We start from the raw sequence: 72089 nt of genomic DNA, 5'->3' as shown, positions 1-72089 counted from the left end.
TTAGTCTTTGGGTGGTTCAATAGCTGTTACTTTAAAACTGTACGTTGTTGTACTCCTCTTTAAGGCTACGTACAATTGATTCCATGTAATGAATTATTTGCAGGTATGGCCAAGATTTTAAAAAAAAATTCTAGAACTGTAGCCCATATGGATTTGTACTTGCTTCAAAATTATTTCAAATCAATGCCAAAATGTATGTATTATAGAGGAACCTAGACTTCATGTTTGCTTGAGAGGATTTAAGTGATGCATCAAATATGTTATTGATGTTAGGGGATAATAAACAAGAAGTGATATACATACATACATACATACACATATATATAATACTAATTTGATGGAGTTTGAGAGTGTTCAGCATAAGTCGATTTGTATTCTGTTGCATGCACTATTAACTTCATTTGGTAAACATTAGAAATTGTGAAGATAAGAGTTTTGTATCTTTTTTAAATATTAATAGATTTTATTTTATTTTAAGATTAAAGGAAAATCTTACATAAGAGTTAAAAGGTTATAATTCAGATGCAAAAAAGAAAGAAGGTCTAGACTCTAGACTAACACAAAACTTTAAAATTAGTGTTGAACTCGTCATAAGATAAAAAATAGAAAACTAGGAGGTTTCATTTATACTAAAACTGGAATAGACAAAAAAAATGTTAAGTTTTTTGTTATGTGTGTATATATATATATATATATATATATATATATATATATATTATGAGAGTTCTAATTGTCTATTTCTCTGGTTGAAGATCTTCAAAAAGAGACTACTTTTAAGAATATATATATATATATATATATATATATATATATATATATATATATATTGTAGAATAGTCTAGAGCTAATTCATGATAAATGTCTTCCTAATTATGTCTGTTCCTAACAAATCACAAATGATATTATATATAATAATTATTACCTTCGTAGTAACAAATCTTGGTGTAGGTAAAATTTCGTAACTATTGTGCTGCAATGGATAAAAGTTGGATGGACAAGAAGAGGGGTTCAAGGGAATATTTTGAAGGTGTAGCAAAATTCGTGGAATTTGCCTCTTTATCTGCGCGCAATGGGAAGATCTTGTGCCCTTGTGTGAAATGTGTGAATTTGATTTCAGTACTGCCAAATGTGGCACGTGATCATTGTTGGGCCTCGGGGATGCTTAACAATTACAAAGTTTGGAAATTTCATGGGGAATCGGCGGCTGCCACGACGGCTACCCTATGTAGGAGCTCTCATGTGCAAGAAACCCTAAATGAATATGGTGATTTTCGTGGGATGTTGCACGATTTGTGCCCCCCGCATGAAATGGCACCGGAACTAATGGAAGAAGGTCCTACTGTGCAACATGCAGATGAAGGGATGAATGATGAGGCCAATAAGTTTTACAAGATGATAGATGATGTAGACAAACCTTTATATGAAGGTTGTACAAAATTTAGCATTTTCTCGGCCATTGTTGTGTTGTTCCAGTTGAAGACTCTGTGTGGTTGGACGAACAAGTCATTTACAATGTTGCTTCAAGTTTTGAAGGATTTACTTCCTTCAGATGCCAAGTTGCCAAAAGACCATTATGAGGCTAAGAAGATAATCCGAGACTTGGGTTTGGGTTATAAGAAGATTCATGCTTGTCCCAATGACTGCATGCTATTTTGGAAGGACAATGTTAACCTCGATGCGTGTCCTTGTTGTACCACTTCAAGGTGGAAAACAAATGAAGCATCTGTTGCTAGTAAAAATGCTTCATCCACTAAGGGAAAGAAGAAAGCTGCAAAGATCCTATGGTGGTTCCCTTTAAAACCAAGATTGCAACGGCTATTTCTTTCACCCGATTTGGCTAGTTCTATGAAATGGCATGTTCATGGTCGTACTGATGATGGGGTTATGCGGCATCCTGCTGACTCCGAGGCATGGAAAATGTTTGATACTAAGTATTTAGAGTTCTCGTCTGACCCTCGTAATGTCAGACTTGGATTAGCTGCAGATGGGTTCAACCCCTTTGGAATTATGAGTACTAGTCACAGTACATGGCCTGTCATATTGGTCCCCTACAATCTCCCACCTTGGCTGTGCATGAAACGGTCATCGTTGATTCTATCAGCGGTTATTCCTGGTCCTACCTCACCAGGGCTTGCTATAGATGTGTACTTGCAACCATGAGTAGAAGAACTAAGGGAGTTATGGGATATTGGAGTACAGGCATACGATGCATCTTCAAAAGAAATATTTCAATTGCGTGCAGCATTAATGTGGACTATAAATGATTTTCTTGCATACGTAGATTTGTCGGGTTGGAGTACCAAAGGTGGGTTGGCGTGTCCTTCTTGTGCTATGGAGACCGACTCTCGGTATTTGAAAAATGGCCATAAATTCTGTTACATGGGACATAGGCGATGGTTGGATGTTGACCACAATTTCTAGGAAGAAGGTATGTTATTTGATGGATCTAATGATACACGATTGGCTCCTGTACCACCAGTCGCGTCACAGATTATTCCGGACACTGAACATTTAGTTGGACGTTGTCTAGGAAGGAAATGTCAACTTGCTTACAATAAAAGAAAGAGAGGGGAGGCAGATCAAAGTGGTTGGAAGAAGAGAAGTATATTGTTCACCTTGCCTTATTGGGAGGATCACAAGTTGCGACACAATCTTGATGTGATGCATATAGAGAAGAATGTGATGGACAATATACTTGGCACACTGTTGAACTTGAAGGATCAAACAAAGGATAATTACAAGGCACGCCTTGACTTGGCGGACATGGGGATAAGGACTCAACTTCACCTACAACGAAGAAGTGATGATAAGTATATTATACCACCCGCTTGTTTTCATATGAGTTCAGCGGAGAGAGATGGTTTCTTGCAAGTTTTGAAGGATGTAACAGTGCCTGATGGGTACGCTTCCAATATCTCACGTCGTGTCAATATGAAAGAACGCAAGATTTCTGGGTTGAAGAGTCATGATAATCACATCTTGATGCAGTAACTGTTTCCCATAGCATTACGCGGGTCTTTGCCATCTCATGTTACTAGGCCTTTGATAAAGTTAGCTTGCTTCTTTAGAGAAATTTGTTCCAAAACCCTTAGTGTTTCAGATATTGCGACTGTTGAGGCAGACATTGCAATGACGTTGTGTGAATTGGAAAAGATATTTCCTCCATCCTTCTTTACAGTGATGGTACATTTGATCATGCACTTAGCTGCTGAAGCCAAGATTGGTGGTCCAGTGCACTACCGGTGGATGTATCCCATTGAGAGGTAAGACGTATGTAATATTATTGATCAACTATGAGTTTCATGTGCGCATTCAAATAACCATGACCAATCATTAATCTTCATATTCCTTTATAGGTACCTCGGACGCCTTAAGTCTTACGTACGAAATAGAGCTGCTCTAGAAGGGTCTATTGCTGAAGGATACATCATAGAGGAGTGCTTAACATTTTGTTCACGGTATATGGAAGGAGTTGAAACTATATTCAATCGACCGACCAGGACAATTGAGGAGTCAACAGGGGTTGTTTCAATTGTGACACTAAGCAATAGAGAGTGGACCCAAGCCCATCGCTATGTTTTATTCAATTCTGAAAACATCAACCACTTTCGTGAGTAAGTACTACATACACATATATGAGTGCACGTCAATCCATTGTACGTTAGGTCTATTAACCCTAATACAATTGCCTGCATAGGATGCACAAAAGATTGATGGAGGACGAACTCCGAAAAGGCCACCATCGTATATCCGAGGCCATTATATATAAGCACCACATGGAGAAATTTTGTAGTTGGTTTAGGTGTCACGTACGTATGACAGTTTCAACTTCTTAAAGTAGTAACACTATGGTTACTTGTACTGATATGATTAATTTTGTTTTTATATGTTAGGTGATGTCATTGACTATTGCTGATAGGAAAAGGGAGGGAGTTAGTGATACCCTTGCTGCACTGTCCAAATGGCCATATAATTATGTAAAGCGGCTGAAGCATTATGTCATAAATGGCTTAAAATTTAGGAGTGTAAAAGATGAGGTAAACAGAAAAACGCAAAATAGTGGAGTTAGTGTCGCTACTGATGGTGGCATTACATACTATGGTGTTTTAAGTGATATAATCGAGTTGAATTATTCTGAGAATATCAAACATGTGTTATTCAAGTGTAAATGGGTTGATGACCAAAATAGGAGAGGATATAAGACTGATGAATTTGGGTTTCCTATGGTGAATTTTACACACTTCATACATGGTGGGGATGAAATGATAGATGAACCGTATGTCTTGGCATCTCAAGCTACACAAGTTTTTTATGTGGAAGACAAAAGGCAGAAGGATTGGTATGTTGTTGTCAAAACTAAAGCTAGGGATGTCTTTGATGCTGGTGTTGGTCCCCAACGTGACGAGGATGACACATATAGTTTTTCTGAGAATGTTCCGTACAATGTAAGTAGTAATGAGATTGTGAGTGACAACCTTGGTTGGGCTCGGGATGATGTAGAGGGAATGACAATTGATGCCTCTATCATTGCTCAAAGAGATCTTCATGAAGTGGCCAACTTAGACGATTGTGAGTTTATTGACGATGAGTCCAACAATGAAGATGCCAACGAGGACGAGTACACCGATGATGAGTAGTGTAATAGTTTAGTGGTGTATTATGTGTTTGGATGTTACAGCTATTAATGAAACTGGATGCCATCATGAATTTGTTGGAATGCCTCTGTGTAGTATTTGATTTCTTTGTTAATGAAACATTAATGTTGTTAATTCCTTAAATTCGTACTTATTATGCATCTAATTCATTTGTTATGAACTTTGATATATGTTCCTATGGTGTTAGGGTTTCCGTTTGTTGTTGTTAAAGTGTTTGGCAAAGATAAGCTTTTAAAATTCAATATGTGGCTTGTATATGTTGTTAGATATTAAAATGAGTTATTTTACTTTGTGTTTTTCACTTGCATTGTAAGCAATTAATTATTGTCTATAATTAACATTTTCTTTGTGTTCTAAAGTTGTTGAACGCAGGAATGGGAAGGAAATGGCCATTGAAGTTTGTTCATGTTGGCGAAGGATCGTCGCGTTTGAGACAGAGGAGGGAGGAGGAGCTGGAGGCCGGCTGTACTGCTGAGCAGGCAAGAGTCGATGCAAGTGCTGATGGGACACAACCCCCAGGTAGTGGACATGTCTTAAAATGTAACGTTTGATATATATTTATTACTCAACGCATCATTACGCTGTTGTTGGCTGCAGCAATGAGAAGGGATCGTGGATTAACGGTGGTTGAAGTTGGTGAAGGAAATGGACGTTCAGGACAGAGCGTGCAGGAGGAGCTGGACGCCGCCTTTGCGGCTGATCAAGCAAGAGGGGATGCAAGTGATGATGATGAGACGCAACCCCCAGGTAGTTTACATGTGTAGGGACAATTTGAATTTTTAGCGTACAAATTTCCTTTAATATTAATCTTAATTATTACCATGGTTCGTTTACATGGTTTTTATTATGTTCTTCAGATAACAACATGTTACTTGAACACTTGAGCTAGATATAGTAACTTCTGTAATTGTTCACTTAGAAATTTCATTCGTAATGGTGGTTTTTGAATGTGCAGATGATGTAGTTCAAGAAACCCCAGCATCCAATAATTTGCATAAAAAGTGTGGGAATACGCTGCTTACGCGAATATGGAGTCTTCCACCTAACATGAGAATTGAATGTGAGTTAAATGCACGCGGCCAACCAATTGGGGAGAGTGAAAAAACATTCAAAAGGTGGTTGGGCACTTTTTTCCTCAGCCATGTCTACTGCCCACTTGTGCCAACTGCTTGGACGCGTGTCCCGACTAGCCACAAAGTAGATAGTTGGACGGAAATTGAGGTAGTATCAAATTAAGTTACTTTAAACTGTTATGTATAATCGTGTGTGTGGTAAGTCTCGGATTTTTCAGTAGGGTGGACTATTGTACTATGCTAACTCAATTTTTGCATTGCAGAAACGGTGGATTATTGACCCAGAAATTATCCAACCAGCTGATCAAATGACTTGGGCAATGCACCAGCTGGGGGAATTGAGGAGGAATCGACGGGGCAAGTTGAAAAGGAAATGCTACAAAGATGATGTGTTGAGAGCAGATGTCATTCAAAGCAGACCAGATTGGGCTGACGAGCAAGAGTTTATTTAGCTAGTTGACTATTGGTTTCATGAAGACACGCGGGTATGGAAATTTTCTTGCTATTTTATCTGTTACTGGTAATATACATAGGATGTGGTATTTGAATTTACCGAGTACAGTTTATGGACACATTGATTTCTTTTTGTTTTTATTTTGTTCGTAGACATTAAGTAGTACGAACAAAAGAAGTCGTGGTAAATAGAAGGAGATCGCAAGATCAGGGCCTATAAGTTTTGCCCAAACTGCAGACGATATGGTAAGAAATGCATTATATAACAACTACCCAGGGTTTTAATATTGTACATGTATGTAGATTGAAAGGTAAAGAATATAAAGAGTTTGTTGAAACTAATTTACAGAAGAATCTTGAGCATTTTGTGTGAATTAATATGTAATTGTTTGCCTTGCTTGCCTCATTAGTAAAATTCCGTAATAAAACGTTCGGTTAGAGGACTATGTGAGGTTTCATGTTGATGCAAATAAGAGCACAGTGTTGGGGTAAGGAAGACTTGGCTTCTTTGCATGTTCATGACCGTGAATACACATTTCTTGTGGTGTTTCCTACACTTAATTAGTGATTTCATTAAGAACTATGTTTGACACATTGTGAACTTACTATATTGAAATTGGTATATAGCGATTGGTTATTCTTTGAATGTGCTTTCCTTTATTACATTCTCTATGGAAAACTAAATAGGTTGAAAGTGGACAACTGCAATACAATTGGCATGCATATGTGACATTGGTGCATGCATACAACACATAGGAGTAGATAATGCAGCGTGATAATGTGTGACTATATTTAAGGTACAATTGTAGGATGCCTAGTTGGTGGTTTTGATTGATAAACACGGCTATCACACGATTAATTACCAAACTCATAGTTGCATCTAAACTTAAGCTGATTTAACTTGTGCATGGAAGGGGAAAAAAAATGCATGAATGTACTATCAAAGTACACCTATTTGTTACACTTTGCACAAGATAGGAGTATTGACACAAGGATACAACTTTGGTGTTTTCAAAATATGTTTGTGAACCATCTTCGTACAAACAAAGTAAGAATAAGTGAACCATATTAAAAGAAAATTTTGTTTGAAAAAATGATTGTCATAGTTGAGTTGGAAGAATGTATTAAAGTGGATGAACCATTAAGGAATATGCATATGGAAGGAGTTGTGTACATTGTCATTTAAGTTTATTTAGAAACTTAGATTTTATATTACAACGATGTAATTCTGAGTGCAGAATACATTTTACTTAATATTGAGACAATGACAAACCATACAACTTGAGTGTATAGTTAATTTCAATGAATATAAACCTGTGCGTAATATTTACTCTTTTTCTTTAACCTGTCCACTTTGCTTCTCTATAAACAATTGTCATAGATGTATATTTACATGTTGGTCAATTTTTTCTATGCAATGACATACAACACCAAAGCTGGCTTCTATGCATAAAGATAGGGACCAAAACCGTTTCATACTAAGCATTCGCATAAAGATAACAAAACTTGTCTTCTTGAACGTAATAATGTAATGATTAGTATTTTAGTATACATTATACTGCATGTTATGAGTGAAATTCCGTTTGCTAAGTTTGGCTGTCGATTGCCGCTTCATATCACCAACATAAATTTTCACTATTGTAATAAGAATGTTAAATATGTAGGCAAAAGAAACTGGGCAGGCAGTGAAGCATGCCGTGCTTTTTGCGAAAGTATACAGCACCAAAGAAGGGCATCCTGTTACTCCTGATGTGGGGGAGAAAATCGTAAGCCGTATATCGTAACTTATTTCTTTTGTATTTTGTGCGTGAATTGTTTAGCTAACAATGGCCTACGTTATTTGGTTCTTGTGTGATAACAGAAACAAATGACTGAAATTTTGGCACGTGGGAGCTCACTACAAGGATCACGACGCGAAGGAATCCTATGGTCAAAGGATGATGCTTTTGCCCAAGTGATGGGGGCAGAACGCTCTGGACGTGTTCGTGGGGTGGGTTTTGGACCAACTCCATCAGGAAGAAATGGGTCCAACCGTTCATGCTACACACTTCCATCGTCGTCCATCGAAACAGCCCATAGAATGACTGAATTGGAAACTTCACACCAAACTTTGAGGGACCAACTTGCCCAGGTAGAGTAGAGGCATCAGGAGCAAATCGCGGAGTTACATGAGCAGCATAAGGCGGAACTCACCTCAGCAATTGCCCAATCAGAAGCAAGGCATAACGAAAAAATGGCAGAGGTGATGAAAGTAATGGGCGAGATGGTACGCGATTTAAGCCCACTTATAACTGCTTCACAGCTTGCATCTCAGGTACTAAAAATGTTGTATTTAATTTAATTTAAAGAAAATAGTGGTTTATTGCAATGAATTGTTACGTTAGAAATAACACGATGTGTTTAGTGTATTCAGGGTAACACTGCATCAAATTGAAGACTCTTCGTGGATATTTTGTGATTGTATATTGTATTATCTACAGAGTGACAATATTTTGGCTGTTCATGAAGGAGTATGGTAGACATTATTATGATTTTGATATTATACACGTCAATCATGCCATTTAAAGATGGCCAATATTTTTTGTGCACACACGGCCTTGTAGTTGTATCTTTTGTATATGTAGACAACTACATTGATGCTTTAACAACATAGAAGACCAAGAGGATTAAATAGTGAAGCCATGCATTCTCATTGTAAGTTTGAAATATGAACAATACCATTTCGTAATTTGTGGTTTGATTTGTTTTCTTTATTGTTATTTTAGTACTTTTTGCTGGTTCAATTTCTGTAATTTTGTTGTATAGGAAAGTTTCCATTATCGCTCATGTTGATAATGACAATTCCTACATTTGCTGACAGGCTTTTGGAGCGCACTAGGACCATTAAGACAGGACATGGTCAGCCTCAGTACCTTCGCAAGTTGCAGGTATGTTGTCACTTTTAAAAGATTTGTTGTTGTTGTTGTTTAGAAAGAATTTGACCTTTGGCATTCAAAGGAAATTAATTGCTTTCGAGTGGGCTTGTTTAAGAGTAATGAGTGAAGTTTATACTTGTCACATTGTAAGGGAAGAGACATGCATAGGGAATGATATGAAATTATTATTGCTTTTGAGTGTATGACAATTGAGAAGTTATGAATTTTTACTATTTACTAGGAAAAAGTGGGTTAAAAGTTGCAAATCTTGTCTAACTGCTGCCATTATATTTTTGTAGCTCCATTGAAACATAAACTGTATTCTACCTGGAAGGCAACAAGAGCTTGGAGATGGAAGGAACCCCTAGAAGCATCTATGTAATGTTTGTAGTTGAGAATGGTTGAAAAATCATATGTTGATGCTGATTGCAACTTTTTTGCTGTATCTAACTGCATATTCCTTGAAGGTTGATAATTTTCTATAGTCTTTAAAGCTTGATTGAGATTGTGATAGATTTGAGATTGGAATGATTGTTGCATGTGTTGGAATTTTATAGGAATAAGAAGTTGGAATTGTGTATGTGACAGGTTGAATTGTGTATGTGACAGGTTTTTTATAGTTGCGTTTCTATAATTTATAGCAGCGTTTGTTGCTGCATCTGAACGTATACAGATTTAAAAAAAAAAGTCTATAGCCGCGTTTTAAAAATGCGACTATAGAAAAATTCAAAAAACGCTACAGGGCTTATAACTGCGTTTTCAAAATGTGGCCATAGTAATGGGCTGGAGCCACGCTTTTAGAAACGTGGCTACAGGACATACTATAGCCACGGTTTCAGAACCGCGGCCATAGCCACGTTCTATGGCCGCGTTTTTAAGAAGTCTATGGCCGCGTTTTAAACGCGGCCAATCTTGCTTCAGGGCAAGTTACCAATTGCCCTATAGCCACGTTGTAAACGTGGCTATAGAACGTGGTTATGGCTGCGGTTCTTAAACCGTGGCTACAGTATGTCCTGTAGCCACGTTTCTAAAAGAGTGGCCATTGGTCCTGCCTATAGCCACGGCTACAAAAACGTGGCCATAGGCCCATCAAGCCTATAGTTACGCATCTTAGGCCATGGTTAAAAACGTGGCCTAAAAAAACGCGGCTATAGACCAAATGGTCCTATAGCCACGTTTTTTTAAGCTATAGCCACGTTTTAAAAACGCGGTTGTAGGACTTTTTTTTTGTAGTGTGCACCCATATTCTAGTAATTGCTTGCCATGTAAGATTTGAGTTGAAAATATTGTTAGTGTTGTTGACTTAGAAAATTACACTAATTTTTGGTTTACTGAAAATATGTGGGCCCATATTTCGGTAATTGCTTGCTATATAAGATTTGAGTTAAAAATGCTACGAAAGTGTAGAGGACTGAAAATGTGATTTCAAGTCATGATTTTAATTTCAAAAAATCTTGTGTGTACTTTGTGTGTAATAAGGCAGTGCTTAATAAAAACTGCATACTCTTTTTTGATAGCTATTTTTGAGCTAAACTTCTCTAGACTTTAGAGATTTCAGATTTTGAATTTTTGGTTTGCTCTTTTGCCTTGTGGCAGCTCCTCCAGCTCCAAGTGAGAATAATGGCTATCTGGTTCTTCGCATTGGGGTTGGCTTTTTTTCCCCTGCTGTGAACTTCATTTCACTTTTTTTCTCTTGGGTCCTTATAACTTTCTTGTGGAATACTATACAAATATCATATTAGCTCTATTGTTTTGGTGTAAAACAAAAGAAGCGAACTAAATGCTTTTACATGATAAGTGAGGCTACTCAAATTTTATTGCCAAGCCAGAATTTTAAGATTCCATATTTTCTGTATGCTAAATGAAGTTAGCATTAATATAAGGGTGTTTATTTTATTATGGAGTTGTTTCATGTAAATTAATATATGCTCTTTTGGATGTTGTTAGATTGGTAATTCGGTTCTCATTGCACGAATCATGAATGCTACACTAGTGATACCTAAGTTGGACACAAACTCCTTTTGGCATGATAACAGGTATCTATTTTCAAATATTTGTACCTTGTATGACTTTAAATTTATCCAATCTGTTTGGTCTGATGTATTTGTTCCTATAATTGCTGTACTATTCATCTCTTCTGTGAGTGAATACTTTAGACATGCATGCAGGAACACAGATTAAACAAATTGATTCCTGACAAATCTCCTATTCAATAGTTGCAGGTTAATCTAAGAGGGGCCCCAATTATAGGACTCCGTTTGCATTTACTGGTTGACAATCTGGAGAAGCTAAGACCAATTACATTCAAGTTTTTAGTGTGATAATAGAATTTAAGTACTTAGCAAGAAAGAAGAAGAATAAATGAATTGTTATGTATAAAAAGATGAGAAACCACAATTACAAAAGTAGCCTCTAATGACTTCCAAAAGAAGGAGAGTAAGAAATGACCAACTACAAGCACTCTGCACTCATCTGTTTAAAGTTTAAAGCCCTGAAAGGGAAATACTGAGTGAAAGGTAATGTCCACATTGCTATCTTAACTAGTTTTTGCAATGCAAAGAAAGGAAGTATTAGAATAATTTCATTGCGTTCATAAATTGGTATCTACCTGGTCATCCGTCATCATAATTTTACGTTTAATGATCTCATTCAAATAACGCAATCAACTTTAACAAATGGATAGTTAATGTGAATATGGAGCAATATTTTTTCCATGTAAGTGAAGTTTCTTTGTGTCATTTTATTTAGAGCATCTAAGATTTTATAGTAGTACAGACAAAACATTAAAAAAGTGAAAAAAAATATAATAATAATAACAATTGAATAATTTTTTTTTTTTTTTTAAAAGTAAAAAGGCATAGTTTCTCTACCCTTAAGAGTATTACGTTACCCACCGAAGATGTTTGTACAAATTTAGTGCATGCCTCAAGTGGCCTTATATAGGAGTCTTTGAAAACAAACAAACAAAAAGAAAAAGAGGCGTGAAAATGTGAAATACCATACGTTCAAAAAAATACTGCACAAAGTACCCCTAGAAGGATCATGTTGTCAGAAAGAATTTATTGCACTAGACCTAAAAAATGTCTTATAAGTCTGCAAAGAGTAAACATGTCAAGAGATTATTGCACCAAATCTGGGATGAAGTTCTAGACTGCATATTGTTTAAAGCCACTATGTTACCGACCTTGAAAGATTGAGATGTCAAACACTGTCGGAACCACAAAGAAGACTATTCTGATAGGTCATTCAGTATTAAATGCAGCATGTATGATAGGTACAGTCATTTAATGTGGAGATAAATGGTATTGGATTTAGGAGCTAGGGTTCGTCAGTTGTACTTCGTTGGTTTTTAAGTTCTTCTTGCCTCCTCCACGACCTACCCCATCTCCTTATTTTTGGATCGTGGATAAGATTCTCCTTGGCCATAGGTCGAGCGCTAATGAGGTTCCTCAGCGGGTTGGGTCCTGCTGTCAATAGTCCTTTCATTCTCTCCAATTTTTTGTTTTTCTAGGCTTTGGGTCTGTGGGCCTTTCTATTCATCCCACTCCCCCCATAACTACGATTTTCGTTTTTTTTTTTTTTTTTTTAATATTTCTTTCGATTAACAATGATTTTCTAAGGAGACGAATTGAAACTATTGTGAAAAATTATAATTTTAATTGAAAATTTTAAAATAGTGTATAATTTAAAATCACCTCTGAGAAACTTTGTATCCAAATTATCTTTTGCATTATCATTAGCAAACTTTTCTAGAAGGTTGCATTATTTTTTGTTGAACCCATTAAAAAGAGAACTCATGCACTGATTATTCATCCCATCTAGAGGGGGTCCTGGCTGTATCTTTCCGGAGCATACATTCATACAAAAACAAACAAATAGAAATAAATCAAAACATAAGTAAATAATAGTATCCACTTTTTGCCCATAAGAGGACCCGAAAACCCCATGAGTCGAGCAATAGCACGGTGGATACATCACCAACATGCAATGGGCTGTGGCTGAGTACACAGTTTTCTTATGGATTGTTGAGGATCTTGGTACCAGATCTAAAAGAGTAAAATGGTCAGCATATAAACATTACCGTTTTGATCTTCATCCTTTTCTCCCATGCTATCTTAGTATTATACAGGAGAGAAAGAAGGCATTGGGAAGCAGCAGTTTCAATATAAAAATTTGTACTTCTAGAGTTATTCATGTGTTTTTATGCCCCAAAACGTAATTCAATGTTTACAAAGGCTGACAGGGGCTTCAAGGTGTCTTGTGTCCTGAGACACTTCAAGGCATTATATGTCCCTTTCAATATCCATTCGTCTATAAAATTTTCATATAAATTGCTTATCAGAGGACTCTTTTGATACATTCGTTATCCATAACCTTTCAATAGAGTTACATAATCAAATCAAATCAAATCAAACTTTAGCTAAACTAATCTCAGCCATCTTGACAACATCACTGTCACCAATAACAAAACAAAACCCCTTAACTCAGTGTCTACCGACTACTTTGTTAGGAAGAAAGACATGTTTATATATATTTTGCTACTACGGACGAACCTTGACCAGCAATGCACATATTGATGCCAAAAGAATGTTTATTCTTCCTCGATTGAGTGATTTTTTTCTCTCGGGATTCTATTGGCTAAAACTAATCCTGTATCATTTTCTTTAGGGTTTATATTCAGTCGCTATATTTTTCTACAATTCATCTTTCTTGACATGATCTTTGGCTTTCAAGTGTTTGTTGATAGATGCTGCCAACTCCTTCAAACCAGATTTTGTAGATAGCTTAATCTGCAAGCATAGTAAATTTTTCCATCAATTGGCTGGAATACAAAAGTCAAAATAAAATATATACAGATATGCTATGAAATAATTACCGGATTTGCTTTATCATTTGCTGGGTATAAGAAGAGTGTTGGATATTCATCTACCTGCAATATCAAACAAAAACAAAGGTACACTCATCAGATCATTATTCCATCTCACAACTTTAATAAAAGTTATAAGGCCAAAAGTGTTCCTCATTAATGACCTTCCAACATTCTAAATTGCAGGGAAACCTGAACTATGTTTATTCTAATCTTAAATGAATTTTTTTTATTGGTAATTACACATGCATATAATGGATTTTGAATTTAAGACCTCACCCTCCACCTTATTTTTATAAGTACTCAGGGAGAGAATCAAAACAGATTACAATACTCAAACATATCTAAAAGAGAAAAACAAGGGCAAGAATGAAAGGCCAAAGAAAAAATGAAGGACCTCTTTTTTCCCCCTGCAACGCATTTTAATTAGATCTGTTACAATAATTCTTCCACTTGCACATGCAAAGGGAGTTAGGTAAAGAGACTCCTTTCTTTCCATTTCCTTACCTCTTTTAGATTCCCTTCATTTTTTTTATTTATTGTTTTTAAATTTTTTGTTGCGATAGTTTAGGTTTATGCCCATCCTTGAACACTGACCAAAAAATTATCCTTCACTCACTCTACCAATAAGAAATCATCATGCTACCAGAAATTTAAAAAGGTCAGAACCTGATTCCTTTTAGAATACAGCCTAACAGAGCTTTTAAATTAATTCCTTATGCTTTCAAACTGCTTGATTATGAAGGATGAATTCACACCTTCAAAAGATATGGGAAAGAAAATTAAAAAAAAACTAATCAAATTTCCTTTGAATATCACCGTCAATAGATATTCCTTATGCTATCAAACTACTTGATTATGAGGGATGAATTCACACCTTCAGAAGATAAGGGAAACAGAGCATAAAAAACTAATCAAATTTCCTTTTAATGTCATATCACCCTTAATAGGAATCTAGGTCTCATTCAACCAGTTGAAAAGCACGGTTTCCCCACAAAGACTGACTTTTTGAAAGTAATGCATACCCAACGTAGTAACAAAATTGCAATGATGCAACTTTTCATAGCACTTACCTGCAGTTTTGGGTGTTCATTAGTGGAAGCATCTATCCTTGCAAAGACCAGATTATCCAAGCCTTTGAAGTGCTTAGCCAACTTTTCAACATGCTTGCTAGTGGTTTCACAGCTGATGCACCATGGTGTATGTACCTGTTTTCCAACAGTCAATATAAGGTCCTTTGAGGAGACAATTGAACTCTCTCTTTTTTCTTTTCTTTTTTTGATAGGTAAAAATAAATTAAAAAAATTAGTTCACAAAATTCTGAAACCATACAGCTGCTAAAGGAACGATGGTTTGTGAGTTGGGAATGTATTACCAAGAAAATGCTCACTATGATCACATATTTCATATTTCAACTTCCATCAAAATAACAGTGCTTAGATGTCAGGAGCAAAGGTAAAATGGATGGAAGGCACAAAAGTATCAAACCTCCAGAAGAACATTCTTGGGACTGCTCAAAACCAAATCATCAAATGTCTTTCCTACAATGATCTGGATGCTTGCCTCTTGCTGCAATTCTCACAATAGAAAACATATTTAGAAGATTACAGAGATTTATAAACATAAAATAAAAATTTGAAAGATTATAAACATAGAATAAAATAAAAAACAAACATTTTCTATACTTTTTGGTTCATACTTGTCTTAGAAAATTAATCAAGTCCATCATGTTATGCTTATGCATCGGACTGAAAATAAACATTTGATAGCATTTTTATGAGTTTATGTTTGTGCATTTAACGGCATATTATACAGTGAGAACGAAAGTATAAAACTAAACGTTCTAAGCTATTTTCTTAAGAACAGAATATTCCTCCCTATCAGTTTAAACAAAAGTTCCTCCAACCCACTACATAGCGACTCAAATAAGCTGCAATGTGAACTTTTAATCACATGACCTATTGAATAGCCATGCAATTTGTTTAGATTATTTTATGAGTCATGTAATTAAAAGACATGTAAATGGTCTTATGAACCACCATATAATGGGTTGGAGGAGATTCATCCAACTTGATTTGGAGGAAAACTTTATCCTATTCTTAATGACTTTTAAGATGTCACCAAATTGCACTAATTGGCTATCTGAGGAGCTATTATTCCTGAATTTTCTAACAAAGAAAAACTAAGAAGGATGCTCCAAGCTACAATCACAGTTGCAAAAAATCTATAAAAATAAATAATAATAAAAACTCACATTATTCTTATCCAAAAATAGGGGAAAAAAACCACTCACATTATCTGGTATTGGCTGTGACTTGAAATATGGAGAAAGAGTTCCATCCAGAAGCCTTGTGCAGAACTCCTACAAAAAGCCAATTCAGAAAATCATTATAGTTATTCAAGATATATGTCCAAAGGAAATTTTAAATTGGGAAAAGAAAGTTATATTACTTCTATGTTAATTGGGGTCAGGTCTGACTGTAACAAAAACTTTGAGCTGATTTTGTTATCAAATGCAGTCACCTGTGGAACAAGAAGAAAACAATACCATCAGTTTATGGCTTCACCAACATATTTTTCAAAAAGAAAAGTTTACAGGAACAAAACAGAAGTAAATTTTAGTTTGCTAATTGGAAAACTAACCACAGTGTTCTTTGCTTCTTCAAGCCCAAATAAAGTTAAGAAAGGCTTTGCAAGGTTCTCATCTGTAATGTCTACATATAAGAACATCATCTGCATTCACAAGATTATGTTAGGATAATCACGCCAGCAGAAGATTCTTAATTGCTATAATGGCTTCAAATGTAGGTCATAGAAGTTACTTTAGACTTGAACTTCCTTGCAACTTCTTGAAGAGGCTCAAGAAGATTCTTAAATTCATCAACCTCTGCAAAGACAATGACCTGGCCAATAATGAAAACAAATCATTAATAAATTTACCTTATAAGCAATTCTGGTGTAGTGGCATGGATAATTTGTGATTAGCATTAAGCTTCACCAAGAATACAATGCTTTACAGGAAAGAAATACAAACAGATCTGCCAATGCTGAAAAGGTAACAACTAATTGCATCTTGAAAAATAGAATAGTAGACATATATATGAGTGCAGGAGGAACCAGTTTCCATATATTCATTAAAAAGTTATGCATACAGGTTTTGATCAAGGGTCCAAACAATCACGCTTGCAGGCTCAAACTTGCATCAGAATATAGGCAAGTTGCTTTATAATTCAAGGTTCAGCAACTCAGAATTAAGAGAGATTAAACAAACAATTTAGCGCAACATGTTTCCTATATTTGTTCTCCTGAATTCTTAAGTACATAAGAAATAATACTAAGAAAGGTCATATATATATATATATATATCCATTCCTTTTCCTAATATACATATATATAAAATCTCATAAGCATGCTTCCTGGAGCTAATTGACTTTTTGGTAAAACAGCAGTGAACAGTACATTTTGCAACATCAATGCTACAAACTCTCCTGTAATTTAGGTCAGCAACAGAATTTTGTGATGCATCTGGCTGGGAATATTGAATTTTCAATCAAGATGAAAAGAAATTAAAATGGAAGGAGCCCTGCCCCATTGAGACAAAGAATAGCTAGAGAGACAAAGAACTAGGATGAAGAAGCAACGAGTGAATTATTGAAGGTGTAGAGCAAGAAGGCCAAATGAAACAATTAGAAAAGCATGACAGCATTCTGACTCTAGATAGAGCTTAATGGAAGAAATGGGTAGCCCATTGTTGGGATAAGGCCCATTTCGGTGCTAAATTAAAAACTTCCAAAAAGGATTGATGTAAATTACATTTGGCTTCTGGGGTCTACAATGGTAAAACATAATCCTTTTTTTTTCTTGATAAGTTTTGCCCTAAGGGTGGGGGGATGGGAGGGGGCAATTTAAACTAGTGACCCCCACTCCATGAGGCGTGGTCCCTAGCCAATTGTGCTACCCTTGAGGTTAAACATAAACCATTTGAGCCTACTTTATGACTTATTTTCTTTGCCACTTAGCTCCTGTAAATAAATAGATAGAAGGATGGATGTCAAATTATATCAGTCATTAGAAAACCAACTTTTTATTGGCAGGAAAAAGGGGTTAAAACAGTCCATAATTTAGAATGTCACATTTGAGCTGGCCCTTAAAAAGCCTAAAATTTAAATTAATAATTTAATCCAATTTTACTCGGTCGTTTTTTTTTTTCCAAGTAAAATTTCCACAAGCACAATTTTACTCAGTACTTTATGACTGGTAAATAGGCATGTTTACAAAGTCAAGTCCACAATGCACCCTAACGAAGCAAAAAAAAAAATTAGGAGGCATAGCTTCTAGCCAAGGCTGAAGCTACAACACACTAGATCTTCATCAAATTAAGAGTTTCGACTAATTTTACTCAGTAGTTTATGAATGGTAAATAGGAATTTTTACAAAAACAAGTCTACAATACACACTAACAAAGCCATAAATATTAGGAGGCATGGCATCTAGCCAAGGCCTAAATTGCAACAGACTATATCTTCGTCAACACCTTCTAATAGGCATCTTATAATTAATAGACAACTTTGGAAATTATAGATATCCAAAAGTGCCACATTAGCTTAATTTCAGGAGAATCATTTCATCTTCTATAAGTTCTTTATTCCCCGTTACATCATTACCAATAGCATATTTTAGTAAGCGGCTATCATAGGTAAAATCCTCTATAAAGCCTTGTTAGGTGTGAGGTCTACAATACCTCAAAATAACAGTACTTTTATGGAGATTGGAAAAACAGTACATGCAGGGCTTTCCACCTCCATACATTACTCATAATCTTTTCAATATCACAATTATCACCTCATAGCATTAAACTTGAAAGGAAATGGAGGAAATATATACAATATTGAAAACAAATCAAGAAACAGGGAAAGTATAGTAAAGGAAATATCAGCAACCTGAAGTTGGACAGGACTGGAGTAAACTCTGGCAGAATTTAGCTCAGTCAGTTTGGTAACCAACGGCAACTTGTTGTAGTCCAAGAACTGTAATATTTTGTCCATTTTGAAGGTTCCTTCTGCAAATCCAAACAAATTTATCACCCTTTCCCTCAGTAAATTATGGCCAACTTGTGTAATTTTCAGGAAACATGTAAGAACCAAAGCATTAGACAAGTTTTAAGTGTCAGAGTACATCAAGAAATATCAACCCCTTTTAAATAATTGAAAGCTGAGCATCACAAAGGAGAAATTTCAAAATTAACACATACACATTTTTTTCTTTTATATATAAAATGTCACTAATAAGACTCTCCAGGAAAACAACAGGAGTAACAGATTTATTATCACCAAATCAGATACTCACCATATGGAGTGTATCTTTCTGGCTCACTTTTAACAATCCCAAGGAAATGCTTAGTATCTTTGATATCTGGGAAAAGAACTGTCGCAACATCAATGTTGCTTGTTTCAACGAACTGGATTTCATTGTCAGATATTGCTGCTTTAACAAATTCTCCATAATCAGGTCCCTGTGAATATCTCTTATTATGTCAGTCATGACTTATAAGATTTTTTTTTTTTTTTTATAGGTCTTATAAGAAAATTTATCCACAAAAAAGATAAATAAATAAATAAGAAAACCTTCTATTTTTTGTATTCATGAAACTTTGCATGCAATTATTAATAAATGAAAAAATTGTGATAATTTGATATAATGTACCATATTCTACAACTCTTGATTTCTTACATTGTATCACTATTAACAAATTCTTGACTGTCTACAAAGCTCAACTCAACTCAATCCAACTAAGCTTAATTCCAATCAAATTAGGGTTAGCTTTATGAATCTTTCTTCAACTAATCAATGTCAAAAACACACATCCCTTTCCACCATCCTCTCTTTCTAAAATCATATTCTCTGTTACCTCCCTATATGTATCCCTTGCTAGATCCACTTATGTTATTTTAGGCCTCCCCTACATTTTAGATTTTACTACTTCTCATTGAATCAAATCACTCTTCCTCATACTGCTAATCAGTATCCGTGCATTACTAAATTATCTTAAGTGGCTCTCACTCATCTTTTCCTTATGCCCCAAAATTTCCACATATTCAACCACAGTGCTTAGAAATTATTAGCAAAAAGAAAATCTTGACTGCTACTCATATATGTATATATTTGATAGGTAATCATTTTAACTGCTATTAATATGCCAATTGCTTGTTGATTAGGTGTGACCTAGCTGTTTCATTCTACCACTGCAAAATAAACTCAAAAGAACGAAATAAGTGGTCCAGCCAACCAAGATGATTCTTGGTGAAATGTTAGGCAATGCTGTAACTGCTCTGCACCTAAAGCATTGTCTATCTTTCACAGAGGCCATGGTTGCATATGCTTATATGCTTATATTATTACACATACATATATTTAACTAAGCCATTCTGCACCATTTGTCTCTATAATTGGATTTTACATATTACGTACATAAAAGAAAATCTTACTCCCCAACTCAATGCTGGTTAAAGACCAATTTCAACTATAATATTTAAGGTCAATTATGAGTAATTTATTGAATTCAGTTCCTTTCCAATTCCCTGTTACAATGCCTGTACTTACATGAAAGTATATCAAATTCAAGAAACAAACTGCTAACCTAGTAAAGAGATACATTCGTAATAAATGAAAGAACAACCAGACTTATGGTACCTATTAAACAGGTTGTCATTGCTTTGAGCAGACAAAATAGGGGGAAAAAGAGAGAGAGATTTTGAAGAAAGAGAGTTTGCGATTCTAATTGGTTCTTCTAGTCATGTAGTAAATTTCCTCAATAAATTGTCACAATTTATCAATTATTTTTCAGTTTATGCTTGCACATTCCACTGTACTCACTAGTCATATCACTTCCAATCACTAAGTTTCAATGGTTGTAGGAGACATTTCAAAAGAAGACCTAGCTATTAGTGAACATATTCTAAAGACAACAAGTGCTATTAACAAGTGAAAGGACTAGATTCAGAATCACAAAGTGCCATTTAACAAAAATAGATAAGAGAAACTGGATCTCGGAGGTAGAGAACAAACTTGTTATGAGCATCGCTTCTCAAATTTCCAATAGTTTCATTCATGAACCATGAAATATAGTTAGATCATTACAGTAAAAGATTGATACAACACCTTTTTTAACACAGTAATCTTTCCCTGTTAACATGATACTGGTCACAAGAACATATATACCATCAAGGCATGATGGCATGAATTATTTTTTTTTTTGATAAGTAATCAGAAAGCTTTTATAAATGATAGAAAGATGATGGCATGAATTATATAAATAATATATTCATGGTTTGATATTTTTATTTCATCATCTTTCTAGTAAAATTCTCAAAATGATTCAAGTTCACATACCTCAAATTTCTCAAACAGGCCAATAACAAATGTGTGGTACTTTTTAAGAAATTCGTCTGCCTCTGCCACTGAGCTTATTCTAATAAGAGGTACACCAGTTTTTTTCCTTGCCCAGATCACTATTTCTTCCCTGAATAAAAATTAACCCCACAAACACATTAAAACATACATATGCTTTGACAAGATAAAAAATTGTTAAACTATAACACAGACCATTATGACAGCACCATTAAGGAAAAGCTATTTGATTTAAGTTGAATAAGTAACACTACAAGAAACCAAATACAACATGAATGAAACATAGTTTATAGAACATACCATCCTATGCAGGACATAATAATGAATGAGAATTGTGAAACTGTATTGATCTAATAATTATAGTTTGACAAGGAGAGTAGCTACTCACGCTGAAAGTCCACCAGTGTACGCTTGAGAAGTACCATTAACAAACAGAAGTAAAGTAGGAAACCCTTTGATCCCAAGAGTGGAAGCCGCCTTCGTATGCCTGTCGGCATCAAGCTTAGCCATCAAAAGGGGACTCCCCAATTCCTTGAGTGAAGTTGCAGCCTCAGCAAACTGAGGCATAAGCTCAGCACTCCTTGCACACCAAGGTGCATAACCCAGAATCAGCACAAACTCATTCCCATCAATGGCCCTCTTAGTATTATCATTGTTAAGCTCAAGAACAATCCTCTGGGCTTTGGTTAAAACCTCAGCCTCTGATGACCTCACACTGTGTGACCCTTCTTGTTGTTCTTGTCTCTCTTCCTCTTCATCCAATGCTATTAGTTCCTCAAGACTCTCCAAATCTTCTTCATCGTTTGCATTTGGGGTGGGGTCAGAAGCCTTGATGGTGATGAGAAAACTCAGTAACAGGACAAGAATGAGGGTGAAACAGAAGAATCTTGAAGTGGGTTTTCTTGTAAACATGGTGATTGTGAAAGCTATTATATATGAATGTTGGGTTTTTGGGCTTTTGAGGTGGGGATTGGATGAGATCTGTATTAGGACATGAAGGTTTTTGAGAAGCTATTATGAATCTAAGGAAGATCTCACTGTTAGAAGAGATAGGTTTGGTCAAGTAGGAAATAAGAACTGAGATAAACGTGCAGTCGTGCAGACAAGTCACAAAGACAAAGGGCTTGTTTTCTTTTTGCATTTCGCTCCTCCTCCTCCTCCTCCTCCTCCTTTTTTTTTTTTTTTTTTTCTTTTTCTTTTTTTTTTTTATTATTATTTTTTTTTCCTTCTAGGTTCTAGTCTAGCAATGCTATCCGTAGGCAACAAATTTTATGACATTTTTCACAATAATTTTATTTGCAAACTTTCACTTGTTATTAATTTTTTATTTAAACCCATCACTAATATCATTTTTTTATAGATTAGGCTGAGGTTCAATGTCCAGTAGTTCTGGATCCGTTGAAATAATGACATATGTCCACTTTTTGACACATGTCACCATCTGATTGAGTTTAGTGCACTAGATGCACTGGACCTAAACTAAACCATTTTTTTAACCTACCATTAAAAGTAAGTTTGGTAAATTGTAACCGGCATTGTAATGTAATAATGGTTTGGTTAATGTATTAACAAATCCGTTTATAGAAAAATGTTATCGGGAATTAAAAAAATTGTCAAAACTTTTTCAATCCTCATAAATTTTTTTCCAAAAATGGTATACTATTGTGTGCCCTTAGGACACACGTTAGTAAAATCCATGTAATAATTATTCTAATGGTTTAGCTATTCGTAGTTTGATTATATTTTTATTACTGGAATAATAATTCCTTATGAATAGCTATTCTTTAAAATTAGAAATACAAATTCCTCTCTAAAAATGTTGTAATAACTATATAGCTACAGTAATTTTTAAAATTAATATTTTATCTAAATAAACAAACTTTCCCTATGTAAAAAACTATTAACTTTCTCAAATTTAATATATATATATATATATATATATATATTATTTTTTAGAAAATATAATTATATGAGTAAAGTATTTCCTAAAATATATCTTAAATTTGATTTTAATATTACAATTCACAACCAAACTTATGAATAAGTTTAATTATTCCATTACAAAAAACTTTATTCATAGTAATAAAGATTACCATTCATGTCATAATCCTCATTCAGTGTACCAAACATATCCTAACAATATGCCACATCAACTGGGTGTGAAATTTTTTTTTTTTTTTTGGTGTGTGCATATGGACTTCCTCTTTTTTTTTTTTTTTTTGAGAAAGACTTCCACTTTTCTTTCAAGTGATTGTACTTATATTCCTTTAAATATTCTAAGCATATAAATTTTGGACAAGACTTTTAAGTCTAATGCATTAGTGCACTGAACACAACATGATACTGGGCCATATTGTGTCAGGTCAACCTAAGCTTAACCCATTATATTTTCCCAATCTTTTCTACATGGTTGAGACTTGAGATGGTAAATGTGTTTGAAATAATATCACTTTTGGTTGTGTGTGTTTATTGTCTGCTGTTTATAATTTCAATTTACAACTACAAAAGTTAGATCATTCTGTAGTTGTACTCTGGTTATATAATGTATTATAAACCCTGTTTAAAACACTAATATTGCTATTTTCGTGTGTGTTCTAATAAATATTACTGTTTACTCAAAAAAATGATACTTATCCCACATTAGTTGTGTGTGTTTAGTGTCCGTTAATTATAACCCCAGTCTACAACTACAAAAGTTAGGTCATTTTATAGTTGTAATCTGGTTATGTAATGTATTATAAACCCGGTTTAAAACACTAGTATTACTATTTCCATGTGTATTCTAATAAGTATTATGTTACTAAAAATAAACTAATATCACTTTTATTTAAGTAATAATTTCATTGCCAAAGACCTTGTAGCTAAATTGGCACTTCTCCATGCACAAAGTGCTTTGGGTTTAAGGGAAAAAGAGTTTGATTTGCAGGGTTAGCAGCATATTGTAATTATCTCTAAAAAAAGTGATAATTCTATACTATCACTAACATTAATTTCATTAGCACAAGTCATAAAATAATAATAAAATGCCTCGGACAATGTTGTGAAAAAATGATAAAAAAAAATTGAGTTTTCACACTTATTTATTCAATTTTAGTTATTTTTTTGTATTATTAATAATTTAGTAACACACTCTTTAGTAATTACTAGTCAATAATTATAACATAATATGATTTTAATTTGTCTTTATTTTTTGTCAAAGTATTAAATTTGATAATAATAATATTTATTAATAAGCATTTATTATGATAGTATTTGTATATGGAATTCTATATTTTAAAATTATGTTTAACAAGGAAAAAATATATATTTTAGGATTAGGCATTTGTTATGAATTTTTTTTATATAGAAACAAACACACACACAAGGGAGAGAGAAAATGCACACCACAAACTCCACTCAAAAGACATAGTAAGAGCATCCACAACAGTGGTGCTAAATAGCCATATTGCTATTTTTAGTACCACTAAATAACAAAATGTGGCATACAATAGTGGAGCCAAAACTATATTTTTTGGCTCCACAACTATAGTGCATAGCTACTATTGGTTGTGCACTATAGTTGAAAAGTTATAAAAAAAAAAAATAAATAAAAATTTTGCGTTCACACTACTTTTCTTATTTTCCTTTTTTCTTTTGCGTTTTATTTGCCTATGTGCATTTGTTCTTTGTGTCTCTCTCCTCACAACCTCTCCATCTGCTTCTTTCTTCCTCCACGCCAATTTACATGAGCCCAGCCGCAATAGACCCATTGTCTCCTACCCACGCTTGGCCACCGACCCACGCCGACCCATCTTGACCTCTCTTCTCTGTTTTTGGCGTTTGTGCTTGTGTTTCAACATGGATTTCGAGCTAAGTTTCGGGCTGCGCTTATGTTTTGGGCATGGGTTTCGGTTTTAGTTTGTGTTTCGAGTTCTTTTTTTTTTTTTATGTTTTTTTTTTGTTCTTCTTCATTGGTTTTTGATGGGCATTGGTTATAGTGGCGGGGTTGTGGCTGTGTAGTGATTTCTATGGCTTTGATGGTGGTTATGGTTGTGTTTTGGTGATTGAATAAAATATTATTTTATTATAGTGTTTATATTATTTTATTGCGTTAAAAGTTAAAATAAAACTACTGATGTTGGATGTGAGAAGGTAAAATAGATAAAGTGACTTTTTGTGGTACTAAAAAACTAAAAATTTTCCTCCACTGCTGTGGATACTCTAAGAGAGTGTGTTGTATGTAGTATAACTTATTTCATATCCCCTTAAAAGCTATCATGACTTTTTAGTGAAATTTGTGGTCTCTCTCTCTCTCTCTCTCATGTGTGTGCTTGTTTCTCAAAAAAAGAATGGGTGATTGCTCATTACTTGATTATCACCAATACTCTATTCCCACCCAAAAAAAGAATGGGTGACCCAAAACCCAATTATCACCAATACTCAATTCCCACCCAAATTTTTTACTTGTGAATACCCTTACCTATAACCAACCCAAGCCCAGTTTTTTTATTTACCTTTTATTTTTTACGTTTTGCACAACACTTCAAAAAAAAAAGAGGAAATGCACAAACGGCTTACCACTTTATTGTTTTTGGTTACTTTTTAATTATAAAAGTCTTCAACCCCACTTGTTGTGGAATAAAACACTCATGCTTTTTTTGCTTTTGTTCTGGTAATTAAAATATCAAATACATTATTTTTTAAAAATCTCTAAGCTATAAACAACAATTCTAATTGAAGTGTCAAACAAACTAATTTAAACTTTCTAAATATGTACAAAGGATCAAATAAATTAAGGAAATAAAAAGACTCCATTAACGTAATCTAGCAAATTATCTTAATATGCATTTTTTTATAGGAAGGTTGACATGCACAAACAAAATCAATTAGTAATTAATAGGAAGAATGATGTAATATGTTCTTATTTAACATATTCTCTTATAAATTCTTAAGAAAATTTTGTGAGCAAATTATGTAAATTTAGCATTTTATGGGAAGTAATGATACTAATGGCATCAATACTTTCCCTACAAGTAAAAGTCAAAATCATGATATAAGAGATTTGACTTTACAAAGAATGAATAAGTAGTAATAATACTTTCCATACAAGTGAAAGTCAAATTCATGTTATAATCACACACAAAAAATTCAATTAAGCAAAATACATCTATGTAAATATGTAATTAGTAAGACATCAATTTAATGAGTATTTTTTGGTTATTTAATTTATTAGAATGAGAAGAATGTCCATTAAACTTTCTCATAACATTTGACTATGTCTTTTTAATTTCCAGATAATAGTTTGGTAAAATAATAAATATTGGTTTTATATTCTTTAATTCTTTTATTTTATTTATCTTTCAATCACTACGTTTTTGCTGCACATTTATGTATGTATAAGGACTACGAAAGAGTAATGCTACATCCACAAACTATTTTACAATATTTTTACAAAATGTTAACATGACAACTTCTTATTAGTTTTCATTTAGGCCTACCATTAATATCAATTTTTCATTTATTAATAATCATTCACCACACCATCAATTTGTAAATTTTTTTGTAAAATTGTTTGTATCTCTAACATTATTCGGCTACCAAAACATGTAATATAAATAATATTTAATGGTGTTTTAAATTTTATTAATTAATTTGTTTTCTTATTTATTTGACTATTAAATCAAATGGATGGTAAATAGCCTATAACAATAAGCATAATTTTTTTTTTTGAGAATCAAATCAATAAGTATAGTTTAATTTTGGTAACAGATTATAATATAATCATTAACCTAATAAAGGAATTTAAAAGTAATTATTGATAACATCTTTTACGGGAAGAGTTTTTTTTTTTTTAGAAATGATATGTCCACAACATTTTTACAACAAATTCTAAGTGGCAGGATGTTACTGGTTGTTATTGTTGGGGCAAAAAAGTAATCTTAGTGCTAGGTTCAAATTTGAACCAATAACAACTAACCACCTATGATTTGTTGTAAAAATGTTGTAAAAATGTTGTGGACGTAGCGCCTTTTTTTTTTTTTTCTTCCTCTTCTAAGATTTTGGTTTCCCTAGAAGAGAGGGGGAAATTTTTTTTATTATTATTTTTTATTTAAAAAACACACAGGTTAAATTGGGTAATATCCATACCCGATCCCAAAAAGTTTAGGTAAGTAAGGGGTACTTGTACCCAATACCCAAATACCCCTAATACGTTGGGTAATACTCGCACCAACTGGGTATCCACTACCCAATGAATTTGATCATCTCTAATTGTCCTATATTGCTTAAAAGAGTATGTTGTGTGTAGTATAACTTGCCCCACCTTCCTTTGAAAGTTATCGTAGCTTTTGAGTGGAGTTTGTAGTGTATCTTTGTTTTAGAACTTAGAACCCTTTTCTCTCTCCCTTATTTGTATGTGTTTGTTTCTAAAAAAAAGAATGGGTAATTGTCCCAAATTGTGTTGAGAGAATGTGTTCTATGTAGTATAAATATAACTTGACCCACCCTCCTTTAAAAGTTGTTATGATTTTTTTATATGGAGCTATATATTTTAGCATTTAAAGAAAATATGATTTACCAAGATTATAACACAATATAATATGAAATTTTTTATCAATTTATTTTATTGTAAAACTATTAAATTTGATAACTATAATAGTTATTAATGAGGCAACGAAAACGCATATCCCTGTTATGCATAAAACTTTTTTGGTAAACTACGTATTTGGTCCCTATCTTATACATTATATTTCAATTTGATCCCTAACCTTTTATTTGTGTCACTTTGGTCTCTAACCTTTCAATACTGTGTCAATTTAATCCCTACAGTTATCTTTTGAATGAAAATTAATAACGTGTCTAATGACCAAAATAAAAAATTAGCTTCTGTTGATGTGACAATAAACTAAAATTTTATTTTGGTTGTTTGCTATGTAAGAAATTTTCATCTAATATATAATGGCAAAGACTAAATTGACACGACACTAAAAAATTAAGGACCAAATTGACACAATTGAAAGGTTAAGGATCAAATTGAAATATGATGTAAAGGTTAGGGACTAAATATGTAGTTTACCCAACTTTTTTTTTTGTTGAGGAAATGTTATGCATAAAACTTAAAATAGCAAGTACTTATAAAAATAGCTAAATATATAGAGTTATAAGAATAAATATAACATGCTAGATATAAAAAAGTACTTAATTAGGAAAAAATCTATAATGAACTTTAGAAAAAAAAAAACAACTAAAGATATTTATATTTATGAATTACATGTGCAGTTGATGATTACCACCATTTTTTTTTTTTTTTTTTTGAGAATGATGATTAACACCATTAGTATTTTCATCTACAACATAAAAATCTAATTTAACTTTAACATATAAATATACATTGAAAACGGTTCAATAAAAAAGAAAAAAAAGGAAAATAGTCATGGAACTAAGGTTGAGCTGCTTGTTAGGTCAAAAGACTCAAAGCCAGGTACGTAAAAAAAAAAAGGCTTGTGTGTAGGTTGTGCAACAAAGAGTGTGCACTAACAGATAGCCGCCACCACCACCCACCCCCCCCCCCCCCCCCCCAACAAAAAAAAAACTAATATTGCATTTGCAAATATTCATGGAATTAAGGTTGAGCTGCTTGATACACAGTAAGAATGCACTCTGCCTCAAAATGTTCATTTCAATACCACTAACGTATAAAACTAATTAAGTGATTATTGTTTAAGTTTGAGTTCAAGATTTGTCGATTTAAATGGATCAAGAAGAGATCAAACCAAAAAACGAGTTGAAGTTTGACCCCCCGACTTACCTAATTACCAACCTTTTGAGTACTAACTTAGCTCGCATTTGGCTATGGTCACTCTTAAAAATTCAGTTGCTGTTCTGACATAAAAATTGGCCAAGGGAAGCACCAAAGGGCAAAGGCTCTTCTTTGTTGTGGGATTTCTTTTTTACCTATTTTCCTTTCCTTTTTTTTTTAATTTTTTTTTTATAGCTCCTTATTTTTGCCCTTTCTTTCAGCTTTAAGTTTTTAGGACATCCATTCATAAGAAGTGAGAATTATAGCTTATACTCAAAAAGTGATACCATACCTATGATTGAATGCCCTAACTAACTCTTAACATAAAAAGCTTAGAAATATTGTTTAACTAGAGACATGAATTTGGGAGTAATTATCTAACTATAAACCTCCAATGCCTCAATGAGATATGACAAATTGGCATATCCAAAAGTTAATATCATCAAAATGCTTGAGAGGAACCATAATTTATTTCAATTGAACTTCAACCAGATATTTATGGTTTGTCCGATGAGAGTGACCCAACATGCCCTATAATATATGAACTCAAAGTTTTCAATGTCCTTGGGCAACCTTGTGGAAACCAAGGCAAACAATATATGCAACCCCTCCCATCGAGTGCACAGCCCCAAAACTTCACCCATGAAATCATCACAATGAGATCATTTTGGCACCAAAATCAAAATTAGTAAAAAGGTATTCATTTGACTAGAATTGATATTTTCATAAACTTGCATAGTTCTTCTTGTCCATACAACCTCGTGCTATGAATGCCATCTTGATTACTAGGTAACAGAACTAATTATTGTGTTTACGAAATTTGATGGCGTTCATAAGTAACAGTGTCAGACATGAACAAATACCCCTTAGTTATCCCCCTGCCAGATTTCACACAAGGTCAACGGAAGTGTAATGTGTTTTATTCTTGCAACAATCTTATGTGTACTTAGAAACTAATATACATCCCACAAACTTCATCAAAATCATACATTACACCCCATACAGAACCGTCCATATCTAAACACACACATTTATTTTCACAATCCTCACAAGGGCAAACCACATATAAATGTGTGAACAGATTTCTCATGATGCAGACTTTTTCTTCCCCACAAATACAAACCACAGAGACTCAGCAACACAAACTGCAGTTCACGTGATTGGACAACATTTGCCTGCAGATAGTTCAGACTCAGCAACACTGCTAGCTTTGAGTATTAGATGCAACAAATGGATAGGCAATTACTCAAATGTGCATGAATTCTTTTTGAACTTGATTGGTTTGGTGCTACTGGGGTCGATGACCAAAGGGCAAGATATTTGCTTTTGGTGCTTTACTCTCACCAGCTTCCCCACCACATCTCCTCGAGACCGGATTTGAAATTCCAATGTCAATGGAACTACACGATCATTTGAAGAAACTGACAAACTTGATCCAGCCCCATACAGGGGAACCTTATTTCCTTCCAAGTTCACTGATACAGTACGATGACTTTTTCTTGGCTGATAATATTTCTTCAACTGCATATAAAAGAGGCAGATATGAGAGATGCTATACTCAAGCTTCCAAACAATTATTATGATTTAATTATGATTTACTTTTTGGTTCAAGAAATTTATGCCATGTCCTCTTTGCTTCAAAAGTTTCAAAAGTGTAATTTGAATAGTCTTTCATCATGATTTACTTTATAGGGGACAAAAAAGGTGGAGGTGGTTGTTGACTTAATTCTCACCAGACCAGTTGCAACAGTTATCTCTGAATATATGAGATTGACAGGGTTAGAGCTAACATGAATGCCAAACAATGTGGCAGGATTGTATATATTAATCCTCAATGTGCCATTCACTGTCAGCATCTTTGTTACAACCCCAGTGGAGTCTGAACCCTCTCCAATATACAAGTTATTTACTGCCAAGCTCTGCAAGATCATATCTTCAATTAGGATATACGCAATTAACATAGAAAAGAAGTAATTGCTCAGAAGAGAGAACTAATTCAAGTGCGTGTGTGTGTGTGTGTGAGAGAGAGAGAGAGAGAGAGAGAGAGCCACTTGAGAGCTTAATTATCTTGCTCCCATGGAGATTAAGATGCAATGATGTGAGATTCAACTGTGTATATATATTAAGTCAAACTATAAAACACCATTATGGGAAAGAAAGTGTAGTTGTTGTGAATGTACAATTATGAAGAATGATTCAAAGGTCCATGCGAGGCTTATTTCTCACACACAAATAGCTTTTCAAAGAATTAAGACCATATGAACTTATGAAGTGCATGCTTTCTGCTTTTTACCAAAAAGGTTTTCAAGAGCATAAGGTATTGAATGATATCAGATAGCTCAATGGTAAATATCAAATCAAAGCTAATTAGTGCTTTGCATTTCATACTAAGGTTGATACCATTGACTGGGGGAGATAGGTCCTTTTGTAAAGCCTGCCCCATCTACATGAAATTATGCTAATTGCTTAAAAAGATCAGAACCAATTCTGGAATTTGTTCCTTCTATTAAAAAAATACATCCAATTTACTCAATTTTGAAGGCATGTATGAACCAAGTATTAAATCCCTTGTATCTGGAGATTGGCCTTGCCCTTGAACTGATAATTGATTTGAACGTGCCAAAAGAATTTGTAGGAAGTACAGTACAGAAATCTAAGGAGCACAACCATTGCGTAATAGATATATAAGCTATGCATATAGCAGTAACATCTGTCAACCATCCGTTCATTCACAAGGGTCCCTACAATAATTGCCTAATTAGATTATTACTATTATTTTTTTCCCTTAATATGTACCTAACCAAGTAATCAAACTTTTTCCATATCCTTATTTTATATTATCTTCCATTTCTACATTATTGTGTGCCCTCAGGGTTTCTCTGAATCTAGCAATTGAAACAAATCTACTCTATATGCTACTTCTTTGAAGTCTAACCCAGATAATTGACTCTATCTTATAGCTAATTGCTACTTCTCTTTGAAGATTTTGAAACTATGGTCATTTTCCCATATTAGCTTCACAAGTCAGTGACACTTAAAATAACAAAATGAAAGGAAAAAAGCAATCAACAGCAAATTCTTGCAAATTTATAATGATTTTAACACTCTAAAGACATATTCAACATCATTATAACATAGTTATAGTTACTAGAAAGTTTATCTCCACCATTTTCATGCCTCAAATTTTCTTTATCAAAACTAAACTCACTAGCATACCTTCATTGTAATCTCTGCTTTGAAAGGCCGGCTAGCTCCCCATATAATCAAGCAAAACGTGGTGAACAACAGCACAAAACTAAACAGAGCAATCATAGCCTGGCACCGCCTCGTAAACGCCTTATCCTGAAGATCGTCATAAGCACCTTCCTCCATAATCACATTACACTCAGGCCACCCCTTGTCATTCCTTTTCCTGCTTCCTTTCCTCCCCGAAGATGACCGGAAAATCCCCGAGAACCGGCTGGCAGAGGAGTTCCTCGAGTGGCGCCCGAAAGACGGGTGTGAAGGAGACTCCATTGGGCTGTTATTGTAGATTGGAGTGGCCTGCATTGAAGAGGACTTGTCTCCATCATGGGAGTCCCTTGAAGGGCTCTGTACATAGTATACAGGGCGCTTGGGAGACCTTGAAGGTGATGATGGAGCTAAGCTAGTGATATCAGACTCAGATTTTGCCGAAAGCATGATTGCTTGCCTTAAAAGAGTTACAAAGCAATTGAATTTGAAAGCTTTAGTTCATGTGCTTGCACAGACTCTTGAAAAAAAAAACAAAGAATTGTTTGACACCCAGAACTTTTCTGAAAGAAACTCCAAATGGGTAATCAAGAAAATAGCAGTTAAGCAGAGAATTCAGTAGCAAAAGATTGAGCTAAAGCCTAAAGATGCTAATGGTAAAGATAGTGTTTGAACTGTTATAGCAAATGGTAACAAAGATTTCCTATAAAAAAAAAAAAGGCAAGCCACAATAAAGATTGCTCACTCTCTCTCACTCTCAGACTCTAGTGTTTGTCCCCTCTCTGTGAGCATGAAAGCAGAGTGAGAAGTGAGAGATAGAGAGGTTTTTCTTCTTTCCTCAACAAACAACGAGGACACACGTTATGCTTTGTTGAGCAAAAGGGTAATATAGTAGGCTCGGAGGAAGAGGTGTGTACCAAACCTATAAAACAAAAGGCCTTAAAATATAGTGGCAGGTTCGGGAATAAGTGTCGGCAGCCGATCTATAATAATGATGCTGTTGAAAAAATATTATGATATTTTCTTCTTCTTTTCTGTTCGAAAATTACTTGTTGGACCGAAATTTAAGTTAGCTGTAGTTGAAAATTTGAGACGTTATCTATCTTAGTCTTATCAAAAGTTAAGTTGTTTAGTTGTGATTTAAAATCTAATGATGCTAAGTATTCCGCTTGATTCGTTTGATTTTTATTTAATCTTATATTTTTATTTTTTTTGTGCCTTTAGAGGAGAGAGACATAAAAGTAGAGTAAAATTACATATTTAGTTTTATTTTTAAAAAATGTGAGTTAAAAAAATTAAAATATTAAACTCCAAACTACTATAAATAACTTAAATTTTAGTCAAACTACACCACATCAGATGTAATTTACCCTTCTTTTATCTTTAAATTTTTATTTTTGGGGACTTTAGATTAGATTCGGCCATGGTCAGTGGTCACTTGACTCACTTTTACTATTTTATAATATTTTATCTTGCTCCACTCATTTTGTTTTTATTAGGAGGTTTATGGAACATGCTCATAAGTGAGCAACAAAAATAATACTATTCTCTTTCTTTTTCTTTTTTGTTTTAACTTTGGGGTTATAGATATGGTTTTAATATTTGATTATTTTGTCTTTTATATTAATCTAATACTTTCCTTATCCACCACCAAATAAACATTAGTATCTTTTGTCTTTTTCATTTCTTTGTCTTTTCATTTTTTTAAGCAAGGAGGGAAGGAATCAATTCCAAAACTAATCTAAAGTTATTTTACTAGGTTGTTCAATAAAATTTAAATATATAATTTTATTGACTAATAGAATACAAATAATATCAAAATCTTCAAGAACTAATTAATTCAATTCAAACTAGTTGTTTGAATTCAATTGGATAATTTATTGTGTTATATCTAAGAAGTTGTACCTAAGTTTGATTTCTTCAAAAAAAAAAAAAATCCAAACTTGGTTTAAGAAGCATGGTTTCAAAAATCGAATCAATCAAAAAATCGAAAAATGTTCAATTTCCAATTGAACTAGTGATTTTTACTATTGATCTACCCTTTTTTTAAAATTTTTTTTTACACTTTTTACCAAATTAGTTTAGGGTCCAATTCCCTGTTAAATAGGCTGGTCTTATCCCAGTTTGGGTAGCCATTTAGAAACAAAATAAGAGTGAGACTTATATATCCTTTAAAATAGGTCCAAGTTATGATGTGCTTTTCTTTATGAACTATTAAGGAATGGATGGAAAATTGATTCATAAAGTGCCTACTTGAACACGGTTTAAAATTTTGAAATCTGTTCCTAAAAAAAAAAATTGAAATCTATAAATCTCACATAGGATAAGAATTGGTTTTTGGATGGGCTTATATACAATGAAATTGGCTATTAAGGAGATCTTACCCAAGTGGGCCTTCTACTACACATGTGCTGCTGGCCTGAACTGGATTGAGTTGGGCATGGGTTCATGTGGTTGGGCCCATCAAATATCAATTGTATTTATTTAACATCTGTTCAATTTTTGGACCTTTTTGAAAACGTTCAAATGATTAAAATTTAAGAGCACATTATTTAAGAGCACATTATTTAAAACGTCCAAGAGATATTCTTCTTTTTTTGTTTTTTTTGTTTTTGTGAGAGAGAGTTTAAACCTATGGCGTCCGCTCCTGATGTTATCTCTTTATTATCAGATCAAAATACCAATCAGTTTTTAGTGTAGGCGGAGATTGAACCCCCAAATCTCTTATTCAACCTTCAGAGATTTTACGGGTTGAGCTACAGATATTCAAACATGTGAATTTAGATTATAATATTTATAGTTTTTTTTTTGGGTAAATTAAAAATTATACCCCTAAAGTTAGGGAGTTTTTTAATTTTACATTATGAAACTTTAGAACTTAGATTTTAACCCCTGATGTTTGGTGGTATTTGCATTTTACGCCATAACATTTTAGAATTTGGATTTTACCTCATAATTTTTGAGGTTTTGGATTTTATGCCCCTAAATTTTGGAGGTGTTTAGATTTTATATCATAAAGTTTCAGAATCTGGGAGTGTAAAATCCAAACATCCCCAAATTTTAGGGGATAAAATCTAAATTCTAAAATTTCAGGGTTTAAAATTAAACACTTCCAAACTCTAGGAAGTAAATTACAAATTCTGAAACTTTAGAGTATAAAATCTAAGCACTCCTAAACTTTAGAGATGTAACTTGCAATTTACCATTTTTTTTTCTTTTTTTAACTATTTATGAAGACAATAATTTTGAACAAACAAAAATAATTAATTATATAAATTTTCAATTTATACATATTAGGATGCTATGCTAAACATACAAAAAGTGTAAATACAATTTTATAAATAAATTTATTTTAGAATATTTCACTAAAATATTATTTTATTCCACCATCTTATTATGTTGTATCAAATTGTGGAATACAAATTAGGGTTCTACTCTTTTATTGTCACAGGACTCACAAAACATATAATAATAATAGTTATTCTATTATAGTTTCTTATATTCAACTGATTTATTTTTTATTTTCATGCAATTATTAATTAAGAACGTACAATGTATAAAACATGCGCGTATGATCATCTGGAATCAATGAAAAACCAGGTGCGATGTTTTCTTATATTAAATTTAAAAGTTTTCTGAAGTGTTTAAAGGGTTTCCTTTTATACTTGTATACAATAAAATTTAAGTAGATTTCCTTTTTTGGCGCAGAAGGCTTTATAGGTTTATTGTCCCAAAAAAGAAGAAAAAGGAAAAGGAGACACTAATTATATCATGATCAACACATATAAACTTAGTTTCTAAAATATAAATACACACAGTAAAAAACTTACTTGTATACACTAACGCTTTATTTATTTTGACATTAACATTTTCTGGAAAATTTCGTGAGATAAAATTATTTTCTAAAAAATTTTAGTGGAAAAATTCTATCTCCTGCTAAGGTAATATGGAAAGTTAGGAGATAGTTTTAAACATAGGAAAATGTGAAAAACTATATTCACATAAAGTTTTCCATTAAAACAAATAAAGCGTTAAATTGCTAAAGTCTGCTTGATTGGGATAAAAACATGAAGGATAGAAAATGAAGAGAGAAAATAGGGCGCGCGCGCGCACACACACACACACACACACACACACACACACACACACACACACACACACACACACACACACACACACACACACACACTCTGATGTGTAAAATTATGGGACTTCAAAAGCTTACGAGGCAACATAAGAAAATGCCAAAAACTATTTTCACATAAGGTTTTCCACTAAAACAAATGGTGCATTGATAGTCTGTTCAGTTGGGTGAAAACCACGAGGATAGAAAATGGAAGAGTGAAAATCAGTGGTGGCTCCAATAATTTTCTTGAGGGGGGTCAATAAGAAACTTAAGTTAAAAAATTTTAATAAAAAGATAACTTGAATAAATTTTGTTATTGAAAAAAAAAAAACACAAATATATGAAATTTTATAATTTCTTCTTACGAGTTTTTATATTTTGAAATCGTCACATGATAGTTTATTATTAGTTGCTATTATCTATTGTCAATGTAGATGCGACCATTTTATTTTGTTAAGTTTCTATAACATTTGTATTTTTATGTTGTTGTCATTATTTATTTTTGTTGTTTTTTTTATTATAAATTAGTGACCTTATATTAATTATTGACTCATATAACTACACTCATCCATACATAATTAATACATTTAACAATCACTGACTTTACTATTTTTTTTCTTGAATCATTGGTTTTATAACAAAAAGTTATTATAATATGATAACAATACACATATGTAGCAATCATGCACACACACACACACACACACACACACACACACACACACATATAATATAAATTTATAATAAAGAGAGACATTCAAAACTCACAAACACTCACATTTTACTTTTAGAGTCGGAGACACATAAAAAGTTAGAGAATAGAAATGAGATGAGATTCATGAGAGAAAGGGAGAGTGATTTGTGTTGTTACACTCTGTTTGTTTCAACATTAATGTTTTCTAAAAAATATTTTATTTTTCAAAGAGTATTTTCTGGAAAACTATTTTATTTTTCGGTGTTTGGTAACAACATTGAAAATGAGCTTGAGAATGTTTTTTGGTGTTTGGTATGAATTTTTTTTTAATTTTTCTTTTATAATTTAAAACATGTGTATTATGTAAACCAACTAACGTAATCAATTTCCCCCTAAAAAAAAAAAACTAACGTATCAATATAAATAAAAATTCAAGAATGAATTTGGTTTTCATACTAAAAGTTTGACAATAGATACAGTCAAAATTAGTTGTCAAATTTTCATAATCTTTACCACTCATCTTGCTCATATATATGGACAGTAACATGCACACACACACACACACACACACACACACACACACACACACATATGAACCGTACATAAATACAGAGTCGGTTCTATACTAGAAGCAAATGTTGGGATTGCCTAAGGCCCCTAGTAGAAAAAATGCCCCCAAATTTTAACCGATAGTGATATTTTTTTTTCATTATAACAATATGAATTAAGCTTAAATATTAGACATTAAATAAAATAATATTTAAAAAAAAAATGCTATGTCCATAACATTTTTCGTAACACTTTTATAATAAATCTTAAATGGTAGGTTGTTACAGGCTGTTATTAATGATAAAAAATAATTTCAATGGTGAATTCAAATTAAAATCAGTAACAGCTTAACACCTAGAATTTGTTATGAAAATATTGTGAATGTAGTACTTTTCAAATATATATATAAAAAAAAAAAAGAAATACACAAAAAAATTCGCTACATTTTTCAGAAGTTGAGTTGGAAAACTTTACTAGTTCTTATTTAAGTCCATCACTAACGTCACTTTTTTATGTACCCACATCAACAGGTGTGAAAAGTTGTATCAAATTTTGTGTGTATAGACTTTGTAAAAAAAAAATCTACGTAGTTCATGTTAATTAGTAATAATTTTTGCATCTAAAACAAGATAATAAAGTTTAGTTAATATTTTTTTTTAAAAAAAATTGTATTTAAATACTCCATATAAAAAGTCTCAATTTTAGTTTTCGCCTTAGGCCCCAAATACATTAAGCCACCCCTGCATACATAGTACATAAAAAGCAATGAGTTCATCCTTATATGGGTATCTACGTAATGTATAATGTATCTGCATAATATATCATCACTTATCAGTATCTGCATAATGTATATGCCAACAAATGCAATTTTTCTAAACAATTATCATTCATTATATAATGTAACGATTGTCCCATGAAAAAGAAATTTAGAGGAATATAGGCACTATGTTTAAATTTGTCTTTTACGTCATTCATTCTTTCTACTTCTTATTTTATTTTATTTTATTTTTGCACATTTATGTGCAAAAAGACGTAACTTCTACCTGGAAGAAGGAATTGGAGCAGTGGGCAGTTCTGTCCTGGCCAATATGGAATGCAAGAAACAAAGTTTATTTTGAGAATATTCAAACATAGCCACAAGTTATTCTAGAAGAGGCCAATGCAGTTCTGGAGGCATATCAGCGAGTTTCATCTACGTTTAAAGGATAAGCATGATTTTGTGTTCTAGAAAGTCGTTGTTCTTTTTATAAAAAAATTTGAAGTTTCTGTGGTTGGTTTGGTACCGTAACATGCATAGTGTTGGCATGTCGTACTCTGTATATGTTTTCCTTTGCATCAATAAAGTATTTATTTTTAATTTTAAAAAAAGTAATTTCTGCTTGGAATTTATCAAACCGAAAATTTCTTAGAGAAAAAAAATCAAGCTTGAAATTCAAAGCAAAGAATATATGATAAGAGAAAAACCAAAGAGGAGAGAAAAAGTGAGAGAGCGTACCGTTAGAGAGAAAAGGTGCCAAAAAATTATATTTCTCATAGCTACAAAAGAATATAATATTTATAGGAGATGCAATGAGTGAGAGACAGATTGTTTTCCAAATTTTTTTTGTTGGAAAACAACTTATAAAAAATAAGCCTTGTTTTTATTAGGGTTTTCCATTGACTAAAAATTGTTTTCTGTTGACTAGTTTTTTTTTTTTTTTTTGGTGCTACCAAACACTGGAAAGTGCGAAAAATTATCTTTACAGAAGGTTTTCCAGCAAAACAAATAGAGCGTTAATTAGTTTTGGGAAGAGCTGATTTATGTTTGATTTTGGGTCAAATTGATTTGTGATTAGGGTGTACAAGATTTAAGCTAAGTTGTGAAAAATTTTTTTTTAAGGATAATTCAATTAATAAAAAATATTTATATATATAAATATTTTTTTTTTGAAGTCAGGGGGTTCATTTGATCCCCCTGAATTACAAGTGCAGCCGCCCTTGGAGAAAATATGGTATATATAGACACACACTGAGGTCTAAAATTTTGAGACTTCAAAAGCTTATGTGACAAAACAGTGTAGATAAACCAAAAATCAATTTATTTGAGAATGAACAACCACAAGCCTAACATATTTCCTTATTTGAAGTTTTGAATATACTTTTATATTCTAAATTTGAAATGGATTTCCTTTCTTGGTAAAACTTTTCCTTTCGTGGCAAAGCCTTTCCATATATATTATTCTCAGATCATTACTCCTAGTTCTTCCAATATAAATGGATTGAGATTTTCTAGAGTTCTAAGAGTACTCTACCATGTAAAGTTCTTTAAATCTTAACCTTTCATTATAATAAAAGGTCTAGATTTGGTCATATCATTAATCCACTAACAAATCTACAAAAATAATGATTTTAAAAAATAATTACTCATAAATGATAGTTATTACCTTAAATGCAAAAGAATCGATAGTGGCTATAACATTGCAGCATTAAATGCAAAAGAAATTTGCTTATGTAGAAAATTGATTATTATGTGCATAGACCGTGAAGCATATATATATATATGATATATGAATGATAGAGATGCCTGAGTTTTCATTCCAATTTTTTTAGTCTTCTATTAATTTTATTAGAATTAAGCATATACATTTTTTTTAAGTACATGATTGGCACATAGGATCATAAAATATGATTTTTCTATGTCCCATTTCAGTCGAACCTATGCTTTGAAATTAACAATCAAAACGATTTGTGGAACAAATTGAAAAATGAAGAGGGGAAGGAGAAGATGAATTCATGTTTTCTTAGAGACTTGATTGAGGTAAAAGAGGTAAGGCAATAATTGCTGATGAAGTGCGAATTCGTCAGTCACGGTGAGTGCGTTCAGATGAAGCCAAATTCTCGTCACTGTGGTTATGAAGAAGATGAGATTACTCCCTTAGAGTGGTCACCGGTGTGGTGCTTGCCACAACATCTCCGATGCCAAAGTCAGTATAAGGAAACCTTCAAAGTGAAATAGTATTCTAGAGTTATGACAAGTATTACTCGGGATGATGTTCATACCTTGTGTTGGTGCTTGTGAGTTTATATGTTTTCCATAGCATTTAGCCGTTGTAGCAGTTATTGTAGCTATAATGCCTCTGTTGGTAATGCCTTGTGTCCTATGATGCGAACTTTAATAGGTGTCCAATGGTTTGTACAGCTGTATTTGGAACTGCCCGAGATATTATTGCTTGTATTGAATGGTCGGATGCCTTCATCACTTGTTGTAGACATTTGGTTGGCTCGTCCCTGGGGATGACCCCGTTGGTAATGATGACATCGTCCATGTGAGCTGAAGGCGTTAGTCCCATCAGTTGCCCCCTTAAGTTCCGTGGTCATCGTAGTGTGTCAAAATGACCATTGGAAGTCTAAAAGTTTTCTGTGGCTTTTAGGATTTCGTTCCGCATTTAAGGTGTAGTGGTGGTGTTTCGTGCGTTGTGGCCACGTGGCACGTCACGAGTGGAGCGATTTTAATGCTTCCATTGTGACTCTTGGTTTTCTCGCTGGTTTTTCAGTTTTTGGTGTCTAGGTCTAGCTTTTTAAACTTCCTTACTTCTTCTTTACCCTTTTTCTTTTATTCTTTTTTGCTCTGAGTTTTCCAAGTTGCCACCACTGACCCTGTGCTGCCATTGTCGCCGTGAACCTTCTGTGTTTCGCATCCTCTATCCGCTGTTCCTTGAGGTATGGCTCTACTCTTTATTTTTCTTTCTTTAAGTGTATATTTTCTATAACAAATTCTGATTTATCTTTGGCTTTCTGGTGATTTCTGGTCTTCTTAGGATTCCCACTTTTTCTTTTCTTGAGTCCTATGCTTAGCAGCTCTGAGGTTTGGACCCTTTGTCCCTATGTTTCTTTCCTTTTTGCTCATTTAGGGGGGTCTTTAGGAGTTTTCCCTTACCTTGAGAAACTTGTATTAGAGGGTAGCGGGTTGAGTGTAGCATTGGGTGATCTGCTACTGTTGTTACATCAATCAATTAGTTGGTTTAAGGATTTGGTAAAGGAAAGGGGAGTGATGTCAGAGGTGAGGTCAAATGAATTAGAGACTGGGTTATTGTCTAGTGACAGACCTGTAGAAGGGGATACTGCCGTTTCTACTCCTCGAGAGGTTAGGGCTTTCCATGCTCTCGAGAGCGTGTGTAGTCTAGACGGAGATACACTTTCTAGGTTCAAGGATAGATTTCAATTCCTGGCTAGGGTTAGGGTTTGTCTGCCTAGTGGTCGGTTGTATGGGGATATGGCTGGCTGCTACAAATGGAGACATGATTAGGGTGGACGAGCTCGTTTACCTGTATCGTCTAAAAGCATCTAAAGAACATGGGTATTATGAACTGGTGCCATGGTAAAGAAGGACTAGGATTGTCCGGGATTTGCCCTCGTCATTTAGATATTGGAAGTCTCGATTCTTTTTCGTGTCTGGGGACGATTGGGAAACTCCCTTTAACGAGGTTTGGGGTGATCTCCCAAGGCTGCTTCGTCGGTGGAGTACCCCGAATTTAGGTGCGTCATTATTCTTCCCAACCTTTCAGCTTTCTGTTTACTTATTGTCACTTAACGCTTATGCCCGTTGTTTTATGCAGTTAAGAGACGACCTAAGCTCAAAAGCAGGTACAAGGATCGGGTTGAGAAAGCGATCAAATACGCCAAGACGATCGAGGATTTTGACGACCTGGTAGATCCTCGGACTCTTGGAATGTATTGTCTTGGTCTCGAACCATTTGCTTACGTCCTGCGAAATTTGGAAATAGAAGAGAAAAAGAGTAAGTATTAGGCTCGTCCTTATTGATCGTGTTGCTATCATTTTTTTTTTAGTGTTTTCCTTTTGTAGGAATGACTACAAAATTCAAACAGGGAATGTACGCCCAGATGAGGGCTAAGAAGAATGAGCCTTTGTCCAAGCTCAGGACGAGGGGGGTACAAGTGATGGAAAAGGGGACCCCCGTCATTACGGCCACGCCGTTGACTCCTGCTGCTGAATCGGTGAGGACGGCTTCTCCAGTTGTTTCAGTTGAGGAGATTCCTTCTCAACGGACTAAAAGGCAGAGGACCGGGGATAAGCAGAAGGAGAAAGTCGACTCCTGGTCTTCTAGAGTTTGGGACGATGCTGAGGTGGCTCAAGCTCAGGTGCAAGACGTTTTTACTGTTGACGATATGAAGATGTTCTCTGGAATATCGACAAACGAAGTCGTGGGTCATCATCTCCACGAGCTTGTTTAGGTACTATATTTGTATGACTTTATCTTTTTCATCCTTTCGTGTTGTTTCTTGACATAGGCTTATTTTCAGGTGCTCGGGGAGAGTCTTCACATCACCTCTGAGTACCTCGCTTAGGATGCAAAGGTTACTTCGTCAACGTCTAGGATAGAGGCCCTAGAGGTGGAGAATTCTAAGTTGAAGAAGGATTTAATCTCCTCTATGGACGAGGCCAACTTTGCCAAGGAGAAGGTTAAAACTCTTGAAGATGATCTCAGGGTGGAAAGGCAGCTCATTCTAGAGAAGGATGAACAACTATCTGCTGCTCAGGAGAAGCTGAAGGTTATTGCTGCCAAAGCCGTCGAGAGCTTCCAGCAGACTGAGGAGTACAACTCCGTGCTCATCCGTTGGTACTTTAAGGGTTTTGAGCTTCTTTGTCGGTACATGATGAAGCACCCTACTAGAGTAGACCTTGAGAGCCTCGATATGGAAGTGGTCGACCTTGAGATGGAGGTAGACAAGGTTGCTCAATCTACATCTTCTAAAGATGTTCCTAGGGATACTCTTGTGCCCCTTTTAGATGGTGAAGATACAGCTGCGAACATTTGACCCTGCTCCAAGTTCAATTGTTGTTTTTTTTTTCTTTACTGCTCTGTGTATTTTGGGCTTTTAGTTATATTAACAGAACAATATCTTTAGTTTAAAAACAGTGCCGCTAGCCTAGCATTTATGGGCTTCTAATTTTAATGTTAAAGTAATGGTACTGGCCCTTTATTTTTTGGGCTCTTGATTTCATTCATGATTGCATACTTACTTGCATAAATCTTTGTTTTCCAAGTTTTCTCGTTGTACCTTTTGTTCCTTTTTCTTCTTGCGTCGGTACCTTATCATATATTGGTCTCGTTAATGACTCACATTAGCCTGGACGGGATCTTTCCCTTTTTGAGTAACTTACTTCTGTCTAGGTGGAGTCTCTGTCACTTCTTCTGACTTCATCGGTAACTTACATCCATCTAAGCGGAATCTTGTTACTTAGCCATTTTTTGGATTTGTTGCGACTTACACCCTTTTAGGGATCTTGTTAATCTCTTGGCTTCATCAGTAATTTACTTCCGTCTAGGCGGAATCTTATTACTTAGCTATTTTTGGGTGACTTTCGCTTTATAAAACCTACACACATTAAAACATTTGTTTGAATAATTCTTTTTATTGCTTTCGAGAATGAATACAATCATTTGTTACATCTATTGGTGGTATTTCTTCAAGTGCTCAATGTTCAATGGTCGTGGGAGTCTCCGTCCGTCAAGGGTTTCCAGATGGTAGCTGCCTTGTCTGGAATAATGGACGACCTTATAGGGACCTTCCCATGTGGGGCCGAGTTTTCCTTGAGTAGAGTCTCTGGTTGCTGGGGTGACCTTACGTAAGACAAGGTCTCCTATGTCAAGTCATTTGAGCTTCACTCTCTTATTGTAGTATTCGGCCATCTTCTACTGGTACTTCGTCATCTTCTCAGAGGCTCTCTCTTACCTCATCTAAACAATCCAGGTTGACTCGTAGCTGGTCGTCATTACTCTCCTAGTGGAACATTTCACGCCTCATGCTAGTTATTCCCACCTCGACCGGGATGACTGCTTAGGTGCCATAGGTGAGTTTAAAAGAGGTTTCTCCTGTTAGGGTTCTTGCTATAGACCTATAAGCCAATAGTACATTGGGCAACTCTTTAGGCCAAGCGCCCTTCGCATCGTCTAGCTTAGCCTTGATGATCTTGAGTAGTGACCAATTCGTCACCTCTGTCTGTCTGTTTGCCTGTGGATGCCCCAGCGATGAGAATTGGTTCTTGATTCCTAGTCCTGAACAGAAATCTCAGAAGTTTTGGTTGTCGAATTGCCGCCCATTATCTGATATGATCGTCCGTGGAATCCCGAACCTACATATTATGTTCTTCCATACGAAATTCTGGATTCTGGCCTCTGTGATGGTTGCTAAAGCCTCTGCTTCGACCCACTTTGTGAAGTAATCAATGGCGACTAGCAGGAATCTTACATATCCTTTACTTTGAGGTAGTGGATCGACGATGTCAATTCCCCATTGTGCAAACGGCTAGGGGGAGGATATCGTCGTCAACTTCTCTGCTGAAAGGCGTTGGACATTCCCAAAACTTTGACATTTGTCACACCTCTTGACGAGCTCCCTTGCGTTTACCTGCATTGTAGGCCAGAAATAACCTGTTCTAATAACTTTACTTACTAGGGACCTGGGGCCTGCTTGGTCTCCACAAATTCCTTCATGGATCTCCTTTAGGATATATTTTGCTTCTTCTTCGTCCACGCACTTTAAGTAAGGCATGGAAAAACCTCTCTTGTACAGAGCGTCGTTCAGGATTGTGAACCTGGCTGCTCTTTTCCTAACCTTCTTGGCCTCTTCGATGTCTTGAGGGAGGTGCCCATCCTGAAGGAAGGACATGATTGATGTCATCCAGCTACTTGTGCTCTAGATTGCAAATGTAGGGATCTCCTTAATGCTGGGGTGTTTCTGGATTTCCAGCATCAAGTCTGCATTCGTCGTTCCTTCCTCTGATGATGCCATCTTTGCAACTTCGTCCGCTAGGACGTTTTGGCTTCTTGGGATTTGTGTAAACTCAACTTTATCAAATTCCTAAATCAAATGCTTCGTCAACCTGAGGTATTTCTGCATTCTTTCCTCTTTTGCTTCATATTCTTCCTTGATCTGCCCAATCACCAGTTTTGAATCACTTTGGACTAATAGGTTCTTAGCTCCGAGTGCTTTTCCAAGCCTCAATCCCATCAGTATCCCTTCATACTCGGCCTCGTTATTGGTGGCTGAGAATTTCAGTTGAACTCCATACTTGAGTACCTCTCCGTTAGGAGTGCTTATGATGACCCCTACTCCCCCCCTCTTTTAGGCTGACGAACCGTCGGTATGTATTGTCCACCATTTGCCCTCTTCAGTGAGGTTGTCCTCATTAGGGAAAGTAAACTCGGCAATGAAATCCGCCAGGGCTTGTGCTTTAATGGTTGTCCTAGGCTAGTACCTAATGTCAAACTGACTAAGTTCGATTGCCCACTGGACCATTCTCCTTGCTGCTTTAGGCTTGTGTATGGACTTGTTGATGGGTTGGTCCATCATTACCAGGATGGGGTTCGCTTGAAAATACGGTCGCAATTTGTGCGAGGCGACTATTAATGCGAATGCAATCTTTTCGATTCTTAGGTACCTGGCCTCTGCACCTTTGAAAGCTTGATTTACATAGTAAAACGGGAGTTGCATCTTGCCCTCTTCTCGAATCAGGGTTGCGCTTACGGCCGTGGCGGATACTGCCAGATATAAATATAAGTCTTCCCATTCCTTGGGTGGACTCAGGAGGGGTGGATTGCTGAGGTAACGTTTAAGTTCTTGAAACGCTGCCTCGCACTTGTCTGTCCAAGCGAACGCTTGCTTCAGCATCTTGAAGAAGGGTAAACATTTGTCCGTTGCTTTTGAGACGAACCTATTGAGTGCTGCAACCCTTCCTGTGAGCTTTTGGACTTCCTTGACAGTCTTAGGTGAGGTCATGTTGAGTATGGCCTGTACTTTCTCCGGGTTGGCTTCTATTCCCCTTTGGGACACCATGAATCCCAAGAACTTCCCTGAGGCTACACAGAAGGTGCACTTGTTGGGATTTAACTTCATCTGGTATTCTCTGAGGGTGGCAAATGTCTCCTTCGGGTTGTCTAGATGTGCCAGTTCTTCCTTACTTAGTTACTTTTGACGAGCATGTCATCCACATACACCTCTATGTTCCTGCCAATTTGCTTACTGAACATCTTGTTCACTAACCTCTGATAGGTTACTCCTGTGTTCTTTAGCCCAAAGGGCATCACTTTATAACAATAAAGCCCTTGACTTGTGACGAAAGTAGTTTTTTCTTGATCTTCTTCAGCCATTTTTATCTGGTTGTACCCTGAAAAAGCATCCATGAATGTCAGTAACTTGTGCCCGACTGTCGAATCCACCAGCTGGTCTATCCTTGGCAGTGGGAAACTGTCCTTCGGGTAAGCTTTGTTCAGGTCTGTGAAATCCACGGACATTCTCCATTTCCCATTTGCTTTCTTCATCAGCACGACGTTGGTGAGCCAATTAGGATTGTAAACCTCCCGAATAAAACCTGCTAACAACAGCTTGTTGACCTTGTCTGTGATTGCCTGGTTTCGTTTGGGGGCGAAGACTCGTCATCTTTGTTGGACAGGCTTTTTCTCAGGATCCACATTCAGTTTATGCTAGATGACTCTAGGGGATATACCAGGCATGTCCTCGTGACTCCATGCGAAGACGTCCAAGTTTTCTCTGAGGAATTGGACGAGCTTTATCCTCATCTCGGGACTTATGGTCTTCCCTATCCTTGTCGTCTTAGATATTTCTCCTTCAACCAGTTCCACTATTTCCAAGGCTTCTACTTTATCTTTTTCTTTCTCCTCAGTCGTCCATGTATGGTTCTCCTTTGTAGCCAACACGGCCTGATAACATTCCCTGGCTAGGACCTGATCTCCTTTCACCTTATCAACACCGTTCTCAGTTGGGAATTTTACCTTCAGGTAATAGGTGGACGTGGTTGCCTTCCATTGGTTAAGTGTTGGCCTTCCAATGATCACATTGTAAGACAAGGGGCAGTCTACCACCAAGAAGTCTAACTGACGGGTCAACTACCTCGGGTAAGTCCTTACTGTTACTGTCAATATCATTATGCCTTTGGGATACACTGTCTCCACTAAAATTGACAAGGGGGGAGTCGAATGGCCGCAGCCTTCCTGGATCTAGCTTCAGCTACTGAAAAGCGGGAAGGTAAATGATGTCTGCGGAGCTACCATTGTCTACGAGAATCCTTTTGGTGTTGGATCCTTCTATTGTGAGCATTATGACTAAGGGGTCGTTATGAGGCTGCTTCACTCCCCTTGCGTCTTCCTCGTTGAAGGACATGTCCTGACCCATCTGTCTCTGCTTGAATGAGGGTATCATGTGGACACTGTTCACCTACCTCTGATATACTTTCCTGAGGGATCTGAACGACCCTCCTGCGGATGGCACCCTTGCGATTGTCTTTATCTCTCTGATCACGTTCTGTGGAGGTTGAGATGTATTATCTTCGTCTCTGGGTGTGGGCTCACGATGGTTTTTGTTACCATCCCTGAATCCGCCAGATTCCCCTTTCTTCACTTACTTTTGTAGTTTTCCTTTCCGTATTAACTCCTCAACCTGCTCTTTCAGATCTCGACAGTCTTTAGTGTAATGACCATGATCCTTGTGAAACCGGTAGTACTTCTTCTTGTCTCGGACATTAGGGGACGAATGCAATGGTCTTGGCCATTTGAGGTAATGCTTATCCTTAATCTGCGTCAAAATTTTGTCAACAGGCATAATTAGAGGGGTGAATTTTACCATTTGAGGGGTTTTTTCGTCTTTTTGTCTATCTCCATCACTGTTTTGACGACCTGGACGCTACCTTTTTTGTCCCCTATGATCGTCTTCTCTCTTTCCCTCATTTCCTGGCTTTTCTTCATCTATTATAGCTGCTAATGCATCTTCAGCATTCATATACTTTTACGCTTTCAGGAGCATTTTTGTCATCGTCTTAGGTGGATTCTTTGCAAGAGAAACCACAAACCCTCTAGACTTCAGCCCTGCTTTAAAGGTCGTCAATTGCACTTTGTTGTCAGCGTCGTCTACCTCCAGGGTTTCTCGGGTAAAGCGTTTCATGTACATAGGACCGCAAGGTTTCTTTCTCCCCCTGTCTGATAGTGAGTAGATGGTTTGCTGGCCTTTTAAGGCGTTGTCCTCCGACGAAGTGGCGTAGAAAGGCGTTGCTTAACTGTTCAAAATTCTTGATGGACGAAATAAGCAACTTTGTGAACCACTCCCTTGCAGCCCTTTTAAGAGTAGTAGGGAAGGAACGAGACAGTATTTTGTCGAGAGGCTGTTGGAGGCCTAATGTCGTATTGAAGGTGTTGAGGTGATCCTGGGGGTCCTTAAGCTCGTCAAACGGTTCAAGCTGAGGCAACTAAAATTTTGGGGGTATTGGGCGTTCCAAGACCGCTGTAGTGAAGGGAGAGTCTGTTGCTCTGACCATTCTATCCAAGCTTCAGTCTGTTTTCTCTTTAATAACATTTCTCAGCTTGTCCATCTCCTTCCTCATCTCTCGAAGGAGATTAGAGTTCTGCTCGTTTGGAGTTGTGGGCCTTTGGCGGTCACTTCTTCCATGGCTATCTCCCTCATCCTCCTGGCAGTCTTTGGACCTGTTCTCCTTCTGTTGAAGCCGTGGCCTCATTTCTTGATTCTGCCTGGTGAGCTCTTCGACAGTGGCCACAAAAGCTTGGACTTGCTGAGCTAAGGCTGTTGTATCCTGGTTAGACTCCATCTGAATATTAAAATTGGTAGAAACTACGTTTTCGAATATGAGTACGAAAATGCCGTTTCCCACAGACGACGTCAAACTGATGAAGTGCGAATTCGTCAGTCACGGTGAGTGCGTTCAGATGAAGCCAAATTCTCGTCGTTGTGGTTATGAAGAAGATGAGATTACTCCCTTAGAGTGGTCACCGGTGTGGTGCTTGCCACAACGTCTCTGATGCCAAAGTCAGTATAAGGAAGCATTCAAAGTGAAATAGTATTCTAGAATTATGACAAGTATTACTCGGGATGATGTTCATACCTTGTGCTGGTGCTTGTGAGGGCCTTTTAAATGTTTTCCACAGCATTTAGCCATTGTAGCAGTTATTGTAGCTATAATGCCTCTGTTGGTAATGCCTTGTGTCCTATGATGCGGACTTTAATAGGCATCCAACGGTTTGTACAGTTGTATTTGTAACTACCCGAGATATTATTGCTTGTATTGAATGGTCGGATGCCTTCATCACTTGTTGTAGACATTTGGTTGGCTCGTCCCAGGGGATGACCTCGTTGGTAATGATGGCATCGTCCATGTGAGCTGAAGGCATCAGTCCCATCAATTATCATTTATGAGTGGTTAATTTTTTAAACTATCATTTTAAGGGATTTGTTAGTGGATTAATGATATGGAAAAATCTGGTTCTTTTATTATAAATGAATTAATGGTTAAGATTAATAGAACTCTATATGGTAGAATATTTAAGAACTCTAGTGGATCTCAATCCAATATAAATAGGCATAGCAAATACTGTATCTTTCAACAATAGGCTTTTCCATTGTGTTGATGAAAATGGCCATAAAATACGGTGTTTCTCTCAGCCTCTTGGTGATTCAAATTGTACTTTCTCTCTTGCTTTCAAGCCACCACTTTGCAAAAGCCCGATAATGAGCTTACGTCCCTAGTAAAACCAACTTGCAACCACACTGAATTTCCTGATGTTTGCATCTCAACTTTGGAGTTGGATCCTCGTAGCTCTACTGCAGATCTTAATAACCTTTCCAGAATTGCCTTGGAGATAGCCGTAACCAAAGCTAATGAGACCAAAGCAGATGCTTTTAAATTGTTTAATAATGCAACTAGCGATGAGAGTCGGGAGACACGAGTAGCTTGCTATGAATATGGATTTAATTCGAGTGTCATTCAATTCCAAGAGAGTCTCCAATACTTTGATCAGCGGAATTATACTGAGTCAAGCAGAATTGTGGATATTTTTAATGGAGGTTTAGATTATTGTATCGACGTTGGCGTAGTAGAGTTAACTGCAAGTATCACATTCCTAAAGCAATTCGCCACTGTTGTGAAGGAAATTCTAGGTCTCCTTTTCTAATGAATAGTGTCCTTTCGAACGAATATCTATTCTAATAAATGTTTGAATTTTAACTGACTTTTTATTCGTTTTTTTTCTCCATTATTTTTCTTTTCTTTTTTCTTTTTTATTTTTAACTTTTATTCATGAATTTTTCAATCTTGTAAGCTATATGAAATGTTGAGCAAACAAATTATAACAATATTAAAGTTAAAAAAAAAAAGCTCACAAACTATTTACGAAATAGGTTTGGAACCCTAAATCTAGGTTTAAAGCAATAGGCAATTTTGGATGCTTTTATGGTCTATTCCTGACACTAACATAAAAAACCTCTATTACTAAGCAAAACACAAAAATATCTGCTTGTTTGTTTTCCACCCAAAGATGGAGCAAGCAATATTGAAATCTTTTACAATTGAAAGAAGCATAATAAATTGAGAGTAATTAAAGAAGAAACCTTTTCTTGTACATGTTATGGTTGCTGAGAAGTGGGTTAAATAGAGAAACCATCAAGGGCTTATTTGGTTGGAGGGATGTAAAAGTGAGAGACTAGAAAATAGTGGGAGGATAGAAAATAGTGGGAGAATAAAAAAGATTTTAATTTCCTTCATTTTTGTTTGGTTAAGAGTGGAAAAGTGGAAGGATGAAAAAAGTGAGTTTGTATAAATTTACGCATATACCTTTGTTAAAAAATGATGCCCAATTAAAACCAAAAAAGTAATAAACAAAAAAAAAATCAATTAACTAAATTTATTTTAAAAAAAATCACATCTTAAAAAAAAAAACACAAAACAAAGCAAAAGAAAAAAAAGAAAAGAAAAGAATATGAGCACTGGACAAGCCTACCCAGTAAAAAAAAGGCGTAAATGCACTTTTAGTCCCTATATTTTGACCCGATTTTTATTTTGGTCCTTACATTTTATTTTTACCACTTTCAGTCCCTAAACCAATTAACGTGCGACATTTAAGTCTTTGCCGTCACCCAGCTAACAGAAAATGTTGACGTGACTGACGGATGAATTAAAATATTATAAAAAATGCCACATCACCCATGCCACGTCAGCATACAAATTTAAAAAATTAATTTATTAATTTTAATTAATTAAAAAATTAAAAACAGAATTAAAAACTCAAATTCACATGAACTAAGATCTAAAAGTTTATTGAATAAGAACACCAAGAAACCCAACCCAAATCTAAAAGTTTCTTTCTCTCTCTCTGTCTCTTCTTTCTCTCTCAATTTGGACTCACAGGTAAGCAAAAAATACAAATTCATAAATCCCACTCTTTCGTGCAAACCACTCTCAATCTCAATCTCACTCCTCATCACCATTCTTCCTTTGTTTAAGCTCACAAATTGCTTGTCTTCCTTTACTAGCGTCTCATTCAAGTCCTCACTTCCGGCGAATGATACAGAAGGGCATTGCCGAACGACATCAATCTATGCCTTGATCCTAACCAAACCATCGACGACAACTTCCTCAGCGCCAAGGTAACCTGGACCAATTCCAATGGCGCCGTTTCTGGGTATGGAGCAGATCTAATGGCACTGTTTCTGGATTTGGAGCAGATCTGCCTTGATTCGAACCAGACCATCTACACTCGCCTCCCTCCCAAGGAAGATTTCTCAGTCCCTTCTCTTAATCTCTCCTCCGAAGTCAAGCACGCCACTCCGCTGTGTTGAAAATCCAGACTGAAATTCCCGATTTAATTAGCGAAGATGAATAAGCAGATCTGGGTAATTTAGGGACTAAATTACTGGGTTTTTCTGGGTAATTTGAATAGCGAAGATTGTGTTTTTCTGGGTTTTTTGCTGGTTTGAATTTTTGTGTTTGATTTTTCCGATGAAATCGAACAGCTAAAGCCTCGAGATTTGAAGCTGTACATCAACATCAAAGACCAGCACGTCAACAGACAGTGGAGATCTGTTCCTTTGTATTTGAGATACATTTTTTGGGTTTTTTTGTGTGTGTTTGTTTCCTAAGAAAATATAGGTTTTTGGGTTTGTTGGAGATTGGTTTTTTTTATTGGGTTTATGGGTTTGATTTGCTGGCTGATTAGTTATTCAATTATGGACTTTGTGAAAATCATGTGGATTAGCGATTCGCTGGAGAATTTGGTGTTGAATGGATCTTTGTTGTTGTTGTTTTTTTTTTTTTTTTTTTTTGAATTTCTGGGTTGGGGTTCTTGATGTTCTTGTTCAATAAACTTTTAGATCTTAATTCATGTGAATTTTAGTTTTTGCTTTTTTATTTAGTTAAAATTAATAGATTAATTTTTTAAATTTGTATGCTAATGTGGCATGGGTGATGTGGCATTTTTCATAATATTTTAATTCTTCCGTCAGTCGTGTCAGCATTTTCTGTTAGTTGGGTGACGGTAAGGACTTAAATGTCACTCGTTAATTGGTTTAGGGACTAAAAGTGGTAAAAATAAAATGTAGGAACTAAAATAGAAATCGGGTCAAAATATAGGAACTAAAAGTGCATTTACGCCTAAAAAAGAAAAGAAAAGAGGAAGAAGTAGAAGAAGCAACGTCTAGTAAGAGGAAGAAAAAAAAGTAGATAAGAGCCCATGTGCAACTGCACATGGGCATTTTCGTCCAAAAACGATGTTAAATTTCTCCTTTCAGTTTTTTCTTCATTTTGAGAGAAAACTTTTTGGTGGGTCTGGGGAGAAAACACATGAGTCCCACCATTTATTTTCCTTCTTTCCCATTAAACCAAAGACACTACAAAAAAGTTTTCCTTCCCATTTTCTCTCCAAAGTTTTCCATCCACCTTATTTCACCTCCAAACAAACACACCTTAAAAGAAAACTAACAAAGTGGAGGACAATTGAAAATTTTAAGGGTATGTTTGGTAGACTATAATAGGTATTGTAATGTAAAAGTTATTTCTATAGTTTAACTATTCAATAGTCTGGTTATATTTTTATTACATGGAATAGTCATTTTTTATGAATAGCTAGTAACTATTTCTTTGTCAGTGTATTAATTTCTAAAATTAATATAATTTCAAATAAAAATAACTTTCTATATACACATAACAATTATGAAAATAAAAAATCATACAAAAATAACTAGTCTTTTTTTCAAATTAAAAAAAAAAAAATTTGTAGGAAATAATTATGAGTTAGATATTTCGTAAAATATATCTTAAGTTTTATTCTAATGTTCCAATTTAGACAATTTGATTTAAACATTCCATTGTTTTCAAGGTTCTATTCTTGTGTGTTCACCAAATAAATGAATAGTAATGAATATTACATTACAACATCTTGTATTCCTTATAACACATATCCCTTATTCTTATGTAATCACCATTACATTATAGCAAACATGCCCTAAGGGTTAAAATTGTATTTTGGTTGGATTGATATATAGTAATGTTGATGTGTTATTTTGTACGGGGTCACTTGTCTATTTGGTTGAAATACCAAAATTGTATGCTAAGTTAGTGTTACTATAAAAGGTAACAACATATTCTTTCTATGTAAGCCTGGATTGCAGATCCATTCAACAACTAATAAAAACTACAAAAATAATCTAATTTTACTTTGTAGAATGTAGTGGTTGCATGAAATTAGCCGAATAAATCAGCCTTAAGGCCACGTTTAGTGTGGTTAAACAAGTCTCAATGAATTCATATTCGACCTACAAGCTACAACATCCATCAACTAAATTTTGAGCCTTTTTTTTTAGCCTCATCAGCTTTATCATTTCCATTCTTTTGTTATACCCATGACTGTGATACTAGTTAGATGAGGACAAAAATGTTTGACTATCCCATAAAAAAGAAGGTTTTGACTAGGCTGGATTTTCAAAACATACACCAATTGCTTGATCCTTTTAAACTTCTGTCGGAAATAGTTTCTACAATATAAATAAGCAATAGGCTCTTTTATTGTGTTGTAAGAAATGGCCATGAAAGTTGATGTTTCTCTCTGTCTCCTAGTGATCCTATTGTACTTTCTCTTTTGCTTTCAAGCCACCATTTTGAAAAAGCAGATAATGAGATTAGCAAGCCCCTAATAACAACAACTTGCAATAACCATACTGAGTTTTCTGAGTTTTGCATCTCAATTCTGGAGTCGGATTCTCGCAGCTTCAGTGCAAATCTTACTGACCTTTCCAGAATTGCCTTGGATTTGGCCGTAACCAGAGCTAATGAGACCCAAGCACAGTCTTTTAAATTGGTTCATAATTCAACTAGCTATGAGAATTGGGCGTACTGATTAGATTGTTTTGATACATATAATTGGAGCTTCTGTCAATTCAAAGAGTCTCCAATACTCTGATGAGCTTGAGTATAATGAGTCAAACAGAATTGTGGATGCTTTTAATAAAGGTTTAGATTATTGTATTAACCTTGGAGTGGTAGAGTTAACTACAAGGATCACATTCCTATGGAAATTCACCACTGATATATAGAGGCAATTCTACATCTCCTTTTCTAATAACTAGTGTCATTCTGAATAAATATATATTTGTAGGGGCTTTTGTGCTTTTGGGCTAAGGCTTTTTGCAGTGTATAAGAGAGTTGGGCCTAACTCGTTATTTCCGCAGAATCTACTCAGAACTAGTCTGTGCACAAGACAAGACACTCCAAAAGATAAATCATTATAGCATCAAGAATGAATGTCAGTCTAAATAACTTGTCAGTAGTTAGACATGGTTAGAGCAGTAGAATCATAACATAAAAGCGAATCTTTGCAGGAGGTAGGCTAAAAAGAGCCCAAACTCCAACTTATATAACCTTATTATCCAATTAGGCCATAAAGTTATGCATTTTAGAGAATGGGTCAGAATTGTTACTTTATCCAATGTGATTACAAAGAGTAGGTTTATTATGTGAGTGGAGTAATTCTTAGGTACTCCCGGAGCACGGAGAATGGTGCTCCCTCCTCTCATATTCATGGTGGGGTCCGTTCATTAAATTCATGATGGGGTCCACCATGAATGTGAGAGAAGGGAGCACCATTTTACTATACTCCGGGACTATCTAAGAATTTTCCATGTGAGGGAGGGAAAATATTTGTCTATTTTAATGCATGTTGTTTTTGTTGTAATCACTTTTATCTCTTTTCTAAGTCTCACTTCACCTCTCATTTTTCTCTCTTCTTTCTCTTCCAATTTCCTACTCAAATTGCCTAGGTCACTGTTCTTGTTCCCCTTATGGGTTCTATTCCAATTTATATACTAAATCAACTCATGAAATTTCTCATTTTACCCTCATTGTTTACCAACTATTTTTATCTATTGCAGACACCCTTCAAAGGTGGGCACTGCCCTTCTGGCTGCATGGGTTCAACCTCCACTATCTTCTAAAAATTTGTAGTTTTTCTCTCTCTTCCAATACATATCCCACGACAAACTTTTGCCCAATTCATTATGTCGTGTGCCTATCTCTCTCCTTTTAAATGGTAAAACCTTGGGTCACTTTCTACCAATTTCCTCTAGCATGCATCAAGTGGTCACAACAGATTTATTACCTATTTTGGGTAGAGATACTTTCCCAGCAGAGCACCTTCCAAAAGAGGTGCTGGTAGGATATCAAAAATAGACACTTTTCCCCTTTCCACCAAACCACACTCGTTGTAATCCCTTTAGCTATGGGCCCACCTTCCTTGCATTGGTTGGTTACATGTTGGTAGTGCTCCGGCCATTACATTGTTGTCTTCTCCTCCATGCTTTGTCTTTTATTTCACCATGCGTTTTTGTAACACCTCATATTTTTATTACTAATTTATTTCTTATACATAAATTAAAGAGAAGGCCCACAATTAAATGGATTAAATTGATTTGGGCCTAAGATATTTAAATAAGATAATTATTATGGTAAAAGAGGCCCAAGAGAGATGGTACAAGTAAATTTATGAGCCTTGATAAGCTTTATAACCCTAGCCTTTTATCTTTGAGCTATACGTACATGTATATATATAAGTGACTTCCCCACTTTTAATGGCACCACATGGTTGAATTTATTTTTCTTTCTCTGTGGCTGTGTGGTAGAATTGCAGGTATGATTTTGTTTTGCCGTAATTTTAAAAAGTTGGAATTGTTCAAGGTCTAGCAATTGTACCCACGCTTATAGGAAGAAATGAGTCTGTGCATCTAATATTTTGGTACCTAATAGAATAATAGGTGTTGGATTCATGGATCTAAATCTATCATTATATTAATGGAAAAAAGTGTGCTATGATTGTTATTATATTAGACTAGGCAAAGTACATATAGCCATAAGTCATGGAATGGTCCTCTGAAGGCTATTAGATTGATAAAATATGAATATAATATGTGGCTTCTAAGGAACAGTAAACTATATGATAGCTAAACGTATACTGAAATGCTAGAGCTCTATAGAATTGTTGTACTTTCATGCTGATTAATAGATAGTGAAAATTTGTGAAATAGAACTTTTGGTTCAAAGCTGAAAGTGAACTAGACAGTACTAGTAAGTAAATGGAAATTTTTGGAAATATCAATGTTGTCCAAGATTAAACTGTTTAATTATGAAAACGGATTTAAGTGGAAAATTCGTGTATTGATGAACCTATTTTTGGTGTTGTTAGGTTCTAATTCTACTGATTTATTGTGATTCAAGGATGATTGATTTTATTTTTGCAAATAAGTGGTAAGTGGTATTTACTAATTTGGAGGGTTTTCCCAAAAACAGTTATGATTTTCAAACTATGCTTATAATAAAGATATATGTTGATATTCTATAAGTATGTTGATATTCTAATAAATGTTTGATGTGGATATTGTATGAAAACGTTGATTATTTTTTTATATGAAAAACTTGTGGGATGACCTAAACTTATTTAAATTTGAATGTACGGATAAATCTTTGTATATTTTAGGTACTATGACTGGATTATTTGTTGGGACTTGTAAGTAACTTGAATTTGTTTTGAATCCTATGGTAAGTCGTGATTAACAAACTTGGTGTTGTATTTAGTCCTTAGCAAGGGACAATCATACTGTAGCTAATCCTAAGCAAGAAATAATCCCAAAGAAGGGGACAGTGCACATTTGGTAGCTCATTAGCAAATGAGTATACCATTAAGGATTAAAAAGGGAGCTCCATAGCAAGGGATTGCACCTCTAGGTTCCAAAGGATCCATCCTTTAATTCCCCCTTCAGATACATTAGAGGGATCATTGGAGTAAAGATTCTTGGAAGACAACAGTTACAAATTATTTTGTGGAACTAAATATTTTATTATTATTTTTATGGTATTAAATATTGTATCGAAGAATTATTTTGAGGATTTATTATCTTTGGTGGGATTAGAGCTTTGACAATTGTGATGAGATTCTAGATTGTTGGTTACATTTGTTTAATATTTTTTATGGATTATATCTATATTGAATAGAATTTTATTACATATGATTTTGGGGTGTTGCATTTTCTGCCGCTGTTGCTTGGTCTTGTCCCTTTTCTTTTTTGTCAAGACTGAGATTTCCCACTTGTATTCATTTTTTATAGAAAATAATGTGGGCTTATTGGACTTGCTTCATTTCGTTTTGCTAAGTTAGGCTCATGGGTCTTTTGATGCCCTCCCTTTCTTACTTCCCATTCGTTCCTACCGGATTGGCCTATTAGGCCTTCTATCTTATTCCTTCCTCCTTGGGCCTTTTCAAGGCCCATTCTTATTCCTTGAAGAGGGTCATCCCATTGTGACTAACTCTCCCACATTGCCCATATCTTGTGGCGAGCCAATATGCTCTATTTTTTGTTCTTTATGGGCATTCTTTCTCTTTGGGCCCTTGCTTGGGCCATGCTTTCTTACTTCCTGGGCCTTTGGGATGTAGCCCTATTGCCTTACTTTTTCTACTTATTCTCGTTTACTTGGTTTGCTTTGAGATTTTCTTGCCATTCGGCTTTGCGTACATATTATCAAAAATGAATATCAAAATTTAGCCCCCTAAGCATTATTAATCTCATCTTAACCATTTTCTTTTTTCATTCCCCTCATTTTCCTCTCTTCACGAAATCCCTTTCTTTTCCTTTTTCTGTTTTATCTTTCTCCTCTCTTCTTCACACCATACTTTTCCTTCATGTCTTCGGCCAAGAGTGAGGGTTCTTCCTAACGCAAAGTAAAAAACTCCATTGTTGAGAAGTCCTCTTCTAAGAAGGAAGAGGATAAGGAAGTCTCTTTTGCCGAATTGTACCATTCCGAGGGTGAAGGGGCCCTTCATGATCCTAATAGTAAGTGTCTCCCTCTCCTTGATCTGCGATACAATGTGCATATCCATTTTCTGGTGATGGTCAGTGGCTATACATACCCTTCATCGGATTGGGTTTCGTTGTTCTTGGAGCGAAAGGTCACCGATGTGTCTTTGGTGCCGTTATTGAGTGCCATTTCAGATATCGTCATTCACTGCGGAGATGCTTTACCAGTTCCTATCCACTTCAAGTTTCAGTCAAGGATATTTGTAGGTTGGAGGGAATGGGTAGACCAAGAGCTTTCAGATCTGGGTTTTATAAAAATGCTTCAAAGGGTCGGTGTTTTTAAGGCCATCCTTTCTTCCCGAAGTTTGCACAACTTCCGTGACTTGCTCAATCTACGACATTTGGTTCGTCGTTGGTGTAGCGTCACCCACACGTTTTTCATTTCTTGCAGTGAACTTATTGTTACTTTGGAGGGTGTGGCCAACCAGTTGTTACTTCCCATTTTTTGGCTATGTAAGTTTATTTTTGGTGCACATCCTCATTATGCTATGAAGCCTTTGTATTTTCAGTTAGCCATTAAAATTTATGACAGGGTGAGTTTGCCATTGGCCCCTCTATTTTTGGGCCACTTGTATGTTTAGTTGGATATTCTGTAAAATGACGAGCGTGAAGAGAGTTCCTGCCATATTGTTACTTCTTCTGTGCACAACGCTATTCTATAGAATTTACTTTGGCAGAGCTATTTTAAGCACTTGTCTAAGTGCAGATTTGTCTATTTTGCTAAAACCAAATTTATGAAGTGCCCTAAAGTACTGATTTCTGCGGCAATTTTGTGGATGAGTTTCTCGTGGCTTATTGTTGGGTTGGATTGAAGCCCATTGGTCATCTAGTGGTGGAGTTTTTTTTTGTTAAGGAGGTGGGTTTCTCTTGGAGGGCTTGAAGGAACTTTGGGAGGAGTTTTACTTGTGAGGATTCAGTTACGGGGTCCTTTATGAGTACGTACTATTGGCACATCTAGTCCTTTGGGCTTTGGTGATGAGAAGGGACTTACCTACTTAGCTGTCATTAATGCTAGCTGGTTGCCCTATGTAACTGATCATGGGGTAAGGTATGTGGCTTACTCTGCCCATAAGGTTAGGAGGCAGTTTGGCCTTAATCAAGAAGTTCCCAATGATCTGACTTTGGTTCTTGACTTGTGACTTCATTACGTCCTTTTCTCCGTCATCATGCCTTTGATTATTGAAGCAAGTGTTTTCTACTTGTTACCATCCCTAGCTCGCAGTGAGTAGGTCTCTAAACTGCCTCCATGCATGTTTATTGGCAGGCGGTTAGGACTTTCTTCTGGGAATACATTGAGGGTGGAGCAAGCTTCTTGAAGATTCCTCTTTTAGGTTTGCATGCTCTCCCTTCCCTAAACTCGTGTCTACTTCTTCCCACCAAGGCAGTAGTTGGGTATGCTAATAGGCAAGGTTGGACTGGCATATTTGAGTGGTGTAAGGGCTAGCAAGGTTGGTTCTGGTATGATGATGATTTTTCTCCAGGCTAAAAGAAGGTAAAGATTTTGAATGCCCTTCCTTCCACATTGAAGAAGAGTTTAGCTTTTCGGTTGATCTGAGAAGCTCAAGTTTGCTAAGAAAAGTAAGGGTGTTGCTACAAGTACACCAATGTTTTTTTTTTGATACAGTCCCATATGAAGAAGACCTTTCCCCTGTAGGTAGCATTGTTTTAGAGGAGACCCCACCTGTGGTGAAGACCCCTTTTGCCAAAAAGTTTGTAGCAGTTAAGTCCAAGCCTCCACTGCCAAAACAACATTTGAATGCATCTCTTTCCAGTAGGACCTATGGCAGCAAGAGAAAGACTTCCCCAAAGACTTTTGCTACCTAGTTCAAGAGGAAGGTATGTCTCTTGAATCACTTCTTTATTTCTATCCATAAAATTTTTTGTTGTTTTGTTAGTGGCTAACCTTGTGCACATGTCTTTTTTACCAATCCAAATTCAGGGAGGATCCTATTGCTGCCCCACCCATTGTGCTTGATGAAGTGGAGGTAAATTTCTTCTTCACTCTCTCTCTTCTTTTTCCTTTTCCTTTTTGCTCTACCTTCTTTCCTCTTCTTTTGTTCATGTGCTTGTTATCATTATTTTTTCAGCCCAAGGATGAGCCTGTTCTTATTGAGATTGCCATTATTGTTGCTGATATTTCTATAAGTGAAGGGGCTCTTGCTGAGCCCATTCCTAGTGTTGAGGTACTTTTTACTGAGGCTAGTATTTTTGCAGAAAGGAAGAATAATGCCATAGTTGATGCCCCTAGGGAAAAGTTTCCCATTGGAATTGATATTATTGCAGACACAAGGATTTCTACCACTATTGCACCCCTAGGGGATGTTTCCACACACTGAGATTACCACCCTTATGGCAGAGGTTGTTCCTGCTGAAGAGAAGGCTTCTATTGAGGAGGAGGTCCTTGAGGGGTTAGGTTCGGCTACTGGAGGGAATTCTGCTGAGGCTACTACCCCTTTCAAGGATGGTGCATCTCCTATTGGGCCAACCTAAAGGGACTCCTTTCTCCACTTCCCTTCCTGTCATATCTTTAGATGATCCATTCATTTCTATTCCCTAGGCAGTTGGTGGTGGGCCTTCTCTGATGGTTTCCCTGTTTTCCATTCCTTCTTTTGCCACCGAGATGCCCGATATTGAGATGTCACCCGACGAGGCCTCTGATGATGTTCTTGAGGACTCGGGTGATGAGCCCATTGTAAAGACCAAAGTTTTTGATTCTGAGGATTTATCCACAGGGGAGATTGACACTACAGTTGCAGGTATTGACCTTCTTTCCTTGCCTTTTCTTGCATTTCTTTCTTGTTTTACACCTTTTTGAAAATGTGCAAGAGATACTTTTTTTTTTTTTTTGGTATAGTCCAAGAGATACTCAAACATGTGAATTTAGACTATAATATTTAAAGTTCTTTTAAACTATTTATGAACTCAATAATTTTGAACAAAAGAAAATAAAATTAATTATATAAATTTTCAATTTATACACAACAAGATGCTAAGCTAAACATACAAAAGTGTAAATATAATTTTATAAATAAATTTATTTTAGAATATTTCACTAAAATATTATTTAATTCCACCATCTTATTTATCATGTTGTATCAAATTGTGGAATACAAATTAGGGTTCTACTCTTATATTGCCACAAGACTTACAAAACATATAAATAATAGGCTAAAATCTAAACTGACCCTAAGTTTTAACTTTTGTCATTTCAGTCCTCTAAGTTTTAGTTTTGTCATTTCAAACCTCTAAATTTCAGATTTTATCAATTACGTTACCTATCAGTTTTTTTTTTTTTTAATAATAATTTCGTTAATTAAAAAAAGATAAAGAAAAACTGTTACTAAAAAAATAAGACATCAATTGCCTTGAAAATCAAGCTAATTGCCACTGGACGCCGTTGAGCTGTGGCCGAGGAAACTGCTTTGGCAATTGCAGATAAGGAAGAAGCTAAGTGTAAGGCAGCCCATGAGGCAGCTGAAGCAGCTAAGAGGTTTGTAGAACTGGAAGCACAAAAAAGAGTGCGTGTAGAAATGAAAGCCTTCAAAGAAGATCAGGAGAGCAAAAAGTCAGGAACTGTTTTGGCAGCAAATGATCTCAGGACTCGGGTACAAAAAGATACATGATTGAGGAGATTGATGAAGCCACTGAAAACTTCTTGGATTCTCGCAAGATTGGTGGAGGAGGTTAAGAAATTAAGAAAGTTATAGTTTTTAATTTTTTTAATTACAAAATTATAAAATTAAAAATAAAAAACACCAAAAATGACATCGTTTTGGTTTAGTTAACGATATCACTTAATTTAAGGGTAACGGAGGAATGAATTGACAAAATTTGAAACTTAGAGGATTCAAATGACAAAATTGAAACTTAGAGGACTGAAATGACAAAAGTTGAAACTTAGAGGGTCAGTTTTAAATTTTAGCCTAAATAATAATAGTTATTCTACTATAGCTTCTTCTATTCTTCATAATACTGATTTATTTTTATTTCTATGCAATTATTATTATAGAATGTACAATGAATCAAAACATCCGTATGATCATCTCTAGATTCCAATGAAAGACCAGGTGCGAAGCATGTTTTCTTATATAAGATTTAAAAGTTTACTAAAGTGTTTGAAGGGTTTCCTTTTATACTTGTATACACTAAATTTTAAGTGGACTTCCTTTCTTGGCAAAGGCTTTCCAGGTATATTGTCCCAAAAAAGAACAAAAAGGAAAAGAAGACACTAATTATTTGATCCTGATCAACATATATTTAGTTTCTAAAATATAAATAGACACAAAGAAAAATTTACTTTGTGATAGCGATTTATTTGTTTCGATATTAACATCTCTGGGAAATGAATTATTTTCCAAAATGTATTTTCTAGAAAATTATTTCATTTTCTTAAGCTTAGTAGTGACCTTAAAATGATATCCTGACTTCCCTATTTTAGCTTTGAGTGAGATAGAGTTTTTTTTTTTTTTTCCTTATTTAGTGTTTCATGAGATAGAATAATTTTCTAAGAAAAAATTTAATGGAAAATAATTTTATCTCCTACTAAGTTAAATATGAGAAGTTAAGAAATAATTTTTCTTTGACCCATTTTTTTATACAAACAAATATAGGAAAATGAGAAAAACTATCTTCACACAAAGTTTTCTGTTGAAACAAATGTAGCATAAGAGCCTATTAATTTGATTGGAATGAAAACTAAGAGAATAGAAAATGGAAGAAAGAAAATAGGGTATGTATATATTCACACACATTGAGGTGTAAAATTATGGGACTTCAAAAACTTAAGTGGCAAACATAAGAAAATGCCAAAAACTATAATTATATAAGATTTTCTATTGAAATAAATAGAGTTTTGAAAGTTTGTTTGGTTGGGTGAAAATCGAGAGGATAGAAAAGGGAAGGGAGAAAAATAGGCTCTACACACACACACACACACACATGCACACTAAGATGTAAACTTTTCTTCTTAAAAAAAAAGAGATGCTACGTCTACAACATTTTTACAATAAATCACAGGTGGTTAGTTATTATTGATTCAAATTTGAAATTAACACTAAGATTACTTTTTTGTCCCAACAATAATAACTAGTAACAACTTGCCACTTAGGATTTATTGTAAAAATGTTGTGGACATATCATTAAAACGTGTAAAATTTTGAGACTTCAAAAGCTTATGTGGCAAAACAGCTTGAGATAAACCAAAAATCAATGTATTTGAGAATGAACAATCACAAGCCAAGCATGTTTCCTTATTCGAAGTTTGGAATATGATTGTATAGTCTAAATTTGAAATGGATTTCCTTTCATTGTAAGGCTTTTCCTTTCTTGGAAAAGCCTTTCCATGTATATTATCCTCATAACATTACTCCTAGATTTTCCAATATAAATAGGCATAGCAAATACCTTTCAATTGTGTTGTTGGAAATGGCCATAAAAAACGGTGTTTCTCTTTGCCTCCTAGTGATTCAAATTGTACTTTCTCTCTTGTTTTCAAGCCACCACTTTGCAAAGGCCAATAATGAGATTGGCAAGTCCCTAATAACAACAACTTGCAACCATACTGAGTTTCCTAATGTTTGCATCTCAACTTTGGAGTCAGATCCTCGAAGCTCTTCTGCAAATCTTACTAACCTTTCCAGAATTGCCTTGGAGTTAGCTATAACCGAAGCTAATGAGACCAAAGCAGAGGCTTTTAAATTGGCTAATAATGCAGGTAGCTATGAGAGTTGGGGGAAACGATTAGCTTGTTATGATGGATTTAATTCGAGTGTCTATCAATTGGAAGAGAGTCTCCAATACTTTGATGAGCTGAAGTATAATGAGTCAAACAGAATTGTGGATCGTTTTAATGGAGGTTTAAATTATTGTATTAATCTTGGAGTAGTAGAGTTAAGTACAAGGATCACATTCCTTAGGAAATTCACCACTGATATAGTGGCAATTCTACATCTCCTTTTCTAATGACTAGTATCCTTTTGCATAAATATCTATTCTAATAAATGCTTGAATTTTATCTAACACTAGTATGCCCGTGCGATGCACGGTTTAATAATATTTTTTTTTGATAATATAATTAAATTTAATAACAAATAAAATGAAAAAAGAATTAATTCAAAATTTAAGATTAAAAATAAATTGTACTTGTACACTTAAAAGAAATTTAATTTTTATTTCTTATTTTGACATTTAAATCATTTATTTTAGTATTGATTTCATTCAAATGGTTATAAGTTATATCAACCCTAAACCAGCATATGTATCCATATGTAACATTGTAAATTAATAATAAATAAAAATATAATACTCTAACTTAATGTAACATTCTAACTTACTAATAAATAAATATAACACCTTAACTTAAAGTAATGTTTGTAATTGTATTGTGTTTTAGCCTTTAAGAACACATATTTTTTTCTTATCATAAAAAACCACAGATATTAATATTACACATGAAAAAATAATGAATTCAATAATTGAAACGGTTGAAAAAAAAATTAAGCCAAAACCTCAATTCAATTCTTTTATAGTGGATTCAGTTTTATCTTGAGAATAGTTAGGTTAAATTCTCCCCAAGTTTTTTACCGGTTTGGTTTTCCTGGGTTATCATATTGTTGTGTTCTTTATTTTCCGCACTTTACAATGATATGATTTATATGTGTTAACGTAGATCTGCATAATTTACCTAAGTTAATCACTTGGCTAAATAACTAGGTTAATCTAGTTGTGTTTAAGGGGTCTAAAAACTCTACAGCTTGCTATATTGACTTCTAAAAAAATACTACAGCTTGCTATCCAGTGGGGTTCTGATCCTTGGATCATTACTCACGAGTTGACTGAGATTCATTATCTCTTTTTCTGGATTTCGTGTCATTCCATCTGGCCTATCTCTCATCTGCACACCATTCCTATAGAGAGATGTGCTTTTTTTGTATGCCCTTGTTACTGATGCTCCTATAAGTTTTCCTCATCTTTTCATTCGTTCTTTGATTGAGGTTCATCAGAGTAGTTCTGTTTCTCGTGCTTTTTTCTTCCCTATTTTTATTCATCGGATTCTTTTGCATTTGGGTTTAGAAAAATTTCCCGCGTCTGAGCCTGTCCATATAGTTGCTCCTATAGGTGCCACCTTTCTTAGGTAGAAGGCTACTCAGATGAGAGCCAGCTGTAAACGTCCTAGGGTTGAGACTTTTGGTGTTGCTCCTCCTCCTCCCTCCTCTACTGGTGATACTTCTACTGAGGCATCTGTCGATCCGACTGCTGCCGCTGCTGCTACTGTTCCTCCACCTTCTACTTCGGATGATTCAGACATTCGTCGTATGTTGGAGACTGTTAAGGCGACTCATGGTCAGCTTTTGGTGGACATGCTTGATGAGCTTCGTGCTTTGCGAGTGGATTTGGAGAGTATTAGACCGCCACCTCCTTTTGATGATGAGTGAGTGCCCTTTGGCAATTTGCCACAAAAAAGGGGAGTAAATATGTTTGTAGAGAGGAGTTTTGATGTTAATGAGAGTTTTTGATGCTTTGGAGTTATGTGTTTCTAGATTGTATCTAGGTGCTTCATTCTGTATTTATATTTTTGGCTCATGATGTATTGTGGATGGGTTATCCATGATAGGGGGAGATACTTTGTTTATATATGTTTCTTGTTTCACATTGTCTATTGATTTATATTTATGAGGTTATTCATGATATATGTCTTTATTGTGTGTTATGTGCAATCAAGAAGTTATATTTGATTACTTGTACTTTCCACACATGCGTTTATGTGTTTGTTAAGTGTTACAGGAATATACAGGTTGATTCAATCGTACTATTGTTTACACTTGCAACTGATAGACAATAGTTAGGTTGAATTTGTTGTGTTGGGCTATGATTTTGTAAAGGGCTATTTTGTTTGTAACTTTGAGCTTTTTGTTTAAGTTTGTGTTTTGTCATGGATTGCCAAATGGGGAGTTTGTTGGGTTCTAAGACTTTAGGTTTAAATGTATTAGAATTTCAATTTGTAATGTTGGCAAAGCATGATCAAAACGTTTAGTCTTGTTTTAGACTTGCTCAAAGTATGTTTATTTTGTAAAGTTGGAATCGAGTGTTCTGCAGAATTTACTCTGTAAATTTGCCTGGCTCGATCGATCAAAAATTAGACTCGATCGACCCGAGCCCGTTTTACGTGTAGGGTTTTATATTTTGGCTTAAGTATAAAAGGGAAAACCCTAACCACGTTTTATGGAGGCTCTTTATGCTGTGTGTGTGAATCTTTTGTGAGATCTAGATGTGTTTGCCTTCACATACACTTAGGGTTATCAAGATCTAGATTGATGTCAAGAGCTTGGTGATCAATTCAGTTGCAAATTCAAGAACTTAAAGATATACAAGCGGGAGTGCTTGTGCTTGCTGGGAATTTAAGAAAGAAGTAGTCCGTGGACTTGGAGCTATCATGTGGTCATGATAGTAAGTTTTATACTCGAGGTAGCAATAGGATGTTAGTGGTCTAAGTCGCTATTGTGTAAACCTCAATTCTTTCATAGTGGGTTCAGTTTTACCTTGAGGATAACTAAGTTAAATCCTCCCCAGGTTTTTTACCGTTTTCCTAGATTATCATATTGTTGTATTCTTTATTTTTCGCACTTTACAATGATATGATATATATGTGTTAACTTAGATTTGCATAATTTACTTAAGTTAATCACTTGGCTAAATAATTAGATTAATCTGGTTGTGTTTAAGGGGTTTAAAAACTCTACAGCTTGCTATATTGACTTCTAAAAAAAAATACTAAAAGGTGTGATCAAACATAGAATTTCAACCTATCTATAAAATTTATTGATAAAAATCATATTATATATAATAAAAAGGCAACAAATACACAAAATCTATTTAATTTGATGAAAAAAAGAAATTACCTGCAAGGTATAGGTAGGGTAGAGAGGAGAAAGAAAGAATATAACAAATAATTTTTAAGTACGTAGTAGAAATAATGAAACGCCAAAAAAGTTTATGTATATATAGTGGGAATTTTAGGTTGTGAAGAAGATAATATGAACAAAAATAAGTAGTTTCAAATACTTTTTTTTTAAAACTTTATTATTAGGAAAAAATGACATAAGATGCAAATTTATCGACTAAAAAAAAAGATACGTAGGGAAAAAAAATGCAAGCTCAATCTTTTTGTTCCTTTTACGTTTTTTAAAGAAACATAGGAAAAAAAAAATGCAAATTCGATCTTTTTTTTCTTTTACGTTTTTTTTATCTCTCTCTTTTATTTAAATTCTATCCTTAGGTAATTCTATTCTATTGATTTTAGGCTTTGTTGATAACATTTTAGATAGACACAATTGTTATAGTTGTAAATTAAATACTACTTTATTTCATTACTTGATTTGTCATATTTATCCAAAAAATATGTATATATCTATTCTTAAAATCTAAAAATTTATTAAAATTTTTGCAATTTAGTGATGCTATATGGCGCAACCATGGCGTCTAAGCCCAAATTTTATTATATAGTATATGATTTCATCATTTTTTTTCTCCTTTCCTTTGGTTTTCTTTTTATGTTTAACTTTTATTCATGAATTTTTCAATCTGACTAGCTATATGAAATGTTAAAATGTTGAGTAATCAAATTATAACAACGTCAAGGGTAAAAAAGATTAAAAAAAAGAAAAGAAAAAAAAAGAGAAAAGAACCACACAAACTATTTACCAAATAGGTTTGGAACCCTATAATCTAGGTTTAAAGCAAAAGGCAGTTTTGGATATTATAAATCTTAGTTTATTAACTTTGCCCTCATTCTTTTCTCAAAAAAAAAAAAAAAAAATGTCCTAATAAAAAAAAAGGGTCATGCTAATTTCGTAGCTTTTTTTTTTTTTTTTCATAAATCTTTCTTTAAATGGATTTTTAACCATTACTTTAAAAGTATCTGTTAACATTTTTCTAAAATAATTAGAGAAAATTTTAGGTAAGATGGCTTGTAATTCCAGTACAAATCTGTAACTTAAAAATTTTAGCAGGTAAAGGCATCAAAGTTAAAGGTATGTTGGAATAGAAATAGAACCCCTCCCCCCCCCCCCCCCCCCCAAAAAAAGAGCAATAATACTTTGATGCATTATTGAATCTAGCCACACCTTTCTTTAAATGTTACGGTGGCTTTTGAACGGAGTTTATGATGTGCTTTTGGGTTAAAACCCCTTTCATTATCTTTTATATATGTGTGTACGTGTGTTTGTTTTTCAAAAAAAAAAAAAATCTATAGTATATATAAAATTAAAGACATGTGACTTTTAGTCGACCTTGTGATATTTTGCTACATAAACTTTTGAGACCTTATAATTTTAAACGTCATTATTCTAATTTTTGAAAATTGAGTGTAACTTCTATTCTATATTTAAACAATTAATTAGAATCTTAACATATCAAATTTTCTCTACTAAATTACAAATTACACATTTAATTAAGGTTTTTGGAGTCTTTAAATTTTACATCTTGAAAGTTTAGAATATGGATTTTATCATCTTAAGATATATCTCGTTTGCGTTATAAATTACTTCGTCCATATTTTTATTTAAGTGTCATATAAGTTTGTCATGTATATATAGTTCGTCAAATAAAATGATACTGAGTTAATAATATTGTAACAACATATATGTACTTTCTATGTTTGCCTTGACGGCAGGTGCATTCAACAAATAAAAAGTAAAAGCAACAAATATAACGTAATTTTTCACTTTAAAAATTAGTTGAAATTATCCGAATAAATCAGCCCTAATTAAGGCCATGTTTTGGGTGGTTAAACGAGTCTCATTAACCTACACCATCAAAGGACAACAAACAAAACAAACCAAACAAATTTCAACTAAATTTTGAGCTTTATTTTTACCCTCATCAGCTTTATACGTTCCATTTCAACTGAATGTGATAGAATCTGTATAGAATAATGTCAAAACTTAAGAGCGTTTCAAGGGGAGGATAAAAAGCTTTGACTAGGCTGGCTTTTCAAAAGTTTCTACGATATATATAAATAGGCAGTAGGCTCTTTTATTGCACGTATTGCAAGCTATGGCTTTGAAAGTTGATGTTTCTCTTTGTCTCTTAGTGATTCCTATTGTACTTTCTCTTTTGCTTTCAAGCCACCATTTTGCTAAAGCCGATAATGAGACTGGCAAGCCCCTAATAACAGCAACTTGCAGCAAAACCGAGTTTCCTGATGTTTGCATCTCAACTTTGGAGTCTGATCCTCGCAGCATCAGGGCAAATCTTACTGGCCTTTCTAGGATTGGCTTGGAGTTGGCCATAACCGAAGCTAATGAGACCAAAGCAGAGGCTCTTAAATTGGTTAATAATGCAGGTAGCTATGAGAGTTGGGCCATACGATTAGCTTGTTATGATGGATTTAATTCGAGTGTCTATCAATTGGAAGAGAGTCTCCCATACTTTGATCAGCTGAAGTATAATGAGTCAAACAGAATTGTGGAGCTTTTCAATGGAGGTTTAAATTATTGTATTAATCTTGGAGTAGCAGAGTTAAGTACAAGGATCACATTCCTTAGGAAATTCACCACTGATATAACGGCAATCCTACATCTCCTTTTCTAATGACTATGATCCTTTTGAATAAATATCTATTCTAGTAAATGCTTGAATAAATATATAACATTTCATCCTTTTTTTTTCTCCTCTCCTTTGGTTTTCTTTTTATGTTTAACTTTTATTCATTAATTTTTCAATCTTATAAGCTATATGAAATGTTGAAATGTTGAGTAATCAAATTATAACAATATCAAAGGTAAGAAAGAAAAAGAAAAAAACAACCTCACAAACTATTTACCAAATAGGTTTGGAACCTTATAAATCTAGGTTTTAAGCAAAAGGCAATTTTGGATATGATAAATCTTAGTTTATTAACTTTTGCCCTCACTCCACCCAAATTATTTTCTTTTTCAACTATGCCCCCACCATCCCAAAACATATCTTTGTTTGGTGAATTTATTTCATCTATTTTTTATGATAGGATAAATCTTAGGTACAGTTCATTAAATTCCTTGATTAAATTCAAATATATAGTTACATTAAATTTAATTATCTTGGCAAATGATAGCTTTGTTTTTATTTTATTAGTAAATGAAATAGATGTTTAAATTTAATTGGAGAACTTAATGTATGTCTTAGATGCATTTTTTTTTTAAAAGTCTTGAATGCAATATAACGCTATATTTTTTTCGGCAATAATGTTTTCTAAAAAATGAGTCATTTTTCAAATAGTGTTTTCTATAAAACTATCTTGTTTTTCTTTTTTTGCTATTAACTTGATAAGAGTTTAAAAATAATCTCTTACATTCCTTTATTTAGCTTACTGTGATATAGAGATGATTTCCAATTAAAAAAAACAAAGGTAGAAAACTAATTCTTAACTAGGAAAATTACCAAACACACACTAATTAACTAGGAAAATTGACACTTGTCAAGTTGTGGAACCTCTAAACATCACAAACGGAAAAAATATCAGCATAACTTTCCCTAATACTATATATATATATATATATATATTACATATTGATATTGGTAGTTAAAAAAAAAAGGGAAAAATAGGTAAGATCGCTTGTAATTCTGGTATACGTGTGTATATTAAAATTTTAAAAAATAAATTCTAGTAGGTAAAGTCATCAAAGTTAAAGGCATATTGGAATAGAAATAGACAAAAAAAGAAGAAGCAATACTGCTCAGGGACGAAACCAGAATTCGAAGTTTAGAGGGGCCAAAGTATAAACCCAAAAAAGTTTATAAGAATCAAAACTAACATCTACTCAAGCTTTGTTGAATTTCATCACGTTCATTAACATTATAATCACATATTTTCACAATTTGGACTGAATATTAATTTAATCGGCGGTAATTTTTGGAATTTTGTTTTAAAATTTTCACGAATTGGGACATCAACATTAAAGGCAATGCTGCATTATCAGCTTCAAATTATTTGTGATTTTTTCTCTTTAAAAAAATCAAATATTATAGATAATTTTCCCATCATCAACAATTCAAGTAAAAGTTTCGTTATTTCCATATTATATAGCTCTATCGTTTCATAATTTAGTCCAAAAAATAACCCAAACAAACATACCCCACAAGCTACAACAACATTAATGTTAATAAAATA

General features: G+C 34.6%; 4 protein-coding genes and 1 long non-coding RNA gene across 5 annotated transcripts; 3 read left to right on the top strand and 2 right to left on the bottom strand.

The window, feature by feature from the left end:
• The first annotated feature begins 5067 nt into the window (after positions 1-5067).
• On the top strand, positions 5068-5639 carry LOC142635990 (uncharacterized). The gene is made up of 3 exons (XR_012844229.1): positions 5068-5174; positions 5253-5402; positions 5611-5639. It is a non-coding gene; the product is annotated as an uncharacterized LOC142635990 (long non-coding RNA).
• Positions 5640-13406: 7767 nt separating this feature from the next.
• LOC142636843 (protein disulfide isomerase-like 1-6) lies at positions 13407-22483 on the bottom strand. Its single transcript, XM_075811139.1, has 12 exons — positions 21759-22483; positions 21353-21482; positions 19310-19475; positions 18904-19022; positions 16786-16866; positions 16607-16696; positions 16415-16486; positions 16257-16325; positions 15452-15532; positions 15037-15171; positions 13973-14026; positions 13407-13886 (listed from the first exon to the last, which is right to left on the bottom strand). The coding sequence occupies exons 1-12, from the start codon at positions 22280-22282 to the stop codon at positions 13791-13793; spliced, it is 1617 nt and encodes a 538-aa protein (XP_075667254.1). The 5' UTR covers positions 22283-22483; the 3' UTR covers positions 13407-13790.
• Positions 22484-30045: 7562 nt separating this feature from the next.
• Positions 30046-33293, bottom strand: LOC142636338 (uncharacterized). The gene is made up of 3 exons (XM_075810526.1): positions 32364-33293; positions 30881-31066; positions 30046-30668 (listed from the first exon to the last, which is right to left on the bottom strand). The coding sequence occupies exons 1-3, from the start codon at positions 32826-32828 to the stop codon at positions 30390-30392; spliced, it is 930 nt and encodes a 309-aa protein (XP_075666641.1). The 5' UTR covers positions 32829-33293; the 3' UTR covers positions 30046-30389.
• Positions 33294-60690: 27397 nt separating this feature from the next.
• LOC142633889 (uncharacterized) lies at positions 60691-61669 on the top strand. Its single transcript, XM_075808145.1, has 3 exons — positions 60691-60778; positions 60882-60927; positions 61030-61669. The coding sequence occupies exons 1-3, from the start codon at positions 60699-60701 to the stop codon at positions 61276-61278; spliced, it is 375 nt and encodes a 124-aa protein (XP_075664260.1). The 5' UTR covers positions 60691-60698; the 3' UTR covers positions 61279-61669.
• Positions 61670-64366: 2697 nt separating this feature from the next.
• On the top strand, positions 64367-64903 carry LOC142634860 (pectinesterase inhibitor-like). The gene has a single exon (XM_075809110.1). It carries the CDS (start codon positions 64367-64369, stop codon positions 64901-64903), a length of 537 nt encoding a protein of 178 aa, XP_075665225.1.
• Positions 64904-72089: the final 7186 nt, after the last annotated feature.

The sequence above is a fragment of the Castanea sativa genome, chromosome 5 (assembly GCF_040712315.1).
Source record: "Castanea sativa cultivar Marrone di Chiusa Pesio chromosome 5, ASM4071231v1".
NCBI lineage: Eukaryota > Viridiplantae > Streptophyta > Magnoliopsida > Fagales > Fagaceae > Castanea > Castanea sativa.
This window is presented reverse-complemented; position numbering and strand designations above follow the sequence as displayed.

What these genes read in the sequence shown, in the direction of transcription:
- LOC142636843 (XM_075811139.1), bottom strand. Translation starts at nt 22,282, where the DNA reads ATGTTTACAAGAAAACCCACTTCAAGATTCTTCTGTTTCACCCTCATT. An exon ending in AAGAAGCAAAGAACACTGTG is followed by an intron (nt 16,487 to 16,606) that starts GTTAGTTTTCCA and finishes CTTGTTCCACAG; the next exon opens with GTGACTGCATTTGATAACAA. An exon ending in ATGAACACCCAAAACTGCAG is followed by an intron (nt 14,027 to 15,036) that starts GTAAGTGCTATG and finishes TTGATATTGCAG; the next exon opens with GTAGATGAATATCCAACACT.
- LOC142633889 (XM_075808145.1), top strand. Translation starts at nt 60,699, where the DNA reads ATGCATCTCTTTCCAGTAGGACCTATGGCAGCAAGAGAAAGACTTCCC. An exon ending in CTACCTAGTTCAAGAGGAAG is followed by an intron (nt 60,779 to 60,881) that starts GTATGTCTCTTG and finishes ATCCAAATTCAG; the next exon opens with GGAGGATCCTATTGCTGCCC. An exon ending in TTGTGCTTGATGAAGTGGAG is followed by an intron (nt 60,928 to 61,029) that starts GTAAATTTCTTC and finishes TTATTTTTTCAG; the next exon opens with CCCAAGGATGAGCCTGTTCT.
- LOC142634860 (XM_075809110.1), top strand. Translation starts at nt 64,367, where the DNA reads ATGGCCATAAAAAACGGTGTTTCTCTTTGCCTCCTAGTGATTCAAATT.
- LOC142636338 (XM_075810526.1), bottom strand. Translation starts at nt 32,828, where the DNA reads ATGCTTTCGGCAAAATCTGAGTCTGATATCACTAGCTTAGCTCCATCA. An exon ending in AAGCAGAGATTACAATGAAG is followed by an intron (nt 31,067 to 32,363) that starts GTATGCTAGTGA and finishes ATGATCTTGCAG; the next exon opens with AGCTTGGCAGTAAATAACTT. An exon ending in TAACTGTTGCAACTGGTCTG is followed by an intron (nt 30,669 to 30,880) that starts GTGAGAATTAAG and finishes TTTTATATGCAG; the next exon opens with TTGAAGAAATATTATCAGCC.